At 35.5% G+C, this 72,089-nt stretch overlaps 3 protein-coding genes across 3 annotated transcripts; 1 reads left to right on the forward strand and 2 right to left on the reverse strand.

Moving 5' to 3' along the window:
• The first annotated feature begins 15,892 nt into the window (after positions 1–15,892).
• LOC132559399 (peptidyl-prolyl cis-trans isomerase-like 4) lies at positions 15,893–26,990 on the forward strand. The gene is made up of 12 exons (XM_060224014.1): positions 15,893–15,966; positions 17,894–17,961; positions 18,709–18,773; positions 19,406–19,523; positions 19,937–20,079; positions 20,881–20,977; positions 23,988–24,229; positions 24,596–24,662; positions 24,908–25,019; positions 25,292–25,376; positions 25,970–26,102; positions 26,369–26,990. Exons 1-12 carry the CDS (start codon positions 15,897–15,899, stop codon positions 26,657–26,659), a joined length of 1,491 nt encoding a protein of 496 aa, XP_060079997.1. The 5' UTR covers positions 15,893–15,896; the 3' UTR covers positions 26,660–26,990.
• Positions 26,991–28,093: 1,103 nt separating this feature from the next.
• On the reverse strand, positions 28,094–34,718 carry LOC132559317 (8-oxo-dGDP phosphatase NUDT18-like). Its single transcript, XM_060223930.1, has 8 exons — positions 34,707–34,718; positions 34,375–34,441; positions 33,284–33,444; positions 32,653–32,773; positions 31,693–31,789; positions 31,421–31,567; positions 30,743–30,848; positions 28,094–30,238 (listed from the first exon to the last, which is right to left on the reverse strand). Exons 1-8 carry the CDS (start codon positions 34,716–34,718, stop codon positions 29,981–29,983), a joined length of 969 nt encoding a protein of 322 aa, XP_060079913.1. The 3' UTR covers positions 28,094–29,980.
• A 31,489-nt stretch (positions 34,719–66,207) lies between these two features.
• On the reverse strand, positions 66,208–67,179 carry LOC132558841 (uncharacterized). Its single transcript, XM_060223457.1, has one exon. The coding sequence runs from the start codon at positions 67,177–67,179 to the stop codon at positions 66,208–66,210; it is 972 nt and encodes a 323-aa protein (XP_060079440.1).
• Positions 67,180–72,089: the final 4,910 nt, after the last annotated feature.

Genomic DNA, 72,089 nt, shown 5'->3' on the forward strand with positions numbered 1-72,089 from the left:
ATAACAACAAACTACATGTATGTGGAATGAAGTATATAAGAATGACGTCGCTTCGCAAATTGGAACACTTTTTGAAGAAAATTGCAAAAACAAAAATTCTATCGAGTGTTTGAATTGTGTGTTTTTCCGATTTTGTCCCAAATATATTCCTTCAGCTTTCATTTCATGCTTTGGGCACATGTAAGCAGTACACAAGTCTATAAATAGAACGCAGCTTGTACACAAAATTGAATGCCCTTTATATTCAGTTAATTTATAGAAATAACCGACGTAATCTTGATTTTTTTTTTCGTTTGATAAAGTTTCAAATTCTTTTTCATTTAATCTCTATCAATTATCTTTCAAAAATAGCGAATCTTTTCATTGTTTAAAATCATGATAGAAGATTTGTGTTGTCGCATGACATCATTTCCTGGGAAAATTACGTCAGCTCATAAGAAAAACAGGTCGGTTTGTTAATCATCTATACATGCACTATGTGATAAGGTGGTAAAACATCGATAACATCGATATGGCTGCGTTTTGTTTAAATCATGACCAAGATGACAGTTTAGTCATCAAAACGTTACACATAAGTTTCTCACTCGATGTGAAATAAGAACAGCTGTTATTACTTAGTTAACATATAGAAACAATTGTTGGTACTTACGTAAATATATCACATGTAACAAGCAGTATCAGATGGCATCATATGCACATATCAGTCATAGAAAGAAATATCCGTAGTTTTACTTCATTAATGTGTTAAATCGGGGTGAAAATTTTGGTTGCAAAATATTTTAATGAATCTTATCATATTGTGTCATATCATTGATTTATAAAACATCTGCGACTTTCTGATACAATACTCGAAATCAGATCAGTATTCTAGGATATAATTGATAGACTCTTCATACAACTAAATACGAGTGGTTATCATTCGTGCTAGTTTCATAATGAAATTTCCATTTACATGTTTATTTCATTTTCAAATTCTTCCTGTAAACAGTATCGGGTAGCATACAAATAAATTGAAATCTCTTTAAGGAAGCAGCACAAATTATGTAAACAACTCATCACCACGTCTTTTAATGCTATAAGTACTTCCTGGTTCATCTTTAGCAGCATACAATACGTTTAAATACCAAAGTACAAAACAGACTCTTTCAAATCCTAAATAACGTTGTTGGCACCAGGCAAGGTTTAATAGATTTGGCCTGATTGAACACCTAGTCCGTATTGAGAGCAACAACTTGCATGTCTTAGACTTTCATATACACCTAAGATAGAACACCGTAAAGAAAAACGATAATGTACTTGTGAATGATTATGTTATAAGCAATTATGATGGAAAATGAAAACTTACGACCAAAAACTTGGGGGGGGGGGGGGAGGGGGGAGGATAAAAGGTCATAATAAGTTTGTGGGAAAGGGGGAGGATAAAAGCTCATAATAGGTTTGGAGGGAATGGGGGAGGATGAAAGGTCATAATAGGTTTGGTGGGGGAAGAGGGGAGGATAAAAGGTCATAATAGGTTTTGAAATTTCTTAAAGCAAGTCATTCAGTTTCCACTACTGGTTTCATTTTTGATTCCAGAATATTAACTGGAAATGGGATTGTGCAACAGGCAGAGCGTATGTACAGACACATCAATCACACAGTAAATTATAGAATACATTAGATAACAGGTATATTGGAGCATTAGAACCAATTATTTTGTTTAGGATTAACAAATAAAGAGAATGAAGAGTCAAGATTGTGGCAGGCACAGACTCAAACTGTCCACACACAAAATTTAAAAGCTGGCATCCAAGTTCTGGTGATAAAAAGACAGGGCGTGCTGTAAAATTGGTCTTATTGTACAAACACAGTAATTATGAAATGTTTTTACTGTCTTTAATGGTTACTTGTGGCATGCGGAGAGCAAGCATCCTAATCAAAATGATTGATTGACTACGCCGTCAAATCTTCGTGGAGAAAATGAACTCCCGGGTGGTGAAAATCACCGAGGAGGTTGGATCGCCTGTTTGCAGTTAGTTACTTATACTTGGTATATAATGTTATAATGATACCAAATTGATGCCTGACGATTTTATCAAAACATTTTTGTTTTCAAACGTTTCAATACAAAATACATGTTTTAATCCAGTTGCTTCTTATATCCATTTTTATTGAATGCGAGTTGGATACTGATTATGTTGACATGTTGGTATGTTGTTTTGCTGCGTGATCTGTATTGTATGTTATCTTTTTATATCTTGATCCCATTTACAGATCTATTAAAACCTAGACCGTTTTAGAAGTCTCAAGTCTCACGTTTCGTCGCTACATGTGGTGATAAATAATTAATTAAACGAACCCAAACATTTTACTTTTTAATTTACTTTTCAACAACATTAAAAGATTCTCTGACATTTTAACTTTTACAGTTTTCTGATTTTCTGATATTGATTTGATGTAGACATTAATTTCAAACAATAAAACAATACCAAAGATCTGTCTCCGATATATTGTGAATCAAAAATTGTAGATATAATTTGTAAAAAAATATACAATTTTTAATTTAACGAATCAGTGACTCGTATTCAATGACAAGATGTTAGAATGATAACTTCATTTGATAACAAGACACGTGAAGGGCGTTGAGTCCTCCTGATGTAGCAGTAATAATTTCCCGTATTTGTGGCCAATCAGAGGCAAAGAAACTGAAAACGAAATCATTTATATGTTATGGGATGGTTACATAACTTCTGTGAGCTAGATGGAAATATACATCTTCATTCCCAAGTCCCTATAACGTAAAATACGCTAATCCACCCGCAACAACTAGTTTTATTCTAATTTTATCGAATTCAATTCGAGTTGAGATACTGTTGACATGTAATCTATTGTTTTAGTAACCAGGCTTTGATCACAATCGAATTCACTTCCTTTCTCCTCCCTGACAATAAGAGAACCACATTTAAAGCAAACCACTGATACTGCAAAATATTTTAGTATATTTTAGTAGTAGTAAAAGTTATTTTATTCAAAGATGGAGAGTGTGTATTCATTAAAGTTTCAAAGTCTCAATGATTTGAAGTACATCCTGCAAAGAAGAGTTTTTATCAACTGCTGACAAAATAACGATCCACTATTATTAGTTTTATTAGTTTAATGACTATAGTGACGTATTAACGGACATTTGTCAATATATGTGTGACAATCTTCTATTTGGATTTCAATTTGAAAGGTGTGCATGTGTTTTGTTTTTGTTTTCTTGTACGTTTAGTTAAAAGAAATGCAACATGTCGTTGGCATTTCATAATAATGTTAATAGTGTGCATTGGGCTGCATAACAGAAGCTCTGATTTGGTAAGATTTAAACATATTGTCAACAATCAAGGAAGCATGCATAACATGTGTACGATAATCATTTAAATTAGAATAGAAATTTGTTGCAAAACTTAATGAAGGATTGCATATGTCTGAATATAAGTGAATGCAGAACCAAAGTAGTGAAATTTTGGTTTGAACTATTTCTTTCATTGGTATAAAATAATGAAAGACGTTTTTGAAAGGGTGGCAACAAGTACTCGAGACAGTATTTACAAGGATTGTCCTACAAAGGTTATAATAAAGGGAACTACATCGGTGTCCAAGTCGTGCGTGTAAAATAGTCAACAATCATCGACACTAAAATACTAAGACCAACATCTGACTCTAAGAGGAAATGAACGGCAGCTCTTGTCATTGGCCTTTTGTGTTTAGCTTGTGCGATCATGACTATTTCACATGGACATTTTGTGTTCTATTCTAATTTTAACTTCGTTCCTGAAAGCAGATTGTCTTCTTCATTGGCTTAAATTGGATACATGGACTTGTTGATTAAAACTTATAAAAAGACCCGCTATCACTAACAAGCACTGCTGACGAATATTACTCAATAACAAGCATTTGTGTGTATCAGAGATGGTATTAGAGATAAAGGTTTTTTTGTTTATAAAGATGTAGTTTCGATTTGAATGTTAAGTCAAAACGTCAAAGATACATAATAATGTACCTTATTCTAATGATTTTAATATAATTTACGCAAAACTTGTCTTTTGGGAATGTATCCTGTTTTGTGAATGTCCCGTGTGACATTACAAATCACCCAGTCTATATCGCTCTAGAGGACAGTCACAGTATGGCGAGAGAAGTGATGTCATGTTGTGAATTACAACTACTGTTCTATTATATCAGCCAAAACTGGAAAACTGTGAAAAAATTCGTTTCCTGTGTCCACTACAGCACTAGGTACCAATTATCACCGCCAATCCCTTGATATCTTCTCGTCATTGACTTATTTTAAGGTCACGGAAGTCATCCTGTTTCACGAAACAAAATACATGTTTATTCAATACTCAAAAATACCTTAACACAATAAGTTCTTTTTTATTCTAGGCCCCGTTCCATGTTTACTGAACCCCGGATGCAAAATGGGATTTACATCTTATGCTTGCAAAATAAATATCTCGCAATACTTTGAATGTTTATTTATAGATAGTATTTAGTCTTTGAGTCATCGTCATTTATGTGAAGCCTTTACTCTAAATCGTTAAAGGATTAATTCAACTTCAGTAGATTGAAACATTTTCAACAGATTCTGCTGCAAAGCCGACCTTATCGTCACACCTTTTCATTATAAAATAATTTTAACTTATTTAAACCATTACTTCGTTTTATTTTAATGACGTCCAACAGAAGAATATTGACAATAATCTACAACCCCTTCAAATAATTTTGCAAGACACACAAGTATATAACGATTTTAAAACAAATTAGGATAAGATGTTATATAGACCGAATGCCGAATTAAACTTGTCATTAAGATGTCTTATTAAATCAACGTTAGAGGAATCAACTCTGAAGTCATTAACAAAAAAGGACAGGCCAAATTGTAATGACTCACCTTCATAAAAGGCCAATGATATGATATATAGTGTAACTTCTGTTCAGTCATGAACACTGAATTGATCCAATTGCCCTTAATTGTTTTATACGATCGTGTGATGGTAAATCGTAAATATAAGAAATAACATTTTCTTTCTATTAATCAATGGTATGTGACTGCATTGTTTAGAGATATTGCAACATAACACCTCATTTAAAATACCTGTACAATGACACATTTTCCACACCTGTAAATAAAACGAACAAATATTTCTTAGGTAATATTAATGGTTTGAACACTCCTACCATAAGTTATGTACTGCACGTTGATTTTGTGATAGAAATGACATTTGATTTTATGTTTGTTTCTTTTAGTATCCCTTGGCTTTTTTATTTTGATAACCTCGTTTTCTTTTCTTTTTTCTTTTTTTTTTTTGTTTGTTTTGTTTTTTTCATACTGCTGTGAATTTGTTAGCCTCACTGGAATTTTTATTTTAAACCTCCCAACAAGTACGATGTCTAGAATCAAAATGAAATAGAGTAAATCCCATGAACTTTTAGGGACAATGGAAGTGAATAATTCTTGGAGTGAGTTGGGACTGAAAATATGATGTCTTCCTTTTTCATCGTTTAAACATATACACTTAATAAATACCAACATATCACGTTGCCTGACAAATTTTACAAACAATGAAAACGTTTTTTTTTTTTTTTTTGTGATCATGCTGTCAAAACTTTTACTATCATTTTTGGAAATGCATAAACATGCATAATAAGTCCATGCACGTTTAAGACACAGCCTATAAATTGACTTTTGCTTGAATCCAGGTCATGTTAGGATTCGGCTAATGGTATTGAAGCGTATCGTGTCGTAAAAGCGACCTTATCACTTCACAAGTAATAATAAAAAACCCTTTTACTGAATTGAGGCCGTAAATTAGATTTATCCAATGGCATGAAATTTAGATTAAATGTGTTTAAAAATAAATCGGCCTCGTGTTATGCAACAAACACTGTCACAACACGTGTTTTTTTTTATGGCCATTGAAGTCGTCATCATGTATGGTGACCTATATACTCTACATGTACTTTAGTTTTTATTGACTAGCAATTAAAGGGGATAAAGATTCCTTTAATTATTTCTGTAATCTACCATGATATCACCCCTTTTGAACGATATTATCCGTTAATTATATAACATAGTGTGACCTTGGCCCCCAATCAAACATTATGACAGATTTATCAATGTTCTCTTCTCAAATAATTCAAGAACTTTCATTAAAAGATAACAGATACAAGATCATTTTTATGCAATTTAAAATCCAAAAATATTCCTTTCAGCATGAAAGAAACTAGATAAAATACCTATAACACAGTATATAACCTACTACTTATGATATCTGCTTGAATGGTTACAACCGTGAATGCACTTTTTCATAAGTTGACCTGGCTCATAGGGAAAAGCCCAGGGGAGCTTATAGCATACCGCGGTGTCCGTCGTCTGTTCGTCCGTGCGTCAACTATTTCGTACGTATCGCTTTTTGATCTAATTTAGTCAGAGGCTTCCTTAGGCAAAGCAGAGCAAATTTTGTATAAATAATAAATAGTGTGGTTCGGCCCCTAAGGAGCCTGAAGGCCGTGACCTTAAAGGGAACATTTGAAAACCCTACTACTCGTATAGAAAGTATTTAATTTTGTCAAAATTCCGCCTGTAGCATTGTTGGTGAAGGAAAATCAAAAACGGTAGGTCTCAGCCTCCTGGCGCGGGAGGGGAGGGTTAGGATTAGGAGGGGAGAGAAAGGGCGGAACCCAATGGGGTAATAGAGCAAATTCTTAAAATCCTACTCCTCCTGTACGAATGATTGGATTTTGCCCAAATTTGGTCTGCAGCTTTGTGGGTTGAAGGGACATCAAATTTGTGTAAACGGTGGGTCTCGGCACTCTGGGGCCGGAAGGGCGGGCCGTGTAGGGGAACTAGAGCAAATAATCCTGTAGGAATGATAGGATTCTGCCCAAATTTGTTCATAAGTATTCTTGGGCGAATGGAAACAAAGTTTGCGTTAGGATTGGTTCTCAGTTCAAAGGGGCTTTAGGGGCGGGTCCAAAAGGGGAAATTTTGCAGGTGCTTTAAAATCTTATTACTCCTATATGTTTCAATGGATATTTCCGAAATTTCGTCTACAGTATTCTTGGATGAAGGGGACTAGGTTCTGCATAAACGGTGCATCCTGGTCTCCTTGGGAGGGACTGATGGGCGCAATTGGGGAAATACCAGGTGTTCCAAAATAGTAAGCGTCTTCTGCTCCTTGGTCAATCCAAGGATATTGTCCAAATTTGATCCTCTGTTTGACCACAACGGCAGGACCCAATAGGGAAATTATAACAGAAACTGTTTGTCATATTTGTACTTCTTTATTTAACGGCTGAATAGCTAGCTTAGGCAGATGTTGAAATATTAAAAGAATGTCCACAGTACCAATGTTGTTGAAATATGATAAGGAAGATGAATTCCACAAGTGTAGTGTTCTTGTTTATTGGTGTATGTGTCGAGATATGTACTAGAGGGTGCTATCTCTGTCTGTATCTGGAGACCGACTCAGTGTTAAGATACAGAAACGGTTTATATACAATTTCTAACAAGGATGAGTGATCCATAAAATTATGAAGGATCAAAGTAGCCAGACTGAACATGTCTAAGTTGTCAAACATATATAAGATTAATGATGTAATATTGATATCTTTCATACCTGCTTACTTGACATAATTACTGAAGGCAACATGTATTGCTGCCATGTAAACATGTAATCTGTCTATACCCTTTGGGTGTAATGACAATAAGGTTTTTGGATATAACTTCATATCCATATTTTGCTTATATACAAAATACGAGATTTTGTTGATATAATAACCTTAATATTATTTTAGAAATGATATATGATGGTTCACAGATCGTGTTTTCCTTTACACTACACAGTAATTGTCTATGACTTTAAAAGTGTTGTGTGTAATATCATATCGGTACTGGGAACAAATTTTCAGTGTCAATGAATTTCTTACCATATTTTACGGTCAGACATTAATTTATCTGGCAATGGACTTGAATTCGAAGAAGCTTCGGAACTACATGCGATTTCCCACCACTGTTCAGACACCGATCACTACAAACGTAAACAGGACTTACTAGTTTCAACGGCACTTATCATAATAAGATTATATAGGTATACAACTATATAATATAGATTAACACCAACGCCATTACGTCGACTCCGGACAGTAAGAGGTTTTCGAGAGAGACCAGATATGCAGTAATATCTTAAATCAGGTTATATGATGTCCTGGTAGGATACTTGCAGGTGTAAGGTCACTCGAGACAACATTTCTTAATACAATATTCGATTTCGAAGAATTAGTTCTTTTGTAAAAATGATACTTAACTCTGTCAGGAATCAACCATACCACAACGTAATAAAAGTAACGTCGTCATATTTATCTTTATATCATATTTATTTTAACAAGAAACGACGATATCATATTTATCACATCAACAAACTATTCGTCATATTATTCTTAACTGGAAAGGATGTCTTCATGTTTATCTTCACAAGAAACGACGTCGTTATATTTATCTTAACAGGAAACAACGTCATCACATTTATCATACCAGGAAACAACGTCATCATATTTATCATACCAGCAAACAACGTCATCATATTTATCATACCAGCAAACAACGTCATCATATTTATCATACCAGGAAACAACGTCATCATATTCATCATAACAGGAAACGACGTTGCCATATTTACCTTAAGAAGTAACGACATATTCATATTTATCTTAACAGGAAACGACGTCATCATATCTATCTTAACAGGAAACGACGTCGTCATATTTATCTTAATAGGAAACGACGTTGCCATATTTATCTTAAGAAGTAACTACATCATCATATTTATCTTAACAGGAAACGACGTCGTCATATTTATCTTAATAGGAAACGACGTCGTCATATTTATCTTAATAGGAAACGACGTTGCCATATTTATCTTAAGAAGTAACTACATCATCATATTTATCTTAACAGGAAACGACGTCGTCATATTTATCTTAATAGGAAACGACGTCGTCATATTTATCTTAATAGGAAACGACGTTGCCATATTTATCTTAAGAAGTAACGACATCATCATATTTATCTTAAGAAGTAACGACATCATCATATTTATCTTAAGAAGTAACGACATCATTATATTTATCTTAAGAAGTAACGACATCATCATATTTATCTTAACAGGAAACGACGTCGTCATATTTATCTTAATAGGAAACGACGTTGCCATATTTATCTTAAGAAGTAACGACATCATCATATTTATCTTAAGAAGTAACGACATCATCATATTTATCTTAAGCAGTAACGACATCATTATATTTATCTTAAGAAGTAACATCATCATATTTATCTTAACAGGAAACAACGTCATCTTATTTATCTTAAGAAGTAACGACATCATTATATTTATTTTATTCAGCGAATAATCCCGATTAATATCACATACTATGTCGTCACGCTTACATCCGCAGATGACATTGTGACGTCAGAAATGAGACTATAGTTATATGGAGCCGAAATTACAAGTTGTATATGGAGGTAAACTTTTCCTGTCAAATTTGTCAAAATCATGGATACTGTAATACATAACGGTCTGAAATGAAATTCCACTCTCAATGGAATTGTCGCAAATACTTCTTCATTTTACATCGCCGTTTCGTTATGTGATGGAAACTCATGTAAGATCCTATATAAATATACTGTTAAATCATGACCCGATGTGTCATCGGCTATGTCATAAATATCGTCAGACACATGTGTCATAACACTATTGTGACGTCATGAATAGGTCAATATGCATGATGCCATATGATTGTCTTGAAAGTAACAAACATCTTCCACGTCAAAATAAGTCTGTCTTCCTGGGAAATTAATTTGATTGAGAGTTTCGTTTATTTTTCAGAAATACGGGTTATATAATAAATAGAATCTTACACTCGTGCCGATGTTATTTGGAATTTATTTACCCCGTTAAGTTCTATATTACATGGACATGAGTGTACGATCACTTATAGTCACGGAGTGCTAGCTGTAACAATGTTTTAAACCTAAAATATGATATAGTACATATTCCCGTTTTATATAGACGAAATAGCAAGGGTAAATGTATATCATTTCCTGTATTTTCGCTGCAAGTCCCTTAAATTTACAAATTGCATTCATAGGATTATGAGCTCTATTGTTTTCCGGCCATTTTGACATTTTGCCTCCCATCATCTATGACGTAATACGATCCTAAGTAACAAAAAAACATCATTATCGTCCGTTTTATCATATCTTCGTCACAGATAGGTGTACACTCAAAATAACTCTTTACTTCAGACGAGATATACAACTAGTGTTTTGATGGTGTTAAGATATACCACGAGAGTTTTACTAACGTTGAGATATACCACGACAGTTTTATTAACGTTAAGATATACCACGAGAGTTTAACTGACGTTAAGATATATCACGAGAGTTTTCCTAACGTTAAGATATACCACGAGAGTTTTACTGACATTAAGATATACCACGAGACTTTTACTAACGTTAAGATATACCACGAGAGTTTTACTAACGTTAAGATATACCACGAGAGTTTTACTAACGTTGAGTAATACCACGAGAGCTTTACTTACGTTAAGATATATCACGAGAGTTTTATTAACGTTAAGATATACCACGAGAGTTTCACTAATGTAAAGATTTACCAAGAGAGTTTTATTAACGTTAAGATATACCACGAGAGTTTTACTAACGTTAAGATATACCACGATAGTTTTACTAACGTTATGATATACCACGAGAGTTTTATTAATGTAAAGATTTACCACGAAAGTTTTATTAACGTTAAGATATACCACAAGAGCTTTACTAATGTTAAGATATACCACGAGAGTTTTACTAACGTTAAGATATACCACGAGAGTTTTACTAACATGAAGATATACCACGACAGTTTTACTAACGTTAAGATATACCACGAGAGTTTTCCTTACGTTATATGATATACCACGACAGTTTTATTAACGTTACGATATACCACGAGAGTTTTACTAACGTTGAGATATACCACGACAGTTTTACTGACGTTATGATATACCACAAGAGCTTTACTAATGTTAAGATATACCACGAGAGTTTTACTAACGTTAACATATACCACGAGAGTTTTATCAACGTTAAGATATACCAAGAGAGTTTTATTAACGTTAAGATATACCACGAGAGTTTTACTAACGTTAAGATATACCACGAGAGTTTTACTAACGTTAAGATATATCACGAGAGTTTTACTTACGTTAAGATATACCACGAGAGTTTTACTAACGTTAAGATATACCAAGAGAGTTTTATTAACGTTAAGATATACCACGAGAGCTTTACTAACGTTAAGATACACCACGAGAGTTTTACTAACGTTAAGATATATCACGAGAGTTTTACTTACGTTAAGATATACCAAGAGAGTTTTACTAACGTTAAGATATATCACGAGAGTTTTACTTACGTTAAGATATACCACGACAGTTTTACTAACGTTAACATATACCAAGAGAGTTTTATTAACGTTAAGATATACCACGAGAGTTTTACTAACGTTAAGATATACCAAGAGAGTTTTACTAACGTTAAGATATATCACGAGAGTTTTACTTACGTTAAGATATACCACGATAGTTTTACTAACGTTATGATATACCACGAGAGTTTTATTAATGTAAAGATTTACCACGAAATTTTTATTAACGTTAAGATATACCACAAGAGCTTTACTAATGTTAAGATATACCACGAGAGTTTTACTAACGTTAAGATATACCACGAGAGTTTTACTAACATGAAGATATACCACGACAGTTTTACTAACGTTAAGATATACCACGAGAGTTTTCCTTACGTTATATGATATACCACGACAGTTTTATTAACGTTACGATATACCACGAGAGTTTTAATAACGTTGAGATATACCACGACAGTTTTACTGACGTTATGATATACCACAAGAGCTTTACTAATGTTAAGATATACCACGAGAGTTTTACTAACGTTAAGATATACCACGAGAGTTTTATCAACGTTAAGATATACCAAGAGAGTTTTATTAACGTTAAGATATACCACGAGAGTTTTACTAACGTTAAGATATACCACGAGAGTTTTACTAACGTTAAGATATATCACGAGAGTTTTACTTACGTTAAGATATACCACGAGAGTTTTACTAACGTTAAGATATACCAAGAGAGTTTTATTAACGTTAAGATATACCACGAGAGCTTTACTAACGTTAAGATACACCACGAGAGTTTTACTAACGTTAAGATATACCAAGAGAGTTTTACTAACGTTAAGATATATCACGACAGTTTTACTTACGTTAAGATATACCACGACAGTTTTACTAACGTTAACATATACCACGAGAGTTTTATTAACGTTAAGATATACCACGAGAGTTTTACTAACGTTAAGATATACCAAGAGAGTTTTACTAACGTTAAGATATATCACGAGAGTTTTACTTACGTTAAGATATACCACGACAGTTTTACTAACGTTAAGATATACCAAGAGAGTTTTATTAACGTTAAGATATACCACGAGAGTTTTACTAACGTTAAGATATACCACGAGAGTTTTTATGGCGTTAACGTTGCTACATGGTGTGTGAGAATGTGCATGGTTTGTATTATAGAATGTACATTATATTGCTCGTAGGCTATTTTGATGTTCTCATTTTTCACCCTTTTCTCGCCGCTTGATGACGACCTATATAGATAAACCGAAGTCTCATTAAAAGATTTTTTTCTGAATGTCCTTTATATCGTCACATAACATTTCACGATGTTATCCACCTTTATTTGTTGTCATTATGTAACATAAATCTTGTGTGACCTAGGATACCGACTACACGTGATTACAGCATTATCAACATCCACATCCACGTAATGTTTTCATGTTACGAAATATTTATCATTCTTTAAGAACATACATTAATTATCGTCCACTAATCAGTATAGACATAGAGCGATCACCGAGCGGGCGACAGGTATACCCCACACTTGGCAAAGATTGTTACATCACATATTGCGCATATAAGCTGACAAGATTTGTTATAATGATAATAATAAATTTTATTTTCTGATGATGTGTAAAACCTGTAAACAAGTTCGTTACATGATAATATACATGTATTCTAAAATTAACAATACTTATATGTATTTGGATATAGAATACATGACTGTACTTAGAACACAAGAACAGGAATAAAGCTATATACAATTGTGAATTGTCACAGAAAACGAAAATATATGTATCATGCTTACAGTAGTTAGAATAAACAGCCGGAGCATCGTAAACATACAAGATTACATTGCAAAAATATACTTATATAGATTTTCAGAATACATGCAAATACGATGTACATTAAAATGGTTTTGTATTCGAAAAGTCATCCTCGATGCTCTAGGTATTACGCTCACTTTCGTTCTCTGCATTCCTGGCAAAATTGAATATACAGGTGAAGTAGTGTGATTGGTCTAGAGCAAGTTTCAGGAGGAAGAAAAGAGCAAACAGGTTGATACGCTCCTTTACCGATATCAAAGGAACGACACACAACAGAAAAATCAGTACATCATACTGTTAAGCGACCTCCAGATTACAGTTACAACGTTTTGTTTCTTTTTCAATCTAAAAATGAGCCTCAGTGAATACAAACATAATGTATGTATTGGTGAACAATCCGACAAGTAGGAATGAATCGTCAATGACAAGGAATTTTAGGTCATCTCAGACTAAAGTCTCATGGTGACCAACTGCGATCATTTTTGTCCGGCGTCGTGTGTCGACATTTTTTACTTCTCAAAAACCATGGAACCGATTTCATCGAAATTTTGAAGAAATATTCCTTGGTCTAAGATGAACCAAAATGGTGAATCACATGGTCCCCGCCCCTGACTCAAATTTCAAAAAGCTTTTCTCAATACCCAGGTATTGTAGAATAAAAGGATCTTCAAGAATGGAAGTGTCTTCAGGTGCTTTGCCAAAATTATGAATTTCATGCCCAAGGGTGTCACTTTTTACCATGGGAGGAGGGGAAATGTTATTATAGTTTATATAGGAAAAATGGATTTTTTGAGCATAATTTGTTTAATTTCTTCTGGAAACATTTCAAACTTGGTTAGAATCATGAGTGAAGGATGACGACTTGATGGTATGACCATATCACCTGTTCAGATCATTTACGTACAAAGACACAGGTTCCTGACACAAACATTTATATCACATCTAATATTTGCATTTAACTGCATTAATTGATTAACAAATGCAAACATACGAAACACAACTCAATCTATAAAAATGCCATTAAATACAGTGCTGTTACACGCTGGCATAAAAAGTTTTCCCCATTTTTGTTGATACATCGATCAATGCAGAAGCAGAAAATGCACTTCCTGGTTTCACGCAGGTGATGTCAGAATTATGTTCTATAAAGCTTATTACGCAGACCTGTTAGAAGAACGCCATAATGTTGGCTCTGATCAGTGGTGGGGGGCTTAAAATTAACTTCCTGCTTTAAACAGAACTTATAAGAATTAGACGAACGTCATTACGTTGGTGTTGATCACCGATGGTCTGAGGATTAAAATCCGTTGATAAGAACTGTTGGTGCGAAAACAGACACTATCTGACAGATCTAGGTCACTCAAGACAAAGAAAAATCTCCTGCTGCGACGCGGAACCATTTTCAGTCATTTTTCTTCGAATGGGATGGTAAATGGGGTCAGCACTGTCAAAGGAGTTCGTAGAAATCACATAACATGACGAAAAAGTAGATAATAATTTTGGGCTACCAGTAACTTCTGCGGTAAAATTTACTGCAATAATTTCGGAAACCTAAGTCGTTTTCATATGTTTTGTTTACTTTCAATGTATCCTCTATTTACATAACGATAAATGTAGTCGACATTGCTAGTATAGACTTGCACTTTGATGATGCGAAAAGTTACTTAGACACTCATAAGACCATAGCTGTTGATAGAATATTATCAAGCAATGTACATGTACATAAAATGTAGCAGAGACTAATTTTTTGTCATGACAAAAAACGTTCTTGAGGCCGAGAAATTTCGTACGGAACTGATGTATGAAATATGTTAATTGCCAAAGTGATATAAAACAGTTAAAAGGTTTATTTATCCAGAAATCTTGGACTAGGGACCACATCATTGATTTTTTTAAAAAAGTTTTTTTTTCATCGGACACGCATATTCTAGAATAGGTTACTCTTCGAGAGTAGAAAATTTTTAAAGTGCGTGTTTTTTCTTCCTTTTTTTCTCTCAAATTGCCAAATTTCGTATTTCACATATCTTGACACTTCTTTTTCCCTATTACCTATATTAAAGGACATGTATATCTATGAATATTTCATGACAGATATTTTGACTGAGGAGCGTTTCAAGATTATTCTTCCCAAGGGAAGGTGCCAAAATTTACTGGATTTTTCCCGTTACAACAGTATAAAAAGTAAGATGAAATAATTAGTTGGTCCCATGTCTGGAGTGAAGATCATATATAACATTATCTCAACACAAGTTTAGAATATACGAATCTGACAGAAAACTCTTCGTTCCCGTGGAAACGGGACAGATATTTTATTTCATTACTGAAGAAAATGTCCATATTTTAAAGGCGAACTACAACAGCACTGTGCTAAAACACATTTTGTTATTGTTGGGAATAAATCAGTAGTTTGAGTTCCGAAGATCGACTGATCCATTTCTCCAAAATTGCTATCAAATTCAATTCCGTGTTGAAGCTTGTGTCCGGCTCCAACTTTGATTTTAGAAGGTTCCCTCTACTTTTCTATCTCCCTGTAACGAGAGTTTCAGAAACCGGGAAAATGGCTGTAGTGTTGGAAACATCTCTCGGAGATATAACAATTGATTTGTTTGTCGACGAAAGACCAATATGTATGTCATCTTGTTCTCCTCCTTAAAATGTAGATACGTGTTCGCTAAAATGTCATTACTAAAGTCAAAATATGTATTTGTTAAAACTAGATTAGTATTGGCTTAGTTTACGTATCGGTCATGGGTGATTGGCATTATTAATATTATGGCATTTTTATGAGTTAAAATTTGTTAAATGAAATCATTAAAAACATTCCGGGAAATGATGACAACACAAATATTCTGTCATGTTTTTAAATAATGAAAAATATTGCTGAAATTAACATTTTTGATAAATAAGTGACCGAGATTGATGAGAAAGTTATTGAACTTTTATAAAATGAAGAGAAATATTCAAGATTATGACATATTTATTTTTATAAATGAACAGAACGTGGGCGTCGTTCCATTTTGGCTTGGCATTGGTGAATCTAGCACGTCTTGCTGTGTTTTATTTATAGACACGTGCGCCACTGTCATGAAACCAAAGCGTGATATGAAAGCTAAAGGTATCTGTGAAATCGTCCCAAATACCAAGAAAATTACAGGATCCAAAATCTTTGTAGAAAAGTTTTACCATTCTCTTCAAAAAGTATTCAAATTTGGGTAGCATCAGGTAAGGCTATAGAAATGGCTAGGTAGACATTTCCCTGTCCAATTGAAACATGCACTAATCTCTCTAATAGGTACTGGAAAGTACTTGAAACTATTAGGCACTGGAGCACCAGTAAATATCTCAAAGATTTTGCATGAGGAGGAATATTGGAACATATTTTTTCCAATTATGTTTTTTCATATTCTAGGTTTTGCAGATCATAGTAACATATACATTACCTATATATGTTTTATTTTTCCAATGAGCAGTTAATGAACAGGATTGTCCAAGTATTAACCAAGTTATGAGCTGACAAATTCGGAAATAAAGGTAGAAATGGTTAGGTAGATATTTCCCTGTCCGGTTGAAACAAGCACTGATCTCTAACGAGTACCTCATTTACTATGCTCAAGTTGCAAAATATACGCTTGTGGCAGTATACATTAATTATGAACTTGTCCACACATCATGTCCTTTGATGTTGTCATGTCCCATATGCTACAGAATTTCCACATTTGCATCACTGCGTTCACTTTCTTAACACCATGTTTTCTTTTATGTCATCGATCGATGGCGTATGCCATACTCTGTCTCAGCCCGGATCCCACACCCAGTTTACGATTATGATAAGTAATTCATATCTCAGAACAAAAAGTCAAATAAATTTTAAATTTTAATTATAAATCTATTTCAGTATTTAAAAAAGTCTTACCCTTTGAATAAATTCATTACAATTTACATTTGAGTGCTGCATTCAAATTTTCACCCCCTCAAAAATGCAAACTCACCAATATAAACAGCATACATCCCTGAAATAAATAAATTGTGATGAATTAATTCAAAGTGTAACATGATGTTTCCTTGCAAAAAATTAAAACCAGCAGTAATTGTGAATTGTGTGATTGAAGCAAGTAAGATATTAGATGTTTTAATAATGAATTAAGGAAATTACCATTGGAACACATGGATAAAGGGATGCAAACACAAATGTACTAAAAACTAACAAAATGATATTGTGCTATAAGAAGGTTCTACAATAGAAATGCCATGTTTGTTTTATGTATTGAGATCAGAGGTTGATCAGAGGGAATCTAGAGGAACATCAAAAATCAGGAAAAATTCAAAGAGATCTGACTTTTGTGGACTTTTACTACATTATGACTCGATGAATCTTATTTTTAGATCATGACTATAATGTTTAATTCAGTTTTGTTATCATTAGCATGTGAGTAAACAAGTGATGGTACATTGTATTGTTAAGGTTAAAAAATCAGCATTAAACAATGAATGCAATTGAGGTTTTGAATAGTGTCAAAAATTACCAACACAAATAGTAATTGTCCCTTGTTTCAGGTTGCAAGAATTTTCTGAAGCTGTGTAAAGTGAAATACTACAATTTCTCCCTCTTCCATTCTGTCCAGGTAAGTAATTCTTCTATATGGTTATAAAGCTCCATTAATGGAAATGTTTACACTCTGATGTGCTAAATTGATATACAGTTCAATAAATTAATGTATGATAAAAAAAGGTACCAGTAGATATGGATGGTTTATTGCTGGTCCAAGGGCAGATAACTCTGTGACAGCCTGCTCTGTTATATAAGCATATGCTATGTCATGAATGTAATCACCAATGATTTGTTAACTATGCCCTGTGTGGGCTTTATCTGACAGACAAATAAAAGTCTTGTAAAGACCATGTCAGTCATGTATAACATGATATTAGGTAAATAACATGTCTCTTAGAAAATCCACTCTTTGTACAGTCCCTTATTACAAAATACTTTCAATCATTATTAAATTACAATAATGTATGTGTATAATTATAGTGATCAAATTAAGAAAAGAATGAAATTCACTCCACTGCCACTGAAAGCCACTGGAAATAAATTATCAATATAAACTGTTAATATAATTATGGTACAAATAGAGATTATTTTGTCCTGTTTTACAGCTTTATTTGGGTTTTTACCCATAACTACTTTTCCATTAAATGCAGACACAGATAGATAAGTTGGAAAAATCACTGATAAATCACAGTTGCCACCTCAGATTATTTTTATTTGCATATTTCAAGGGTCTATCTTTGTTTTTGTAACAATTCCTGTATTGGTGTGTCTAATTCCAAGAGAGCTGGAATTCATTGTCATTGTATGTTGGTACTTTCAGAGAAATTTAGTTGCCCAAACAGGAGACCCTTCTGGAACTGGCAGAGGAGGAGAATCAGTGAATGGGTTAGTGACAGTTCTGCAATCTACATTGGATCAAGCTGTTTATTGAAGGATGAGAGTTTCACTATTTATATTAATTATACTATAGAGAATTAATTAGAGAAAATGCAAGGGAAAAGTTCTGATTCAGTCAAAAATGGCATGGGTAACTAGATTTGTGTTAAGGTGATAACATTTCACTAATGAGACTAGAGCTTGTGTTCTATCATTTCTCATGTCAGTGCTCTTCAGTGTTTATAGATTTGTGTCTTATAATATTTTGAGAAGGGCATATAGCACAGGCCAGTTATGTGAATAAAATTTGTCAATGTTTGGGACATGTATCATATAAATCATCAATGTTGTTTCATTGAATGTATATCCTATTGAATTAGAAAGAGAAGATACTTATACTAATATTGTCAGTTTTCTTAAATGTTTGGTAAGTGGTGAAGGTGATATGTATGCATAGCATTGAAGAATGTGGTCTATATTTAGATTGTTGACTAAGGTATGGTTAATATATTGTCTCCTAGGATCATCAGAACTTTTGTGTGAATGTATTCATGGAAAGATGGTATCTTATAAAACTAATCAGTAAGATAAAGGCTATTTCTAGTTATGTAGGGTAAGATTCCTTCATCTTTTATTATCAGGTTACTGTATGGGGAACAGGCACGTTACTTTGACATGGAGAATGTGCCGAGGATGAAGCACAAAAAGGCTGGCACTGTCTCCATGGTAAACAATGGAGGCAATATGCATGGTTCCCAGGTACAGTATTATGTAAACATGTATTACTCGATAACTGAAAGAGCATTGCAAAATAGAAAGCATTTACCCATTAACAGATAACAGAAATTCAGCAAATTACAGAAATAAAGCGATTGAGGCTTGAAGGCATGAATGAAAAAAACTTCTCCTTTTTTTGTTGTTTTTTTGTTCGTTGACTTTTTTTTGGTTTTTTTTCCTCACCACCTGCTTTTGTTTAACAATGGATAATTTTCAGTAGCTCTCTCTGCTATATCTGATGCATTCAACTATGTAAACTTCAGCGTCTACCACATGGCAAACTTTAAAGTTCGTTAGATACCTGAAGGAATGTTACATTAAACTGTGGTGATGGAGTATAGAGTTTTCTTGTTATATTATTACTAATTGTTTACATGTATCAATGTTTCTTACAGTTTTTCCTGACCCTAGGAGAAGATCTGGATTACCTAGATGGGAAGCACACTGTGTTTGGAGAAGTGTCCGAGGGAATGGATGTACTTATGAAGATTAATGAAGCTTACTGTGATGAAGACCATCGACCATACCAGGATATTAGGTCAGACCATACATTAGTAATTACACCTCTGGCAGATTGTTCTGGTATCCTTCTTTTCCATTCTCAATCAATTATGATCACCACTCTAGTGTGTCGAAAGGGATTGGAATACATTCTATATTGAAAGATATTTTGAGGTCATTTTTCAGGATGCATAGTTTAAGGCTTAGGGACCAGTAGGGTTTATAGAAATTTATTTATTACTTGTATGCATCACAGCTGGGGCACTCATTTAGTCTAGTCTCAAATTACATCTGTATGGGTTTACTGTGATAACCAGTTGAAGACCAGGCTATTTTCACAACATATCATATCCTATGGTTGAATCATATTTTAATCAAACAATTGCAGAGAGAAGTCTGATTTTACAACTCATTATTTTCTGTCTGCAACTTGATTTAATATATTAGATTTGATATTTAGTGTGTAGCATCCATGATACTCCAGGGGTTACAATCACTTTTGCTCTCTGTACCCCTGGAATATGTCATGATGAAATTGAAGACACAAGGGAATAAATTGAATGGTTTCAGTAGTAAAAAATTACCAACCAAAGGCTGATACACCCCTTTTGAAGATTACGTAGGAGTGACACCCATTTTACCCAACAATATACTGTTATGCCACCTCAAGATTTGTTTGATGTACATCAAAGCATCAAGCTAATCTTTTTGTCCTGTCCACAAGATATCACACATGGAACCTTTTGACATGTTCTAGCAGTGCAGAGAGTGAAAGTGATTGTAACCCCTGGAGTATTACAGTTGAGAGATATTTATTCCATGGTTTGATTTTCTGTAGGATCTACCACACTGTGATTCTAGATGATCCGTATGATGATCCTTCAGGATTAGAAGTCCCTGACCGATCACCAGAACCAACAGAGGAACAGCTGAAGGTATGACTAGGATCATAGACTAGATTGACTGGTATTGTCTCGATTTTTTTCTACTTTATGGAGGCCAAAAACAAGTAAAAGGTTTGGATACACATATAACCTTCATAAGAAATAATACTTTTTACTAAAGGCGTAGAGTTATCATATTTGGCTGGAAGGTTCCTTTGATGAAGCCCAACAAAGTTTGCAAAAAGAAATGACCTTGACTGATATTCAAGGTCACAGAGGTCAAATGTGTTAAAACTTTTAAACGACTTCTTCCAAAATACCAGAAGGCCTAGAATCATTATATTTGGCTGGAAGGTTTCTTTGATGAAGCCCAACAAAGTTTGCGAAAAAAATAACCTTTGACCCATGTTCAAGGTCACGGAGGTCAAATGTGTTAAAAAAATTTAAGCGACTTCAAAATACCCGAAGGCCTAGAATCATTTTATTAGGCTACTATGTTCCTCTTATGGTGTCCTACAAAGTTTGCTAAAAGAAATTACCTTGACCAATCTTCAAGGTCACAGGAGTCAAATGTGTTAAAACGTTTAAACAATTTCTTCTGAAATATCGAAAAGCCTAGAATCATTATATTTGGCCGTATGTTCCTTTTATGAAGTCCAAGAAAGTAAAAGAAATGGTCACAGGGGTCAAAAGTGTTAAACGTGGAACATATGCACAGATGTAGTAATGTTGGTCATAAAGACCCAGGTGAGCAGTACAAGCCCTCTGGACCTCTTGTTTTTAGTAATTGTTGTTGTTGACATAGAAACTTGGAACTAAGTATGGTTAGATGCAGAGAAAGAGTGTCTATAGAAAAGACTCTAACAAGTGGACCTGGCTTTTCCCTACAAACTCAACAACACAAATCTTCTTCTGCCTATGTTATTAAATGTTTTAACATTATACCACGATATGTTTTCATGGTTGGTATAGTTGATAACATTATGACAAGATAAATCAATAAAAGGGAAAGTGTATAATCAGCCATATCAATGAGTATTTCGGACATTTTCCAGTACTTATTTCTACACTTCTTGACCTGCACTTTCCATGGTACATGAAACTCAATTTTTCACATAATTATGAACAAGGGGAGGCTACTCCAAAAAATGAAATAATTTCAATTTTCATCTTTTTCTTGATGATTTATGCTAGATTGTCTTCATACTTAAAGTATTAAATGCTCCCAATTGTAGGCGGTAAACATTACATCCACCCTTTAATGAAACCTGATAAGTTTTACTTGACCTTCGTTAATACTTTTTCTAATGTCATATATTGATCTATGGTACTGAAGTAGCAAACTAGATCTGAAATGGGAACAGCGCTCAAACATTTATTTTATTTTCTGTTCTCCTTCCACAATGCGACTGATTTGTCCACTCATGATGTATGATTGCTATGGGATGTTGATACTTTTCTACCTCTGATAAGAAAAGCTCTCTTATTGTAAGTTACCATCTGATATGATATATGTTGTTACAATTTAGATAGAAGTTTGAAATGTTTTTTCAAGTATTTCTTGTGGTAAGTCCTAACAGTGAAGAAAAAAAGAGGTGAGAAGTCCTGATAGAGGCAATGCAACCTGTATTACATTCAACTGTTTCTGTTTTGTGGTTATATTGTCCATGTTTTGAAATCTACGATGGAGAATTCTGTAAGTCGCCCTAGTGTAGAACCTAGTTACTGCCCTCAGTGACATTTGATTACATGTACGGTCACTGATTTGTGAATTCATTTTTACTGATAGTAGAAGATGACATAATAAACATGTAAATGTGGATTTCAGCTGTTTTAGCTTTTTACAACTTCTTGAGAAGTTCTGAAATGATTGAAATTCTTACATTCCAGATCTTTATCCCTCGTTGTTTATTATGTATTTTGAGATTGATTAAAACATTGTGTTGATATGGAATGTATTATGTTTTGTTAATACTGGTTAACAGGCAGCCTTCATCTACTTTGATGTTTATAATTTGTTTTATTTCCTTAAATTTTTTGCATCGAGAATTACTGGCTATATAGTTCATAAGTGTCTAGGTATGATATGTATGTTTTTCTTTGTTCCTAGATGTGCACACATTGATCCCAAGATTTGTGTATATGATTTTGTAACCAATATCAAAGAAAAGAAAGATTACACAATTATGTTGCAAATATCTCTCTAGAACCTGTTGTTTAACCTACTTGGCATTGGTGTAACACATCATCCATCTCTAAACTTGTTCCACTTGAACATCCCCTAGTCAATGACCATTTTCCTGATAGCTTAAATCAACCAAAGTTTCAACATTTGAATTCCAAATGTATGTTTATTTAGACCTACCTACTCTAGCCAAGCAAATAGGTTAAAGTTCAAGGTCACGTTTTGAAATTCAGTCTCACCCATTGTCATCAATGCATGTCAACAGTGTCATCAGTCATGGTGATACTGGTCATGTATAGAAAATACCTTTCCTTGTAATTTCAAGTTGGAGGATAGATTATATATAGACTTCATAAAGTGAAATTCTGATAACCACTGGCTTTATTCCCTTGTTTCAATACATCTTGCCCAGCCTCCTTGAGTGCTTGTGGCACTTTGATTTTAGGATAATTACATTTATCTAGTCATTCTTCTAATCAGCTTTGAGGCCGAGTGTGTTTTAAAGCATTGTAACTTCTGTTTGTTGGTATGAAAGGGTTTTATGTTTAGCGCAGGTTCATCTTTTGTCAGATCTTTCTACAATTCAATTATACAGATATAAGTGTGTTTTAAAGCATTGTAACTTCTGTTTGTTGGTATGAAAGGGTTTTATGTTTAGCGCAGGTTCATCTTTTGTCAGATCTTTCTACAATTCAATTATACAGATATAAGTGTGTTTTAAAGCATTGTAACTTCTGTTTGTTGGTATGAAAGGGTTTTATGTTTAGCGCAGGTTCATCTTTTGTCAGATCTTTCTACAATTCAGTTATACAGATATAAGTGTGTTTTTGTGCAGTTTTTAACATAGATTGTGATACATTATGTTATTTATTGTAGAGTTTGCGCATTGGGGCAGACGAGGAAATTGATGACTTTAAGGGAATGGAAGAGGACAAGGTGAAAGAGATCATGGAGCGTAAAGAAGCCAAAGCTAACGCTCAACTGCTGGAGGTCATTGGAGATCTTCCAGACGCAGACGTCAAACCCCCCGACAATGTCCTTTTTGTCTGTAAACTTAACCCTGTCACCACTGAGGAAGATCTTGAAATCATTTTCTCCAGATTTGGACCAGTAGAGAGGTATTGGAAAAGATTTCTTAAAGTTCTCAAAAATTAATATTATTTCATTAAATGTTGACTTAAAAATTGTCATCCCTGGCTATGAACTTGTTCAATAGAATGTTAAAAGAATCAACAAGCATTAGGTTAGTAGATTTTCTTTTGTTTAAACAAGTGATTTTTCACAGTGTTTTAAAATAGAAATTCTACTATCTGAGTGTTGACTTGTACTCAGAATACAAAGTTTAAACCCTTTTTTTGTTTCATAATTTACCAACTCAAACATGCATTTTCCTATTTCAAATATTCACAATTATGTAAAACCAACTTTCTACATGTATTCTTTAATTTGGTTTAAATTATCCAATAAATCTTTTCTGTTTCTAGCTGTGAAGTGATTAAGGATCAGAAGACAGGAGAATCACTACAATATGCCTTTGTAGAGTTTGAGAAGGTATTTTAGAATTTTTATTGTGGTAACTCTTACTGCTATTGATTCTGTAATATATGTTGGAGGCTGTGACATCCAAGGACATTGGATATTTCCTTCTTTAATCCTTGCTATTACTGGAAAATGAAATATGAATGCATGTCTTTAAGTATTTCAGAGCTTGAGCAATATGTATGTAGTAAAGAATGCTGTTCTTAACAACAATTTAGATAAAAACTTCCTAATATCTGTTTCTGCTTTCATGTTAGGAGGATGACTGTGAACGTGCATACTTCAAGATGGATAACGTCCTCATAGATGATCGTCGTATACATGTAGACTTCAGTCAGTCTGTGGCAAAGGTCAAATGGAAAGGCAAAGGTCAGTGAAGGTCATGTCAGAGGTCAACCAGAAAATTCAATTTCTGTTCCGATAAAATGAATTCTCTTGATCTGTTTTTTCCAACTATACATTTATCACAGAATTCTTTGCAAAACTTCAATGTTTTTAACAAATCACTCATTATTGATCAGCTGTTTTAACACTATATGTATTCTGTTTACCATTGTCATTGTAAATGGTGATTGATATGCTTTATTGGATGAATTCAATTCAAAACATTACATGGTATAATGTTTCCCTATTTTACACAGGTAAAGGAGTGGAGAAGATTGGAGACAAAGATGATGAAAAAGGGCCAGGTTATGTTCTTAAGGATAGAAGTCGTAAGCAGGATCCGTATCCTTTTCAATGAAAATACTGCACATAATGAATGGTTTATCACATATTGAGATTTTTAAAACTCCAAAAGCATTGTGTCATCTGAAATGAAAAGTGGTTATGCACTCGCCTTTCACCTTGCAGTCCGGGGTTGAAAAGGTAAGGGTCACCTGCCCACGTGGGTTTTCCACGGGTACTCCGGTTTCCTTCCACAACAAGACCATTCATACACTTACATTCGGACCGACAAGAGTGATTAGTATAAGTTGAAATAATTTGTTTTGCAATTGTAGGAAAATAAGTAAAGTTTAAAGAGGAAAAAGAAAAGTAATGAAAATAGTTTGGTTTCTACATGTAAATTTCTCTTAGATTGCTTCAAGGTCACAACATGATTTTAATTTGATGTAAAATAACTAGAATAACATCTTAGTTATAATCTTATCATTGTTTTTGGTCTCACTGACTGCTATTGATTTGAAACAAACAAGAAAATAGATATATATTCAGCCCCAAAAGCTGATCACCCAAACCTTTTCCTAGGGCATGAGTTATCTCCCCTTGATAAGTACTCTCCTATGATGTATCATTATTAACCTTAACTAGAATACCAGTAAATATGACCTGGTGTTTGGAGATAATGAAGAAGAGGAGCCAAGTAGGAAAAACAAGAAAAAGAAGAAACACAAGCAAAAAGATGAGCGAAACTACAGTGATGAAGATGACAACTTCTCATCCAAAAAACAGGTATACAGTTGGATAACATATTTTTTGTTTAATTTTTGTGTATAATAGATTGAACACAAAGGTATTTGGGTCAATGGATTTAAGTTTTAGTAATAAGCAAACTGTGAATCAATATTCTGTATAAAAATTCTGGGTAAATAATTTTTTTAGGTTTTTTTTTTTTTGTATTTCTTAGATCAAAATTCTCGTTTTAAATAACAAAATCCTATCAGTACTAAGACTGTTGTGTATAGCTTTTAGATAAGATTTCTATATTTTTTGTTTAGAAAAAACACAAGAAACAGCGGCATGCTAGTAGATCTCGCTCCCGAAGTCCAACAGAGAAGAAACGTAAAGTGTACAGGTCTCGCTCCCAAAGTCCAACAGAGGGTAAACATAGAAGTTACAGATCCCCAGATAGAGGAAGAGGAGACAGATATGGGGACAGACGAGACAGGTCACCCAAGAGAGACAAACATCGGGAAAGATCACCAGACAGACATAGAGACAGATCACCAGACAGACATCGAGAGAGACACTCGGACTCGCGTTACAGATCAGACAAACACAGAAGATGACATCACCTTGCTTTGTATGGTGTGAAAATTCTGTCATCATTGGTGATGCTTAACTGCTGCTAATGATGTTGCTCAGGGAATGGGATGTTCAGAGAGAAAAAGCATTATAGAGTACAAGGTTTTAAGGTGATTTCACAGGGAAAGAAAACCTTTTATAGACCTTGGAATAAGTGCCTAGGATTCACAAATGTAGCATTTGTCTACTGTCTTAAGAACTTCTGTGACAATAAATATCATTTTTAAACAAAAAGAACCTTATACTTCACATGTTGATCAACTATTGTTTTCCAAAAAGGCCATATTTTTGCAATAAAATACTTTTGGAATTATATTTTATGCGGTTGATTGTTATTGAAAACATTGGTTATAGAAAGCACTTGCATTTAAAACCTAACATAGTTACACTGTCCAATGGACAAACAGTATTCATTGGCATTCTTTTCATTGAAAGGACCATACTTTGACTCGAGAAATTACTGTGTTAAGGACCATTAACTTATAATGAAGAGTTTAAAAAATACTGCTATAGCAATTTAAAAATTGTGAAGTTACTCTGTTTTTCAGTTAACAGTGATGGCAACAATAATGAATTATAGATTGAGTGTGTTAAAATAAAGTGTTTGTTAAAAAGGTGTCTGGTATAGTACATTTTGATATGCTTTACTGTCATTATTTCACTCAAATTAATGATTTGATTGTGTATAATTTTTGTTAAAGTTGAATCTGTTCACTGAAGACATGGATGTAGACAAATAAAACCACATACTATAAGCATATCAAGTTTTAGTACAGTTTTGCCAGTGTCTAGTCACTGCAATGCTACTCTCAGCAGCTTTCTAGTCACTGCAATGCTACTCTCTGCAGCTTTCTAGTCACTGCAATGCTACTCTCTGCAGCTTTCTAGTCACTGCAATGCTACTCTCTGCAGCTTTCTAGTCACTGCAATGCTACTCTCTGCAGCTTTCTAGTCACTGCAATGCTACTCTCTGCAGCTGTCTAGTCACTGCAATGCTACGTTCTGCAGCTGTCTAGTCACTGCAATGCTTCTCTCTAATGCTACTCTCTGCAGCTTTCTAGTCACTGCAATGCTACTCTCTGCAGCTTTCTAGTCACTGCAATGCTACTCTCTGCAGCTTTCTAGTCACTGCAATGCTACTCTCTGCAGCTTTGACTTCAGAAACTCCCATTAGAAAACATCTGTGTGTGTTAATAATCATTAGATGATTCTGTGCAAATTTTAACAAACAATTCTCAGTTTCAGCGTGTTTATTGTATCACAGACGGATAATATCATATTGGTTTACAAAACATATCTGAGGTTTATAACATTCAGCAACAATAAATACATTAATTTTCATAACTAAACGTTTAAGTACACATAAAAGATTTAGTATTAAATTATACTTTATTTTATACAAACATATCATAATCGCCTAAAATGGTAAATGTACCTTTTGTCATTTTCAGATGTATGAGCAGTATATCACCAGATTTACTAGGTTAAAGCTGTGTACATACCAAATGCAGGACGATATAGCTATTTATAGCTGTTTTAAAAACAATTCCACCTCTCTACAGAATAAAACAAGATCTCATAAACTTGGCTAGCAATATCTACTTACACTTAGAAACTAGTTAAGAGAATTCTATTATAACACTGGATTTCTCAAAAGATATTACAATCACAATCTTTGGCTACACATTTGTATGTTATAGACCTGTACCCTCCTTAGTTTGGACACTTTTGTTCCCCTGTCACCAAACTACAAACCCTATCCTAACCCCACTCATCAAAGGCCACTACAATTGAATGAAATAGTGAAAGGGACACAGTTAAATCAATCTTTTCAATATGCTTAGATTTCTTAATATGAGCTTCAGCGAACAGAATTTTCACCTAGTGATATTTTAATTATCAATTGTTATGCAGTAAAAATGAACACAAGACAATGTGAAGGTCATACTTAGAAGCAAACTAGACAATATGAAGGTCATATGCAGAAGCAAACTAGACAATGTGAAGGTCATACTCAGAAGCAAACTAGACAATGTGAAGGTCATACTTACTGACACTTTATCATACACTTCAGAAGTTGTGGGTTATGTACTATTCTGGTGTAAATTCCTAGCCTTTTTGTTTTAGAAAGCCTTCAAACACAGGAGTAAGAAAAATCCTGAACAGTAACTACTGGATTACTTCCCCTTCATTAATTAATTAATTTATTTATTTATTTTCTTATATCGGAAATAATTTGACACTTATAAGTCTGTAAACTATACTTTCAGACAGGAAAATGGAAAAAGCACTTAAACAAAAGTGGTTTTAAACAATAATAAATAGTGTGACAGCACATCACTTGAACCACAACATAATATTCCGCAACATACCTTGTATAATCTGTTAAATCATGAGATATTAGATAAATCCCATCTACTTTTGCCGAGAGAGTTTCCTTGAGTTTTTAAGTAAGGGACAAAATATATCATTTATTGTGTTCAATAAATTACCCACTACAATGCAACAAGAAATAGATTAAAATCATCGAGACAGAAATATCAAATACCAGGACATTTTTTATCATAATGCAGGTGACTTTATCTGGGACATTTAGTTTTCACACACCTGGCAATCACATATATCACAATCACATACGTAGCATGTGATTTGAGATTTTATCACAGGAACACACAACAGAATAGTTCAGTTATGGTTCGTTAAATTTAAATTGTATACAGATATACTGCAAGTCATAATGTCCATAATTGCTGGGACAGTGCCATTACACTAAGGAGATACATGTTTTTGCTGCCTTTTAAATGATAAGGGGTCCATACCTAGTTTTACCACAACCATCAAAGACATTGTTTTTGTTAATAGAACAACACAGTTATAAAACTATCACCAAAAAAACCCATTGTTTTATGAGATAATTTAAGGAGTTGTATCACTTTTTACTTCTCATGAGTCATTCTTTTTCATAAAACACCCACTTTTTACTTCTCATAAGTCATTCTTTGTCATAAAACACCCACTTTTTACTTCTCATAAGTCATTCTTTGTCATAAAACACCCAATTTTTACTTCTCATAAGTCATTCTTTGTCATAAAACACTCAATTTTTACTTCTCATAAGTCATTCTTTGTCATAAAACACCCACTTTCTGCCATTAAAGCAACAGAGACCTATTGTCTAGTTTTTATCATTGCAAGAATAAGAACACACCCATCTCCGCTATCACATAGATAAATACATAATCTTTCGATTATTTGTATACGTAAAATAAGTTTCTGTCATCATAATGATGACACTTCCAAATTTGTTATATGTCAAGCAAAGGGACACATCCATTTTCCTTGAGACGATTTGTCAGCTGGTCCTTGAGTGTTGGGTCGAGTTGTGAGAGTGACACCCATTTGTAAGAAGAGTCCGATCGGGGAGTGGGCTTATCCTTTGGTCCATCTACTTGCTGCAGAGTTGTCAGACATAACCCGTCTTTATTACTCGCTGGCGCCCCCTGGTGTTCTACTGATATCAGGCCTCTCATCTTCAATTGGAACTCTGAGGCTCCAAAAGCTTCCTGTTCAAAGATTTAGATTTTAATGAAATAAAACCATTGTGAAAGAAGAGCGAAATAATCCAATTTCTACCAACAGAGCTGAAGAAGCATGCCCAGTCAGGTGATTGACAATGACAGCATTTAACATGCACTCTGTACAAGTAAGTTGTCAGTGGAGTGACAGACTGTATTTAATATTATCTACAAGCCCCACCACCCTACTCCTTTTACATCAGTCCCTCTGTAGATTTCCTTTATCTCAGCCCAAGACACTATACCTTGACTCGTGGGATTTTGTTGCATGCCTATATGATTCATTTACCTTTGTATGTACATATTGATCTGTACTTGCAAGACAGAGGATTGCCATGATATATAGTACTTATCATACATTTATCACACTAATCTACAGAATGCTACAAGGCATTTTATATAATTTAGTGGTTTTGTGCTTGTCAATAAAGCTGATAAATACAATACAAATATTCCAGCTAGTAACGAGATCTGGAAGAAAAAACTACAAACCTTTATCACAGAAAATACTGAAATCTTGAATGAGAAATCAAATGGTGAAATATAACTTGTAGGTAGATGTAGTGCGTCTGTGTCTGTCATCAGTACAAGGATGTCCCTACAAGTGATACAAGTAAAATATTTCTGGTCATGGATAGCTATACATACAGTCTCATCAAACAGCACAGAGTAGATTCAGGCAGGATATCTGAGTCATACAGATCCTTTGAACCTGAACCCCAGTATCCTAGAGAAGCCATAAAAATGTAGCATCATTAAAGACAGGAAAATCTCTTCTTCTACAGTCATGTGGCAGCTGGTTAAAATCTAACCAAAAATTAATTTGCTTATACATAATATTTGACTAAACAATTAATGCATTCACATGCTTTATTGGCATAACCCAATCATTTTTCTGAGTAAGGGGAAACATGTATATACAATGTAGGCGTATCTAATTAAAGTAAAGCATGTCACAGGTTGCTCTCATCACTAATTTATTACTTCAATATTCAGCTCCGAAACCCTACAGCTAAGAAATGTGTAAGAAATTCATAGGGTTTTTTTTTAATTCAAAATACTAACACTTGATGTCTTAGCAAATTTTTCATGAAAATAGTTTTATTAAGCACATACAGCCCCATTGTGCCTTTTCAAACACATTGTTAGGACTAAACTGCATTAACTTACCCATCAAAGGAGTTGTAAATAAGTATAATCCTGTGTATGAGTCGGTTGTAAGGGACGAGGGCAGGCATCGTGTCAGAATGTCGACAATCCTCACTCAAGCTGTGATATTTTTTGGCTATGTTAATGAGTGGTATAATATCGGGACTTCTGCAATGAAAAGAAACCTTTTTTTTTAAGCCTGAATTCATAACCTCAGTCGTAAATTCAATGGGAGTTTGACAGGGTAAAATTAGCCTATTACAGGTAAGGTGTATCAAACTGGTAACGCTCACCTGAGTTTAAGAGTCCTTGTTTTGATGTTTACAAAGTCAATCCATTCTGCCTGAAGAGATTCCTTGTCTTTCTCCTCTAAAGTTTTTAATTTGCCACCTGTAACAAGTTACAATATCTAAGCTATAACAAGAGCAATTTTTGTTTAAGGAGTGAAGGGGGAGGAACAAATAGCTCAGTCACATAGCGCACTGACCTACATTGTACCTAACCACAGGTGATGATCTGTGGTATGTATTGGTAGTCAAACACTGCTTACCCATGCTGATTTGTGTATCTCAAGAAACTCATCTGCTTACTATTGCAATCGCACCCATGGAACATTTCATAGAAAAATTAAAGGTTCTTTGAGTGATACCTCTAGGAGCAAATCAGCCTGTAATTGGTCAGACCTTTTTACATGGACCAATCGAATGTTCCAAGGGTTCAGAGAGTGATCGTGAGCATACCCATGAAGTATCGAGAATGCAAAAAACTGAGAAATGGACCAGTCGGTGCTAATGGGGTTGTATCCCTGGACCCCTCTGCCCTTGTTGCCCTGAATGGTATGTGATGGGCCTCCTGTATGTTGTTCAGTGAAATAGACACCAGTTACTACAAGGAAACCATGCCTCAAACTGACCCTGGCTGTTCACTGGGCAATAAACCCGACAAACAAAAAAACCCAAAGAAAGGAAAGGAAAAAATGTTCTCACATAAAATGTCTACTTTTCAACCTTCCTTGTGTATAGATTTAAATCTGACAATGTGCCTTTCCTTATTTTGTGACATAAAAACTCTTGTGTGCAATATTCTTTTGTGGTATAAAGATAACTACATCTGTAAGACAAACTACATGTTTAGACTTGCTTCTTAAAAAAATTGTAAACATATTTCCTTAATTGTCTTGTTGTTTAGATAGTGCATGTAATTACAGTAACATTTTTGGTATAAAGATAACTACATCTGTAAGACAAACTTACCTGTAACGTGGCCGGTAAAGTTAAATCTGTACCAAGTTCCACAACCAAACTCAACAGAAATTAGGGTCGTGGGTTGGAACGTCAACCCTGTCTCCTCTTCAACTTCTCTTTTCACTGCCTCCTGATACCACAAACAAAAAACACTTTTTTCTAAACTTTATTTCTTTACTACAATTGCAAAACAAGTTATTCAAATTTCTATTCAGCACTTTTGTTGGCCTTGATGCACACAAGAGTTTTTAATGTGGGAAGAAACCAGAGATACTAAAGAAAACCCATTTTGTGGAGTTGGTGACCCCCTACTTGGAATGACAGGAGTGGGGGTGGGGAATGTGTTACCACCTCACCACCAAATCATCACAAAAACAATCTGGACTATATTTAACATTTAATGATATGTTTTTTGTCATGATCTAACACTGTTATTCAAAAATTAATAAGACAAGTATGTAACCAAGAAGATATTCAAGATATTGTAAGAATTTTCAAAGATAATTTCAAATAAATATGATATCAAACAGCCTTAGATATCAAATTTGCAAATATACTATTGTGTTTTATATAATTGATAGGTATTGAATTGATAGTGATAACACATGGCTACTTAAGTGTTTTGACAATAAATCTATACCTCCAGATTTTCGCCCCGTTCCATGCGCCCAGCAGGAAGGTACCATGTCCCGTAACAGGAATATTTGGCCTCCTGCATCATAAGGATCTGTCCTACATCATTAATAAGGACCGCACTAACAATATACCCCACGTTGGTTTTGGTTATAGGCTCAAAGGAATCTGATAACAAAAAAATGCCAGACACAGGATTAATTCACAAACAAAGATTTATATGTATAATTTGGTTTGCTGACTCAGCACCATATTTATATTACAATAAGCTCATGGAGTTCATAAATAAATTCTGACTTAAGACAAGGATGGACATGAAATAGCTGCCATTTGAAATTCTACTCAACAGAAACAGATAGAGGTGGGCTTATTAACAGACTTTGGCTTATTGTCACATGAATATGGTAATTGTGTTAAGTGATGCAGTACAAAAAAGTTTTGAAATTCCGATAACTATGAAGTTCACTGTTTTGTTGTTATTGAGTGATAAGTCAATATTGCTTAGGGAGGATCGCAGGTCTTTCTTGATTTGGAAAATATTGTCAGTGTGTATCATATAATTGTTTCAAATTCTAAGGCAGGTATAATTCAATTTTAAATGCCTATTTAATGATGTACATGTACTTATCTGACATTCAGCTTTAAGATTTAATCAAATCGGATTTTGATTCTACACAATGACTAAAGTATCCAGTAATACATGTATCAAAATGACACAAAATGATTGGAATAATTTATATTAGAAGTAAAAATAGGTCCTATTCAGCAAATTCATATTACAATAATTTGATATATTTTTATCATATAAACTTGCATATAAAATACATGATATCAAAAATTGAACTACCTGGATTATGTAATATTTGATAAATGTAGTAAATGTATTCTTCTCCTGGTGAGATGAAAAATGTGTGGCTTGGGATGTGACTCACCTGACTGTTCATTACTGATACTGACCTTGGTGACAGGTACTGCTTTCCCTTGTAAGGTTTGTGTGGCCTGCAATTTGACTCACTTGACCGTTCATTACTGATATCAACTTTGGTGACAGGTACTGCTTTCCCTTGTAAGGTTTGTGTGGCCTGCAATGTGACTCACCTGACCGTTCATTACTGATATCAACTTTGGTGACAGGTACTGCTTTCCCTTGTAAGGTTTGTGTGGCCTGCAATGTGACTCACCTGACTGTTCATTACTGATACTGACCTTGGTGACAGGTACTGCTTTCCCTTGTAAGGTTTGTGTGGCCTGCAATGTGACTCACCTGACCGTTAATTACTGATACTGACCTTGGTTACAGGTACTGCTTTCCCTTGTAAGGTTTGAGTGGCCTGTGAAATGACTCACCTGACCGTTCATTACTGATATCAACTTTGGTGACAGGTACTGCTTTCCCTTGTAAGGTTTGTGTGGCCTGCAATGTGACTCACCTGACCGTTCATTACTGATATCAACTTTGGTGACAGGTACTGCTTTCCCTTGTAAGATTTTGTTGAGGTCAGTCTTCAGCTGGTCAGTTTCCGACATCCTTATCCCTACCACTGTACACTTATGATCAAGTCCTGAGCCTATTCACTCTCTGACAAAAACAAAGACACCATTAGATAATACGTCGATATCTATTATATGCACTAATTGGAAATTTTCAAATCACGATATGCACTCTAAGGATATGATTTTACCTTAATGATAACCTTACCTGATAGATGGGAGTTTTCTTTGTGCTCATTGCTCAAGTACAAATCTTTTAGTGAAAAAAATGTATGTACTTTATAGATGAGTTTATAACATAGATACAAATTTACTTTTGGGCTTCTTGTTCCAGAACTTGATTTGTAATTTAAAAAAACTGTAGTATTACGTCACTCTTCAATTGCATTCAAATTTTTAATGAAAATACCATCAACTTCAACGAATTTCAGTAGGAATCTGCTGAAATTTAGTTCCATGCTTTTAAAGCAATTCACATGCTCATTACCACCTACAGGTTTAACATGACACATGCAAATGGACATCAAAGAAGATTGAGTTTCTGTCAGATTTTTAGGTCATCTGACCCTTACTGCTATCGTGCATTGTCCATCATCGTGGGCCATATGCTTTCTGTTAACTTTTCCTTTGAAACACTACTCCTGCTTAATGCCTGAAACATCATTGGGATGGGGAATCATTTCTTAGATTCAGATAGTTGATTCATTATCTAGGGACCTGAAGATGGAGCCCTAAAAGGATATTTAGACAATCCTTTGCTTCAAAACACTACTCTTCTTGTTTCAATGGATTTCATTCAGATTTTGTCTTAACATCAGTAGAGGTGGGCAATTAATTCTTCAATTCAGAATGTTAATTTTACCCCTATGGACTTAGAGGTGGAGCCCCGAAAGGGAAGGTTAGACAATTTTTTTGCTCAAAAACACTACTCCTTTTTGATGCTTTGGTAGATTTAAACCGATGTTCACCTGAAATATTATCAGGGAATGGCAATGATATCAAACTTGCATGAAGTGAGTCTGAGATTGTTCTGACAAATCTTATTTGTATGCTTTGGTCCAAAATCAAACATAACTCACCCCGAACAAATAGTTTGAACTATTTCTCAAATTTCATTCACACCATTGAGAAAATATTTGGAGATGGATTAGTTAAGAAAAAGGAGGAGATGATATGTTGTTATTTTTCATTCTAACCAAAACTTCAACATGGCAACCACATTAGCCATTTTGTAATATAATCGCTCAACTGTTTCTCATGAACAGGACCTACAATTTATGAGTTTCTGATACTTTCAAGGGATGTTCAAAATTTGAATTCATCAGATCTGTCAGACCACCATCAGTGAATTCTGTGACTCATCCATCCATTCGTCGATTGTCAGTTGACCATTCAGGGCCATAGCCCTCTTGCTAGATAATATTATGATGATGTTCTGCATTTCTGATTGACTGCTATTTTCTCTTTATTGTAAAAAACAGATAAAACATTACATATAAGTGAATTGTAAATGTATTAGCATATGTAAAGAACATATTTTGGAATTTAACTCTTGTAAGCTGTAGATCTCCATTAATCTAAAGTTGATGATTAAAAGTAGGATTGAAGTACAAATGAAATATACAAATAAAACACAGCAATGTTCACACATCAGAAGTAAAGGTATATGTAAAATTGGGATGACAACGAGGTGGCGATACATCAAATTTGTGTAAAAACCTTAAACAATCATTGAGGATATCCGAATAAATTAAACATGACGAAGCGATTTTGTATATAAAGAGTCTTTATACACTGCATTCACATATCTGTTCTTCCCCAAAGTTACAGTCGGTCAATATGAATGTTTGTAAACAAAACTGGGTCTATCGTTCTGACATGTCAAGTGTGGACTTGCGTAAACAAGCGTGGTAATTGATAAGACATCTACATTAGAGCATCGCAATGTTATGTACGTAAGAATGAGCTCACCAGGTTTATTACTTGATGTTTTGATTGAAGATTGGTCCTGTTTACATGATATCGGTGCTCGCTCCAACGTTTTGTCATTCCTCACTGACCGACTTTCACTTTCGAATCAAACCGGATATGTAAACAACCGGATGTGTAAATCGTAGTGCAATATTTAGAAACGGACACACACCGACAATCCGGTTACATGTTTTACACGTAAGATATATATTTTTTTTTATTTTATGATATTCTGTGTGAAATGATGAGTATGTTAGCAACAGATGAGTTTTATGTTAATATCCACAGTCATCTAACATTCAGTTCTTCAATAACTCTCAGGCCGTATCCAGAGACGTATATATGTGTATGTTTCTGCGCGGATTCATTTCCATACAGAAATTCGATAAAACCATTCCACAAGCACAGACAATGTTTTAAAAATTACACGTAACATGGTTCCGCTGCAGGGCACGTCCTCTTCTATTGGAAGTCTGGGCTTCCACTTATACAAACTAGTAGATTCACCCAAGGATGCTGTAAGGAAAACTACACGTTACAAACCTTCGTCCGAACTACAGGTACCTGTGGACATTACTGTGTTTTTTTATTTTGCAAAATTATGGTAAGCTTAAGGAGAAAGAACCATTTTACAATTTCCTGAAGAATTACTTTATTGTGATCACGTGTTATCGTTTTAGCGTTCAAGGCTGCATTGAAAAAAACACACCTGGTACAGTGATAGTATACTTCCCATTTCCAATATAATTACAGGTAGTTAGTGGGAGATAAAACAATATTGTTGAAAACAGGACAAGTGTTATACAAGAAGTTCGCTCTTGAAGAAAGACAACTCTTGCATTCTTACATACAAGTAATATTCATGTATATTGTGTGCTATGCTTTTCAACTGCATAATCAAACACAATGCTTTCCTCATCTGTTGTTAGTGTTTTAGTCATAAGCACACGACAATTTACTGTTTAGTTAAAGACAAGTCTGAATGGGGTTTAGGTGTAGCCCTCTGATACGACCATTTGTCTGTTCCCGATTTCAGCTACATCAGGAAACAAAAATACCAATGTTGTTAACACTAATGACGAATAATGAAGTTGTTATCAATGTGGCGTTGATCGTAATGTCTTATGTTGTTGAAACCAATCAATAAACACAGTGATGGCTGAAATGTGTGACGTTTGTGACACAAATGTGTGATTTGTGATGATATTGACACCAATAATGACAGATGTTGTTGACACCAATGATGACGGCGTTATTGACAACCAATGATGACGGCTGTTATTGACACCAATGATGACGGGTGTTATTGACACAAATGATGACGGGTGTTATTGACACCAATGATGACGGCTGTAATTGACACCAATGATGTCGGCTGTTATTGACACCAATGATGACGGGTGTTGTTGACACCAATGATGACGGCTGTTATTGACACCAATGATGACGGCTGTTATTGACACCAATGATGACGACTGTTATTGACACCAATGATGACGGGTGTTTTTGACACCAATGATGTCGGGTGTTATTGACACCAATGATGACGGCGGCTATTATTGACACCAATGATGTGCGATGTTATTGACACCAATGATGACGGCTGTTATTGACACCAATGATGTCGGGTGTTATTGACACCAATGATGACGGCTGTTATTGACACCAATGATGTCGAGTGTTATTGACACCAATGATGTGCGATGTTTTTGACACCAACGATGACGGGTGTTATTGACACCAATGATGTCGGGTGTTATTGACACCAATGATGTCGGGTGTTCCTGACACAAATGATGTGCGATGTTATTGACACCAATGATGTCGGCTGTTATTGACACCAATGATGTCGGCTGTTATTGACATCAATGATGACGGGTGTTATTGACACCAATGATGTCGGGTGTTATTGACATCAATGGACACCAATGATGTCGGCTGTTATTGACACCAATGATGACGGCTGTTATTGACACCAATGATGTGCGATGTTATTGACACCAATGGTGACGGGTGTTATTGACTCCAATGATGTGCGATGTTATTGACACCAATGATGACGGCTGTTATTGACACCAATGATGTCGGGTGTTATTGACACCAATGATGACGGCTGTTATTGACACCAATGATGTCGAGTGTTATTGACACCAATGATGTGCGATGTTTTTGACACCAACGATGTCGGGTGTTATTGACACCAATGATGTCGGGTGTTCCTGACACAAATGATGTGCGATGTTATTGACACCAATGATGTCGGCTGTTATTGACACCAATGATGTCGGCTGTTATTGACATTAATGATGACGGGTGTTATTGACACCAATGATGTCGGGTGTTATTGACACCAATGATGACGGCTGTTATTGACACCAATGATGACGGCTGTTATTGACACCAATGATGACGGATGTTATTGACACCAATGGTGTGCGATGTTAATGACACCAATGATGTCGGGTGTTATTGACACCAATGATGACGGATGTTATTGACACCAATGATGACGGATGTTATTGACACCAATGATGTGCGATGTTATTGACACCAATGATGACGGCTGTTATTGACACCAATGATGACGGGTGTTATTGACACCAATGATGTCGGGTGTTATTGACACCAATGATGGCGACTGTTATTGACACCAATGATGACTGGTGTTATTGACATCAATGGACACCAATGATGACGGGTGTTATTGACACCAATGATGTGTTGGATTGTTAAGGAGCTAAATGGTTGTTGAAATGTGCGATGTATGTTGTAAATCGGTGATCTTTTTCTTGTTTTTTTTATAATCAGTTTAAATCATATGTCAAAGGAATCAATTTCTAGGAGAGCACACTTACACATAAACCAGTAGATCAGGCACACCTAGTATAACGTACACGGTAATTGATGGAAGTTCGAACCTTGTATCTACATATATCGATCACCGGCCTGTTTTAATCACGCTAGGCTTGTGTATCTCCTAGTGGCCTCACTTCACTGACCGATATTGACCGGTAATGACCAAGCTCATCCATTCTTACATGAAATATTAATAGCTCGACTTAGAATGACTCGTTAGAGCCTCATGGTGCTTCCTGCAGACGACAAGGGAACTAATATTATGCCAGGAAACATGAGAATTCTGTCAGACGGTTGTATATTTTGGGCAATTTTCTCTTTTTCTGTCAACATCCTATGCCCTATTCTCATTCTTCAATACGCTGAAAGAATTATCAGCTCGACCTCCACCATCTGAATCTCCAAATCTACATTTCACTGAGAGGTGAACTGTGAATATTGACTACTTCCCATACACTCACGGACCAACGTTTGGAAAGAAAATTACGGTTTCTGAAGTTTAATCGTTTACTGTATCATAGTTATGTCAGTTATATGGCATGCTTGTGGTAATACGGCCAAAATCCACAAGTCTTTATTACTTCTGTGACGTAGGATGTACGAACCTCGCATCCATTATTTATACAGTGGATTTACAAACAGTAGCTCATGTTTACACAAGTAAACAACGTGGAGGCACGCATCTTTCTAGAGACCGCCACGAGGAACAATTGAAATGACCGTGTTTTGATTATTGAAAAAGTATATTTTGGCGGTTAATCGGGATGACCATTTTTCTGGAATAGTGTCATGGACTACAAACGAGACATGAATGGTGGCGGAGACATGTATTGTTGTTAATTACTACGAACGAATCAATTTCCAATAATATCTGTACTGTAGGTACATTAAGTAGGGCGTGTGAAATGTGCTTGTTGTCCTCATTACCTGGCCGTAATATTATATTTAAGACACACAAGTGAATAATACCTTTTAATATGAATTTAGAACAAGATACAGTAGAGCCAAACAGTGAATTGAACTGCATCATACAGCTGTTCCATCCTGTTAAGACTTGTCAGTGATGCTAAGGACCTAAATTTTGAACCCTAGGAGGCGACCGAGGAAAATTCAGTGATCTGAGGAAAAGTTCATATCTAGACGGAGAATTTCACTGGCCCCATATCTAGAAACATTTCGTAATTTCCATATCAAATAATTTTAGAAGAACGTCCTCATGATCATGTGTATATTCTGAACCGTGCCACTATTCTAATGAATTAAAATGCGGCACACAGGTTACGGTAAACCTCGGGGACAGTCCATCAGCAGTGTCTACAACTAAACTATATCTATATTTCTTCTTCTTTATCTCTACTCTTTTCCCTCCAAAACTTCAAATGCTAGAATCTCAATATGGCCTATGTGTTAAACGAAATCCATACATAAAATGTTTAAGCGGTGAGAACAGATTTACCAGTTGCCAGTAGCAAGTTACCGTATGGGGTTATTATGCTACCACGTACAAGTTATTCCAGTGTGATAGTACTATAAAACGTTCTTGAATGACCTCTTCATTCAATGGCCCCGTCATATTTCATACGTCTCTGCATTCTAATGCAAGTGGTTTGAAACGCTAGCTACGCATCCTTTCCAGATTGCCTTGCATTTATATTACTCAGTATTGAACAAATGTAACGAAACTTCTCGTGCGATCGATTTCTAACAATTTACATACAATCAATTAAAACCATTATTATGTCTAGACAAGTGAGGCCAACTAATGGAGAAAAAAGTTAATGTGGCGGAGAAAAAAAAATGTGTATAATTCGGTTAATGTATTTTAGTATAAACTCTCGTCCTTCCGTCTCTAGATCTACACCGCAAAATGGAAATCTAAGCTTCGTATGAAAGGTTTCCGCTTACAAAAGCCCGTCACTTAGGAATAAAGCAAGACGCGGTTGCTCGCTCGCCTATTATTACCAAACACTCCCAATCGCTGCAAACAAAATACTTTGATATCGAGTAATTACGTATTTTGTCAACTCATCGTTTTACACGCATGCGTCAGTGATGTAGTTACGTCACTTCCTAATGGCTTTCAATGGCATTAAACCCGTGGGAGGAAATGTCGTTGCACGGAAACTTGCTACATGTCTAAATCATGTCTGTTTGTTTTGGAGAAGATATATTCTTGTATGCGCCTACTCAATGGAAGACATGCCAATTAGTGAACGCTTCAAAAACAACCACCTGCTAATTTGCTTGGTAGAGCTTTGACATTCTCAATTGACACCCTGAAAACAGGCACCGAAACTACGCGACTAAATAAATAAACGACAGTGATGCATTTCTTGTTTGTCCAATACATTTTGCTCACATACAGTGTGCATGGACTATGGCTACGGGTTTGATTCCGTAATATGACGTATGAAGATATAGGATCATTGCTTGATCACGTGAGATTTCTCGATGTATTTTGATTACCTCTTAACTCCTACTCTCCTCATTCGAGGATAAGTGTTATTGATGATTTGTAACTTTGCATGTCATTTCACAGCAGAAGTTTTCGCGATTACGGACGAGTTATTTCCCTTTAGAAAGTTAATTGTGTACCGCGAGCTTTCGAGGGCATATGATTTGAAAGTGGGAAAATGAAATACATAAATATCCACAGATATACTCGTGATCAACGAGTTTCTCAGTGACTTAAACTAAATGTGAATGGAAGATGGATCTGGACAGAGATGTTTACATGATCGTGACAAATGAGTTAATCTCATATCGGTGGTAACAACATGTGTCGGTAAAGCAAGGTTTTACTGTACGTGTTTATAATCTATCGTGTAAGATACTAATTTCTCGTTCGAATCAGGACAATTTAAAGGTTTAAAACAAAAACAATCAGACATTTACAAAAATAAACTAATTGGAACTCCATATGTTGTGATCAGGGGTATGTGTTTTTTTCCGTAATTTTCATATCCCCTATATAGCAGGCTGTATCGGTTACTTATTAAAATCTTCTATAAATTTCTGATAGAATGTTTCTTGTGTTTGATAACATAGGATAAAAAAGCCACTCGGTAAATGTAATACGTGTGAGGGAAGTAAAACATTTTTTTGTGATTTCGTTAAGGAACACATGTTTCTACAAATACTTAATTTTAGAAATACGAGACAGTGTATTGTTTGATTTTGTATGGTAAAAGTTTATGTCACTATGTCGTTAAGGTTGTGTGTCACTGTGTGGTTAAGGTTGTGTGTCACTGTGTGGTTAAGGTTGTATGTCACTGTGTGGTTAAGGTTGTATGTCACTGTGTGGTTAAGGTTGTATGTCACTGTGTGGTTCAGGTTGTATGTCACTGTGCGGTTAAAGTTGTATGTCACTGTGTGGTTAAGGTTGTATGTCACTGTGTGGTTAAGGTTGTTTGTCACTGTGTGGTTAAGGTTGTATGTCACTGTGTGGTTAAGGTTGTATGTCACTGTGTGGTTAAGGTTGTGTGTCACTGTGTGGTTAAGGTTGTATGTCACTGTGTGGTTAAGGTTGTATGTCACTGTGTGGTTAAGGTTGTATGTCACTGTGTGGTTAAGGTTGTATGTCACTGTGTGGTTAAGGTTGTATGTCACTGTGTGGTTAAGGTTGTATGTCACTGTGTCGTTAAGGTTGTATGTCACTGTGTGATTAAGGTTGTATGTCACTGTGTGGTTAAGGTTGTATGTCACTGTGTGGTTAAGGTTGTATGTCACTGTGTGGTTAAGGTTGTATGTCACTGTGTGGTTAAGGTTGTATGTCACTGTGTGGTTAAGGTTGTATGTCACTGTGTGGTTAAGGTTGTATGTCACTGTGTGGTTAAGGTTGTGTGTCACTGTGTGGTTAAGGTTGTATGTCACTGTGTGGTTAAGGTTGTATGTCACTGTGTGGTTAAGGTTGTATGTCACTGTGTGGTTAAGGTTGTATGTCACTGTGTGGTTAAGGTTGTATGTCACTGTGTGGTTAAGGTTGTATGTCACGGTGTGGTTAAGGTTGTATGTCACTATGTCGTTAAGGTTGTATGTCACTGTGTGATTAAGGTTGTATGTCACTGTGTGGTTAAGGTTGTATGTCACTGTGTTGGTAAGGTTGTATGTCACTGTGTGGTTAAGGTTGTATGTCATTGTGTGGTTAATGTTGTATGTCACTGTGTGGTTAAGGTTGTATGTCACTGTGTGGTTAAGGTTGTATGTTACTGTGTGGTTAAGGTTGTATGTCACTGTGTGGTTAAAGTTGTATGTCACTGTGTGGTTAAGGTTGTATGTCACTGTGTGGTTAAAGTTGTATGTCACTGTGTGGTTAAGGTTGTATGTCACGATCTGATTATTGTTGTGTGTCATACTTAAATTATGTCAAAGAAGATCTCTCTCTCCTGTTATGTTTTCTTGTTTTTTTTTTTTGTTTTTTTTTGATTTATTGGATTTTATAAACTTGAAACTTTGTGTATGGTACTTGCGTTTTACTTTTGTAATTGTTCAAGAAAACAGGGACAGTCTTTAATTTTGATAGTTGAAGTTTGTTATCGCTTTTTGTCAGAATTGTTTTTAGATCTTTCATTTATTTCATATAAAGGATTACCTGGTTATGAAATAATTTTAGAGTATAATGGAAAATGAGGGAAGGTAGAGAAACTGTCAGTCAATAACAGGCACCTCTAGGATATCTGTTTATCTATAATAGGACATGTACGTTTTCTGCGATCAAAATAAAACTGCTTCTGAATAAGAACATCAACAGTATATAACTCCGCGTTGTGGTACACTTGTCAAGAAAAATATATCTTAGAAAAATCAACATAATAGAAAATAAACATCTCAGTGATTTACACAGAAGATAAATGTATCATTAGCGGAGCTCCGTAAGTGGTGTTTTGTCTTTTTTTCATGCTTAATAATATCGGATAGGAAACAGATTATTCTTCCTTTACAACTTATAAACAATAAAAAAGGAATACATTTGAGAACGAATGCGTTTTACATTCCATAACGAACCAGTTTCCTATTTTATGTGATACTATCACCATACAAATATCATATTTTTAGTTTCGTGCCCCCCGCCAATTTATTGGCACTGTTATCCGAGAAGTCCCATGTTTCAGTCTCATGCTAACTTGAGCGTGTTTTTGCTGTAAAAACCGGTTGAACAAGTTGTGCCACCTCAGGAAGTGGTAGACCAGGGTTTAAATTAGATTAAAAAAATATCGTCGGTGTTCCCAGGGTCATGTAATTGAGTTGTCGAGTACAGACCATTTTGTAGTAAACAAGACGTTCCTTGCTGGATAAACAACAATTCCCACTCGGTGTGGGACGACCCGCGTGCTGCAAACCCTATCAATACCATATTGAAATCTTATGAACTGTTCTGTGGATGGAACATTGTGTTAAATTTACGGCACAGAAAGATGAAATGCTATCTTTCTGTGATGATTGTCTCCTGCACAAAAATGAGTACGAAATTTGTTAACTTTACTCTCTGACTGTAAATTAGATTTGTTTAATTAAATTCACACGGGAGTTGATGAAGTGCTTGAAACGAATACAAGAATTAATTTAACTCATCACAGGAAAATATGTAAAAACATGAAAGTCATATTTGAAAAAAAAAAAATATATATATATATATAGATATATAATAATTCATTTAAAAAGTACTTGAAATTTGATGACACTTTCAAAAATGCAATTAAATGAAACATTAAAATGATTCAAAACAATAGATGGCACATTTGAAATGTACAAAAGTGCATTTCATGTCACTTTCGTAATCAGTTTCTGAAACGAAACAATAGAGAAGTTTATAGATATAAACGTCTCTATAAGAAAAAGATATGTTCGTTTATCGTCTTCATTACAATAATATCGAAATATTTGATCACGTTTCATACTGACCAAGTTTTCTTATTTACATTCTGAACAGAGAAAGTCGTTTCTTAATTCATGCCGATTGTGCGTGTGTTGATTGAGTCACGTGTGTTGATTGAGTCACGTGTGTTCTGTAAGTAGCATTGTAAAAAAGACAGAAAAAGATGCGGAATTCAATCTACATATTGCAGTTTAAGTGTCAGTATGAGTCATTATCTAATGATGTAAGTTTCGAATTCAATGCATGCGTGAATGACTCAAGGAATCTCCATTTCGCTCCTATCCACGCAAAGTTTCTGCAGCCATTTACAAAGGTAGCCTTGTGTGTGATAGTGTTGTATCATAGGAATATGTTTGTGGTTTTAAATGTCATTTAAACACGTTATTATAAGCGTGTGTATTTTCAATCAGATCCGGTTGTCTCGCTGATATTTTTTCCTTAGTTGAATAACCTACACGATGCTCCAGACCCAAAAAATATTTTCTTTTTTAACTTGTGGCAGTTAACTTCTGATAGATTTTGATATTTCTTAAACAAAACGCCCGTTTAAGATATTCAAAACGAAAATATCACATTATGATGAATTCCACCATTAACTCGAAATGTGAAGAAAATCGTATCAAAATTAGTGGCATTAAAACTTTGACATGATAATTCATATGATAAAATATTTTCAGTTGTCACTGGCTTACAAACTTGTTATGACTGGGCCCTATATGCTGAGTCGACCATACTTACGTACAGTGACTAGACACAGATACATTATATAGGGAGAGGTGAATAATACAAAACCTTACAGCAGAGAAGTCTTCGTTGTACGTCCCTGCTCGGACGTATTACATTTCAACGTTCGGTGAATAATCCTACAGGATGCATCACCATTTTGTTGCGTGAAAACAAAAACAATCACGAGATATTTACATGACCTGTAGACCGTGCAGAGTTAAGCACCTCATTTCTAATTTTCTTCAAAATAATGTGTACTGTTAAACGTGTGTGTTTACTTCCACCACAATGCTGAGTAGCGAATACACAAGGCCAAAAGGGAGGTAATTAACGAGAGGTGTAGTCAACAACAACGGATTCTAGCCTTCTGTTGTAACCTGGCAACATACAGTCATCGCTTACATAATGTTTGAAAATGCTTCGAGAAATGTTGAAATCCTGACATCAGATTCTCGGCCCCGCCAATCGATTTAGCGCGATTTCAAATCGATTTAGCGAGATTTCAAATCGAAACCCTATCACGTTATTTGATGACTAGATACCAAGCTGCCAATATCTATTTATATTCTGAATAATTTGATGTTTTGATGCCACCTTCCTCTTTTCACTTGGGTGTTGCAACGTTACAAACGCTTTAATGTCTTTTTGACAAATGTCTAGTTTTGATATGATGTCTCACACATTTTTTTCTATGTCCTGTTACTGCATGGCAGAAAAAATAGAGACACACAGATTCAGGTAAACTAATGCACGTCAGATCCTTTAAAATATGTATCTAGTATAATATATTAACAGAAAGGTTACAGTTGCACACTTTGCAGGAATGATATCTGCCTGAACATGTACACGAGTGTTAGAGTAAAAAGGACGTGTCTATACCCCGGCCTCTGTTAAAGAGAAATAGTTACATTTTGATATCATAACCGACAAAAAGCATTATAATGTGTAAATATCTGTTACAAGTTGTGCACTACCTGTAAATTATAATATTCTGAAATTTGCATATACCATTTTGTTGAAAACGTCATAAAAAAAATCAATGAGATAGGAGTGACCAAACATTAATTCTCGTCATTATAATTCGGAGAGTGTAAACAATGTCTTTGCGAAAGCAGAACTTGGCTATCTGTGATCAAAACAGCGATTGGTGGTAGACACGAAAGTTTAAAGCTGATAATCTTTATCAATTTTTCTCAAAAAGTGCTATAATTGTGTGAATAGTCTAATTTCAAGTATTACAGGGGTAGCGTGAAATCAAATTAATGGGAAAAATAACGAAATCGAAACATTAAGTCCCTGTCAAGGTTCTACACGTGAAACGTATATTGAGGATGTTTATTTGGTGCGTTATGGTGGGCTTATCAGTGGTAAATACGGTAAATTACGCGGACTCTTGACAAATAACTGGTGTTTCCTGCTTGCACGCTATGCTGAATTTATCCCCGAGCAGCCCTGCTCTCTGTATAATTTCCGTATCTTTACCGGTCTAAGACTGAAACTTAACATTAAATGGATATCGTTTACATGTTTCTTTCACAATGTATAAACATGTATCCAATGACTATTGCCTTAAGTAAATGATACTCTTTCTGCATAATTTACTCATATAGAAATGCATTACATGCATGGAGTCCTACAAACTTTAGTCAGTCATTCATCACACGAAAGTTTATCGCCAAGGTCAAAACACTTGCCTGTTTATCTTGTAGTTGGAGACAGGTAAGTGTGATTTACCAGATATGAAAGAAGAGCTGTGCATTTTTTTTATCTGTCTGAATATCTGATAACGAAATTATTTAATACGGAGGCAAAAGGTTCACGATGTGAATTCAATATCCATCATGTTTATCTATTCATCCACGTGTTTTGATATTTAGCATAATGTCATTTTCCTGGAAATTATCCGAGTTTATTTTACGGAACGTGCAAGTGATAGTGCACTAAAAGGATTGAAGCGTGTATTTTATGAAAATTAGTTTCAATGTCGCCTTTTGAAGATCGCCGTCTAGGTAGATTCCGTCAAAACTCTTATTACTTTGGATTTGTCCGATATGTTGCACCTGTTTAAAAATGATAGGAGTGTTTATCTTCGTTTTCTGTGAATCAGGTAAACAGCTCTTCTATTTGTTCTCGTTCATAAAAAAAATATTACGCCTTGAAATTGAGTTGTCACTCACATAGGCCGAGTTGCTGGTAAATGTAGCTGATTTAAAAACCAAAACGGCGCTATCTTCTTTGCAGAAATATCTAGTCTGCCACTAGGCAGGGTAGCACTAAATCTGTTCAGTGTGACTTCTGCACGTTTTTAGTACATTTTCATACTTGTAGAAAAGTTCAGCACGGTAATTTTTTTTTAAATCGTGCAAATTTTTTAACAATTAAGTGTATGTTAGCATCCCTTGTTTTAGCTCACTCTATGATGTTTACATCTCACGTTCAGGGTGCTTCGAAATACGCCACATGTCTTGTTTTTGAAAGAAGTTGTGGTGATCCTGTGACTGACAATTGTAACAGCAACATCACAGTATAACGATAAACTTTTTATTAACGTTATCAAACGTATCACCTGATGAACAATAACAGTTAGGTTATCACATAAAAAGGTTGATAGAAAATTCTAAACAGAAAATACTTTTCTGTTGATCAATAGTTTGGATATTGTAAATGTTTGCGTCAAATGTGACAGTGCATGCACACTAAAAAACCGACGCTTGTAAACACAATGATTTCCCGCCAGAATCGTTCGCGACAATGTCGGCGATGAATGGTAATCATTTCGTACTTCTGAATTGATGTAATAAGTTAATATGAATATTGACAAAGCTATTTAAAGTGAGTATTATTGCTTAAGTATTTCACTTAGCGACACTAATTATTTGACCCAAAGTTTCAGGAACTCTTCCTCCCTAGAATATTGAATTCATCGTGTTCTGAAGCAGTTCATGGTGTTTTCATTTTCCCTCTATGATCCTTTCTGACAATCTCTGTGTTCTACTTATAGTCTCGTTCAGTCAAACTCTTATCAGCGAGGTTATTTGTCGCCCTGTGCGCCATGTTGTTATCTGCCAGTGTCGCAATGCATTGCTAGAAATTTTATTTCCGTGTTAAAACTTCATGAATGATAAGATGTGTGAACATTTTCACGGTTTTTTTTTATCTTCGCGCGCGTTATCGTTAGATCTTTAGGTGTCGCTCGAGCGACGCGCGCTATCAAGTCACAATTGCCGCACCCATAACAAAATCCAGTCCTGAAAAACAGGATTTTATTTACTGTGACACTACTGTCGGTAACGTTTCTGCCCACCATCATGTGTCCGTGTAAACAAAATGAACTGTCCCGTTTTCAAAACTATAACGGAATGTTATCCGCGCTAAATTTAAGAGGGGTTTCTCGAACCAAGGAAGTGGTCAAGCATGACATTGGACAGCGAATGTGAATATCGGGTAACATAGAAACGTAAACAGATATGTATAGAACATAAACAATCAATAACTATGCTTTTACCGTGCTGTCCCCTTAAATACTGCAGTGGAAAAAGATATAGAAAATAAAGACAAGTCATATGAAGACTTGAATGTACACAGATGTCAGATGGAGTGTGAGACTTCACGTGTGATCTAGCCCTGTTTTCATCTATAGACCATTAGTAGCGAAAAAGTAAACCAACGATTTTCAATTATTTAATTGAAGATGCCAGCATCACCATGGAAACGTGTCAGTTTTCTCACATGATTTCACAAATAAAATGTACAATGTGTGCGTGTTTTTCCCTGGTAGGTTTTACAAGGCTATACAACGATAAACATTCAACTTCTTCGGTTGATCGGCGCTCGTTACGTTTTAAAAGACACAAAATATGTTCTGATATGCCGATTTTATTCTGCTTTCATTATTTCACTGCGGGTGAAGTGAGGTATATATAGCCCAGCTGGGCCATAGCTAAATTCGTGGGGCATGATAACACTAATGTCATGGCGACACAAATCATTCAGCCGTTACGGGGACTGACGTCACGGATTTGACATTTACACATAGATTATAAAATTTAATTTCTTCCGCATTGAAACGAAATTGTTATTTAGAATTGAAAAATGGAAGCATTCAAAGAATCATTTTCAATCATTCAAAGTAAAGAACGAGAAAGAATATTATGATAGATTTTCAGTGTGAAAAACTTGATAATACAAAATTTTTTAACACTGACGCATTTGAAAGGTACACAAGCGTGAATAACGATTTTTCGGGAAGAATCTGTGAACCGCACGTGATTGGTTTTGATTTCACACTGCTGAACGTCCTATCAACAACTATATTAAGGACATTTATGTGCACATGAAACAATGGATTGGTGGCACTGTAGAGCAATGCTCAAAAATGATATGTTAACGAAATGCACAAGAATTGTTGACACATCTGAAAAGAACACAGTATATAATGACACATTGTCAATGTACACATGAATGCATGAAAATCAACCATTTTCATGTCTTGATCATTAATACGTTTCATATAAGATGACAAACACAGAACTTCACTTAACTTTGTATAGTTTTATAATGGGAAGCTTATACGATTGAATTTATCAGGTATGTAAGTGGACCTGGGTTCGACTCTACCACCCTCACCTACGGCCCGGTCTGAGTGTCTTAAACCGATTGAGCCATCACACATTCTTTTTAAAATCAAATATTCGTACTTCAGCTGACATATAAGCTACAACGTCAGTTTAATTAATTATATGGGTATTATAGAGTGGGTAGTGCGTGGCTATTGGCTTACCTGGACTGCAATGTGTAGTTATCAGGCGGATGCCAGGGGCGTTATCCTTTAATCCCACGTGTGGTGTACTGACATTTTTCTGACGCCTACTTTAAATGACATCAAATAATACCGGCACCCACTCACTATTACAGGTAAAAAAAGAAGCTACCCTTATATCGCTACTTCGTGTATATTATATACGTGGATTTATTTTAAATCGAAATTGAGTTATAATGTATATATTCACTACATGAACAGGAAATTTTAAGAAAATAACTGCGGACGTGAATGTATTCCTGATAAGGTTGGCATGAAAATAATATGTGGGAAAAAAAATGTCAGAAAATGTTGAATTTTACATAAATTATATAAACACGTCAATTACAAGAAAAAAAGAAAACTTAATTGAAAAAAATTGTTGTTAGCTAACATCACTATGATCGTCATGTTTTCAATGATGAAAGGTAATTCAATAGGCTTACATCTTATGAATTTGAATAAAGAAATTAAGTTTGATCACAAAATATAAACAGTGACTTGCAGAGATATGGACTTTTATGTCTTTCTGAAAGTGTTCAAGGTGAGTTAACAGTGCATATTTATAGGGCGTGCTACGTATCTACTGGTAACAATTTGTTCCAAGCATTGTCAGCTTTTCAAAGAACTTTTGAAACATCTAAGTCCATTATTTCAATGTACAATATTATTCAACAAACTCTAGCACACACTTCATGTTATAAAAATGCAAAAAGATTAAAACTTAATTGATGTTTTATGTGTATCTATTTGTATCTATCTTATAATTAAGATGGGTGGGGTCATTTGAACAAACTGACTAATATTTCGGTAATTGAGTTTAAGATATAGTTTAAAACCACAGGGCATGGTTAGTTTATAGGACTGGTAATCAATATGTATTTAATTATCAAGTTTGTTATTTGTATGACGTGATAATGTTATTGGTCTTTAGTACAGAACTTATACAGACTACTCCAACAATACTACAGATATTCCTTATTGAGAATGTTTTTAGTTTGTTATCGCCCATGGCGGAAGCTGCAACTTTCATTATTATTCTGATCGTAAATCTACATTTTATGCTGTGTTGAATATGCTAATAACATATTACATTAAACTCTTTTCGGACAATAGGCAGTAAACAGAGTTCAAATCTTTAAATTGTACTTGAATTAAATGTCAAGTCTATTATAATCCATGACAGAGCTTTAGTTTAAGTCTTCGGGTTCAAAATGGCGAAAACATAACATGCGAATTAACAGCTACAGGAGAGTATCCCTGTTACGTATCGCTTTCCGAAACTACTCCGGATTCTGAGATTCGTCGATAACGGAAACCAGTCCCCAAAGTGGTCTTAATAGCGAGCTTTCACTCTACAAGAAAAAAGTCTAAAACTGACCGTACTTTAGCTCATTATATTTGTTAATATCAAGTACTAATATGTAAATTAGCTACGTGTTTGTGTATTTTAACCAGATGTTAGTAGCTGGAAAATGTCCGGAATAACTTGGCACCATCACCAGTTATTATGGTCAATTTATTGGCCTATTTACAACGAGGCAGTGAGAGTATCCCCAGGCTAGTTTTAATTGCCGAATAAAAAGCTTCCGTTGGAGTTTGGGGTTCCAATGTTAACTGGTTACTGCCCGGAGCTGACGTCGCTACACTTTAACAGACCGAGTGTGATATCTACGTAATATATACATGTAACTACGATTGTTTATAAACATATTTGTTCTGAACTGGGAGGTTTCCATGTAATCATCAATCGTATTGCCCTAGAGAGTTACAGTGTCTGGATTAGAGAGTTACAGTGTCCGGATTGGACCGTTACAGTGTCCCGATTGGAGAGTTACAGTGTCTGGATTAGAGAGTTACAGTGTCTGGATTGGAGAGTTACAGTGTCCAGATCGAGAGTTACAGTGTCCAGATCGAGAGTTACAGTGTCCAGATCGAGAGTTACAGTGTCCAGATCGAGAGTTACAGTGTCCAGATTAGAGAGTTACAGTGTCCAGATCGAGAGTTACAGTGTCCAGATCGAGAGTTACAGTGTCCAGATCGAGAGTTACAGTGTCCAGATCGAGAGTTACAGTGTCCAGATCGGAGAGTTACAGTGTCCGGATTAGAGAGATACAGTGTCCAGATTGGAGAGTTACAGTGTCCGGATTGGAGAGTTAAAGTGTCCGGATTGGACCGTTACAGTGTCCGGATTGGAGAGTTACAATCCGGATTGGAGAGTTACAGTGTCCAGATCGGAGAGTTACAGAGTCCGGATTAGAGAGAGTACTGACTTGGAGACAAATATTCCTGACAGGCAATGTTTGACTGTAAAGATAAATATCAAAAGTCCGGAATAGCACGGCAAACAGAACATCTTTATTTAGAGATACTAATCAATTATCCACAATAGCGAGACTCCACAGTAGACAGGAATAGCATTGTCTTGACTACCAGATTGTTTTTTTTCCCGATCAAATCGTCCGGACTGGTGAGGTTCCGCTGTAATATCGCCGCGCTGTCCATTATCTATAATATCTTTACGTTATATTTACTGGCTCTGCAATAAAACATCAGACTTGAACTCTCCCAAACATGTATCGATTTTACGTCAGCGTGAAAACAGTGGCTGTGTAGCCAAAATCTACAAACCACAAAGAAACCGTTTTGAAAATTAGGTTCTGCCATGCAATGTAATGACACCGATCTCTGATAAAGCTTATCTATATAGGTCATGTCAAACTTGGTGTACATATATTGTAGTACTTTGAAATAAAATTCCTGCTTTTAAGACATATATCAAATAATGAAATTAAGAAATGAATGGATGTCGATATCAATATTTTATACACGACGTTGATTTTTGGTCGTTTTTGTCGTTGACATTCGTTGTTTCTGTACGCGTTTGTTGTTTATAGTTGTTTTTACGAAGCTGCTTATGTAAGACGTTGCTGTGGTGAGGGCGCTGCTTTATACTTTCAATGGTTGTTGTTTTGATGGTGTATCTGAATGCTTTCGTTGGTTGTTTAGATGATGCTGCTGGTTGTCATTGGTTGTTGCGCTGGAAATGGTGCTTGTTGTCGAAGGGTTTGTTGTGATGGTTCTGCTGGTTGTCATTGGTTGTAAAGCTGGTAATGGTGCTTGTTGTCGAAGGGTTTGTTGTGATGGAGTTGCTGGTTGTCATTGGTTGTAAAGCTGGTAATGGTGCTTGTTGTCGAAGGTTGTTGTGATGGAGCTGGTGGATTTAAGTGGTTGTTGCGCTGGAAATGGTGCTTGTTGTCGAAGGGTTTGTTGTGATGGAGCTGGTGGATTTAAGTGGTTGTTGCGCTGGAAATGGTGCTTGTTGTCGAAGGGTTTGTTGTGATGGAGCTGGTGGATTTAAGTGGTTGTTGCGCTGGAAATGGTGCTTGTTGCGCTGGAAATGGTGCTTGTTGTCGAAGGGTTTGTTGTGATGGAGCTGGTGGATTTAAGTGGTTGTTGCGCTGGAAATGGTGCTTGTTGCGCTGGAAATGGTGCTTGTTGTCGAAGGGTTTGTTGTGATGGAGCTGGTGGATTTAAGTGGTTGTCGCGCTGGAAATGGTGCTTGTTGTCGAAGGGTTTGTTGTGATGGAGCTGGTGGATTTAAGTGGTTGTTGCGCTGGAAATGGTGCTTGTTGCGCTGGAAATGGTGCTTGTTGTCGAAGGGTTTGTTGTGATGGAGCTGGTGGATTTAAGTGGTTGTCGCGCTGGAAATGGTGCTTGTTGTCGAAGGGTTTGTTGTGATGGAGCTGGTGGATTTAAGTGGTTGTTGCGCTGGTAATGGTGCTTGTTGTCGAAGGGTTTGTTGTGATGGAGCTGGTGGATTTAAGTGGTTGTCGCGCTGGAAATGGTGCTTGTTGTCGAAGGGTTTGTTGTGATGGTGCTGCTGGTTGTCATTGGTTGTTGCGCTGATAATGTTGCTTGTTGTCGAAGGTTGTTGTGGTGATGGTGCTGATCGTCGTTTTCGTGCAGAAGGTATCATCGGTCTTCCCTGGTATTGTTGATAGAGCTTCTTGGTTGCAGATAACTGTTGCTGCTGGTGAAATATATCAGTTTATGACTCATAAAACAGTACATTATGAACAAACGGTCGACAGATTTTAGATTAACTTCAGCTACTCGCCAGATAATAACTGTAATACCTTGTACTTCTTTTGTTTATCATCCCTAACATCCACTCATAATGCAATCTAAATTATTGAGTTTTTAATCACATTTCAAAAGTTTATAAAGAAAAGAAGAAATAACTTAAAAAACAAAAATTAACAAATAAAAACGGATTTCTTTGATTTTTTATTTAAACATATTTTTATTTTGAATTTATTATAGACATCATGATTTGTCTCAAGATTTCCAACTTCTGTTTAACAGCGATGCATTGTTACTCTGGTGAAACTCGTACCTAATAACTCAAAATCGGTGAATGCATCTGGTTCTGTTGCTAACATGAACGTTACACAGGACGGATTCCAGTTTCAGTTTAAACACAAACGGCTATATTCACGACCACCAAAGCAGATTGCTTATTCTTAAGAATATTGTATCATTTATTAATTTCTTTTCTCATTTTTCATCACGTTTCTATGAAATTAGATCACCATTTCTTTCATGGCGCTGTGTTAATATGATTTTTGAATTATTTTACTATCAAACATTAAGATATGCATTTGGGATCTGGTTGAAGTTTATTACATTGATTTCTTTCTTTCCGACAAATAACGATTTTGTATTAGTAGACGCCATTGTGTAATATATTACCACGAGACTCATAGATGGCTGCTGATAAAATCACTAATTTGTTTTATAAAGGTTTACAGGAAAAAGTCATTCAAGCATGAAAAATGCAACATAAACAATAGTGTAAAGTGCCCACATGTCAGTGATGACGTCACCCATTGACTGGCGTTACATGTTGGTATCAATTTGCATTTTGTGCACACTATACGTTGTAACTAGACAGACAGCAGGTGTGCACGTGTTTTATTATTGATATAGTGGCTGTTGTCGGGTAAAACATCCGCTCTGATAATAGGCCTCTTATATTGCACATTAACAGCTTTTTGGCTGAAATATTATTTCGTCAAATGTCGCTTAATTTTATTTACAGGTTCAATGTCTGTGTTTTTGTTTTAAAGAATGGTTGTTCATCATAAATGATAAATTTAAATGTCAGACATGTAAAAATATAACCATATATCAAATTTACATTGAATATATATAATGGAGGGATCTGGTGATTTACACACACATGTGTCCTTCCATGAATAAAGGTTTAGATATATCTTTTGTGACCTAAGATTATTTTCTAGATTCCACATCTTTATCCGAACTCTGTCCATGCTTACTGCAATTTGACACTTTAACATCGTCCATCCGTTAAAAGAAAACAAAAACAAAACAAACAAAAAAAAAAAAAAAAAAAAACGACAACAAAATACACACTTGGTTCATTTCGTCGAACTTTACGGAAATTCCCGAAAATAATATTGACACCATTCCCAGAGAGAGTATCCTATCAACGTGCACGGCCATAATGTCACTCAACAAAACAATTTGATCTCAATACATACTTCATTGTTTTCAATGATTGTACATAGAAACCTAGTAAAACCTGATTTCGTGTTCTCGAGCATGCGCATACTTACTGTAGGATTAACGTTGTCATGATGTTGTTAAGTATTGCAAATACTGCCGGTTAATGGGCAACACTCGCCACTCCAAAGCAATCAGAATAAAAAAATTGATATATTCAGAACATGTATCCACTCAAAGGAACGCGTGTGTACACAGCAATCAAAATATTTACCTAATCTCCGTTCACAATCTAAATTCATGGTGACTAAGTTTAGATTTTAGAAATTTCTACTTATCGTGAAGATTTGATTATAATTGAAGCCGTCAGACATGCAGGCTGATTAGTGTTTGTGTGATAAGGTTATAAATTACCTACTGTTCGATGAGTTCTTATTAATCACGGATTTCTCGGTATTTTATTATTATTAACAGCACGACGGTCGAGGTGTGTCGAGTAAATACCGACATATGATGTAGCCTGGATGAAATGGCCGTCGTTTATGTACATTATACAATAACGCTTTGACAGAACATATCTCGTTTTATTTACTCCTAATCTTTCAGGTACCAACAGCGTAACTTAAATAGACTTCTATGATGAATTTCCTTGGACAATCCGCCGTCAAACACTAAAACATTTTGTATCGTACCACAGTTCGCAGCGGGTGACCGTAAGTTCTTAAAAATGGGTGTTGTGGCGGTAATTACTGCATGCAAGCAGGATCATTGTGATTGTCAACTGACATTCAAGAAGAAGAATGTTGATCACGTATTGAACGGAAATCAAATGATGAATGTAAATTATGTGCGTTTATTTTTGTGTCTGGTACAGTACCCGTGCAAGTAACGAGGAAAGAATATGCCTGCTGTATCTCACTGCATGTCGTAAGAGGCGACTAACGTGGGTAATAGATCTGCTGTCCACGTTGAAGCACTCGTGATCGCGATGTTTTCCATCTCTCCTCTTTGATAACAAAAATTCAAGTAACTCCTACTAACAGACACCACACTAGCAAACAACTTCTATCAAACAATTAACATCAACCGACCAAGCAACTCCATTCAACCAATAAATACCAACAAGAAAAAGCAACTTCTATCAAACAAGTAACACCAACCAACCAACCAACCAAGCAACTTCAACCAAACAAGCATCCAGATCGAACCAAGAACCTCCAGACTAACCGAACAACAAGCCTACCTTTTGTAAATCAATCTCACCAACCAAACATACCCGATATAACGTGGTATACAGAACATCCCGAATCAAAAGGCACCAAAAGTCCAAAGACAGGATAACGTGCACAGTACTAGGTTTATCATAGCATATGGATAGACTTTATATAATCAGTGCAAATAGTCTTATAGCAGAAGAGAAATTGTATATAACGTTGTCATTGACGAAAAAGTTATATATTATATTTCCTTTCTATAAGTTGTGGATCTCTGTCGTATATGAAAAAGCAACATTTTTAACACTGGCGTAAATATCTATACTTGATTTCTATAAATTGCGGATTTCTGTTGTATATGAAAAAGCAATTTTAACACTGACGTCAATATATATACTTGATTTCTATAAGTTGCGAATTTCCGTAGAATACATACTTTTTTTTAAAAAAGAAATGTATTTATCATTGTCCCTTGAGACCGCAGTGTTTGTGACGTCACAGCGAGACCGTCTGTCATCAATATTTTAATATTCCCTTGAGAAAAAGACATCCTCATGACTTCCCAAATGATAATGTTTGGCAAGTTTTCTCTGCTAAGGGCGAAGGGACGAAGGGATACTTTTGTACCGACGGAGCTAATTATATGTACATGGTGATTCATCAGAGTAATGTGTATCGTACATAGTGTACCAAGATATACAATGTCATTTTAAATATAAATAACGAGGTTCGTTCAGCGAAACTCTCACTTTCCTCTGATTGATAGTCTTAAATTGTCGGGACAGAGCGACATGACCTTAATTTGGAAGATTGGACGTTTCACATGTTAAATAATGATGCACGTGTAGTGTCAGGTACATGTTCACGTGTAGAAATGGAACGTTTTGATGTAAATAATTTTTTAAAATAGCAGCGTTACTCGACGGTTTTATGTTTTTTTTTCAAACCTCGATACAATGTCTCTCGTTCATTATCCGCTTCCTTTACCACCAACAAATATTGATATTAAAAATTCAGGTAAGTTTTAATTAGAAAATTGTAGCAATTTAACGAAAACTTACTGGAGAAATAATGGCACTTTAAAGAGAATTAAATGTTAAATTTACTAAACCACGTATTTAAGAAACAACACGGGTTTGTTGATGTTTAAAACTAATTATATGCGGAGTAGTCAAACACATACTATCAGTACATATAGATGTATAAATTACTTACCTAAATAAAAAAATGAGTGACATCTGAACATAACAGAAATTAATGTCTCCTTTAATGCTACAGTGACGATCTAATGTTGTTCCAACGTACGGCCAATAGATTTCCAAAATGTTTTGTAGAATCAATTTTAATTATACTGCATAATTATCTTGTGTAAAACTACGTCAGAGAGGATTTACATAAAACAAACACATACGCATCTATATTAATATATATATACTTAAATGCATAGTATATTGAAGGGCATATTCAATGTCAAGCTGTCCCCTTATCAAGACAGATATTACATAAATTTCATCACACACATAGAACATAAAGTTTTATATCTAAATCGAGAGCGGTGGTGTTATAAATCTAAATCGAGAGCGGTGGTGTTATAAATCTAAATCGAGAGCGGTGGTATTTTAAATCTAAATCGAGAGCGGTTGTGTTTAGATATAAAACTTCGTGTTTGTTTTATGTTCTATGTAATTTATGTAATATTTGTGTCTTGATAAAGGGACAGCTTGGCTCGATAATTTGACAATTCGCTTGTCCGTACTGTTGCTATAACTTCATTGATTATATATATATATATATATAATATGAAATGTATTGCATTTATTTAAAGTAAACTTAAAAAAAAAAGAGATTTTATCAAGTATTTGTATCATGTAATTACATAATACAGTTTAATCGAGCTTTTTAAACCATACCAAGCATTGCATGCCTTTAGAAGTATTGTATTCGAGAGACCCGAGGTATGAGATTATCAACGATTATAAATTATCAACTTACAGTTAATTCCGGATTGTAAATGAAACCATAAATATTAATAAGACTCGTCTTAACAAAAGTAATTAGTTGGAAATGACAGACAGTTTTATACTTTTAAAAGCATTTAATAAATAAAAAATGAAAAGAATGATATAAAAATTTCATGAACTTAAGAGAATATATTTCACTCCGTCAAACTGTAAGAAGGTCCACCGATCATGTTACATTTCTGTGAGAGAAAAAGACAATCGAGTTTTTTTCATGCTTTTTATCCCTGGGTCACTCATGAGGTCAAGAAGAACAAATCAGCTGTATTATGTGTATGACACCCTATAGGGAACACACTATAGCCTATATAGTATCGTTACGAAGGTCCTGTTTAAAGGTTCCGGTTGTACTGTACCCAATCAAAGTATTACTTCACATATTAACTACGGTGTGGTGGGAGTTCTGCTGTCGATCGCCAGCTGTTTCCAGCAGACAAAAGCCAATCAAAATATGTACTTTTAAAATAAATTTCAATTGTAAACGCGGATAGGGGATTACTATATCAAATTACAACATTTACAATTACAAATATTGAATCTTGCTGGCGTTTTATATCCCTACTCATTATTCCGATAGTATATCAATAGCGATAGACTATACAGAAGTTTCTGTGTAACTGAAATTCTAATTACAACAGTTTTGACACAAACTTGTGGGTTGGACACATTGTAGTGAGTGTATTGATAATGTACTGAGACAGGTGTAACTGCTTTCCTAGGTTTACAGAATCTCTCTCGGAATGTTTTTGTAGGAATTACAATTCTGTCTAGAGGAAACTTTGACCGAAGATTGACTATATATTGTAATGAACAATTCTGTTCATTTGAGAATTCTAATTCATTCTGTTTGTTCAAATGGACGTATACAAAGCTTCGTGTGCGAGCTATAGTACACAGTTACTGGTTTAAATATTTATTTATCAAACTATAAAAACGGGATCGGTTACGTTCAGCAAGATAGCTATTGATTTTTCTCGACCTTTTATATCAATTTATATTCTTTATAAAATGTATCCATGTTTTTCTCTGCACAAAATCAAAACAGAATTTGACAAGTGTTTGTTATTTCCTGTCAACAAAATAACTGTACTTTATTTGTAAATTGGTTTTACTTTTCTCAAACGTCTGTGAATTGTAGGTCTAAACAGTCTACCTCCATCGCTACAAATCATGGAGATCACAAAATCGACACCTGCTCAACACTCGAAGTAAAACATTGGTCTTGTCGCTAGACATTCCGGTCTAACGAGAGTAGACATAGTGTGTGTAGTCAAATATTCCGGTCTAACGAGAGTAGACATAGTGTGTGTAGTCAAATATTCCGGTCTAACGAGAGTAGACATAGTGTGTGTAGTCAAACATTCCGGTCTAACGAGAGTAGACATAGTGTGTGTAGTCAAACATTCCGGTCTAACGAGAGTAGACATAGTGTGTGTAGTCAAACATTCCGGTCTAACGAGAGTAGACATAGTGTGTGTAGTCAGCAATCCGGTCTAACGAGAGTAGACATAGTGTGTGTAGTCAAACATTCCGGTCTAACGAGAGTAGACATAGTGTGTGTAGTCAAACATTCCGGTCTAACGAGAGTAGACATAGTGTGTGTAGTCAAACATTCCGGTCTAACGAGAGTAGACATAGTGTGTGTAGTCAAATATTCCGGTCTAACGAGAGTAGACATAGTGTGTGTAGTCAAACATTCCGGTCTATCGAGAGTAGACATAGTGTGTGTAGTCAAACATTCCGGTCTAACGAGAGCAGACATAGTGTGGTTAGTCAAACATTCCGGTCTAACGGGAGTAAACGTGGGTTGTGTCTTAAGAGGTTAAGCACATCCGTTGAAGCTAAATATTCAGGAAAAACGTAGTTGTACAGTCTAACTACCTTAGATAATACTTTTATGGGCAGACATTATGGTCTAGCAATGTAATTGTTCTGGTAACTCAATATTTCGGCCTACTGAGAGTAAACATCGTTTCTGTAGCTGAATTCTCCGGTCTTACGAGGGAAATATTGCATTCTTAACTAAATATTCCGATATAACGAAGGAAAACTGTGTGTCTGTAGTTAGATATTCCGAACTCATGAGGGTAAACATTGTTTCTGTAGTTAAACACTCCGGTTTAACGAAGGTAAGCATCGTTTCTATAGTTAGATAATTCGGATAAACGTGGATAGAAAATAATAGTTTCAGTGTGGATAGCCACACATTCTGCTCTTCTACTACAAGGCTAAGTACGTTATATAATTGATCTCTTTATCTTAGCTGAAAATGATTTTTCAAAGCTATTAATATTACCACACAATATGTTCAAATGTTCACGTTTTTAGATTTGAGGAGTAAAAAAATGAAAATATAAAATTATACACGAAAAAATTCGCCAGCTGCGTAAAATGTAAAACCAAGTTAAAAGGAAACATTTTGCCATGGTATTATATTTCAATGTACACCAGGACGATAATTAGATAATTACTAATACAAAAAAGTAAAAACCTTTCATTATCTCCCTCAAACACACAGACACTTCCTAAATTATGCACCAGTATACGAAAATTTGAAGCGTGCGGATCTGTAGTTTGATAAGTTGGCCGGGTTTGGTGTTCGTTTGCTGGCTGATTCGTGAGAATTATGATGTTTGCGGGGTTTTTTTTTCCGCTGGTCACTTTTTTCTGTACATTTGCTGGAATTAATTATAATTCGGTTGTTGTTTTGTCTTGCGTAGGATGTAGTTGTAATTTTGTTGTTGTGGTTTTGTTGTGTGTAGGGTGTATGTGTAGTTTGGTTGTTGTGGTTTTGTTGTGTGTAGGGTGTATGTGTAATTTTGTTGTTGTGGTTTTGTTGTGTGTAGGGTGTATGTGTAATTTTGTTGTTGTGGTTTTGTTGTGTGTAGGGTGTATGTGTAATTTTGTTGTTGTGGTTTTGTTGTGTGTAGGATGTAGTTGTAATTTTGTTGTTGTGGTTTTGTTGTGTGTAGGGTGTATGTGTAGTTTGGTTGTGGTGGTTTTGGTGTGTGTAGGTGTATGTGTAATTTTGTTGTTGTGGTTTTGTTGTGTGTAGGGTGTATGTGTAATTTTGTTGTGGTGGTTTTGTTGTGTGTAGGATGTAGTTGTAATTTTGTTGTTGTGGTTTTGTTGTGTGTAGGGTGATGTTGAATTTGGTTGTTGTGGTTTTGGTGTGTGTAGGGTGAAGTTGAATTTGGTTGTTGTGGTTTTGTGTGTAGGGTGTATGTGTAGTTTGGTTGTGATGGTTTTGTTGTGTGTAGGGTGTATGTGTAGTTTGGTTGTTGTGGTTTTGTTGTGTGTGTGTATGGAGTAGTTGCAGTTTGGCTATAAGCTACTTGAAATTGCAATTTACTTGTTTGCTAAGTGGAGTTCTAGCTTTATTACTTGATGAGTAAAATAATAATTGTTTGTTTTCTAGGTGGAGCTGTAGGTTGGTTAATTGGTGGGTAAAATCAGAGTTTGGTTGTTCGCTAGGTGGAGCTGTAGGTTGGTTAATTGGTGGGTAAAATCAGAGTTTGGTTGTTCGCTAGGTGGAGCTGTAGGTTAGTTAATTGGTGGGTAAAATCAGAGTTTGGTTGTTTGCTAGGTGGAGCTGTAGGTTAGTTAATTGGTGGGTAAAATCAGAGTTTGGTTGTTTGCTAGGTGGAGCTGTAGGTTGGTTAATTGGTGGGTAAAATCAGAGTTTGGTTGTTCGCTAGGTGGAGCTGTAGGTTGGTTAATTGGTGGGTAAAATCAGAGTTTGGCTGTTCGCTAGGTGGAGCTGTAGGTTGGTTAATTGGTGGGTAAAATCAGAGTTTGGTTGTTTGCTAGGTGGAGCTGTAGGTTAGTTAATTGGTGGGTAAAATCAGAGTTTGGTTGTTCGCTAGGTGGAGCTGTAGGTTAGTTAATTGGTGGGTAAAATCAGAGTTTGGTTGATTGGTGGGTGGAGCTGTAGGTTGTTAATTGGGTAAAATTAGAGTTTGGTTGTTTGCTAGGTGCAGCGGTAGGTTGGTTTGGATTAGATTGGAGTGACTGGTTCGCTAATGTCTCGGTAAAGTTTTAACAACATATATGTACCCCTTTCTAACAAGTCTCTCTTCCTTGATATTTGATACTGTGTATTTCATCACCAACCTGTTTGCAAAAGCATCTCAATTCATTAAGAATTTCGAATTAGCCGACGCCGATGTCAGAGCACTTTTCCATATCTATATATAAGACGGCCACGTCATATTGAGAATGTGAAAGCATTTATTGCAAAAACTTAATTAGGCAGTAGAATCATTGGGGAAAATATTGAAGTAAAATAATAAAACAAGATGAAAAAAGGCACGACAATTTTTACAACGAATCATACACATCCGTGCGCTCAAAATGCTTAAATTACGAACCTGTTATGCTTAGATAAACACAAACAATAGACATTAAGCACGATGAAAATCTTACTTTGTAGTTTTGTGTGTACAAACCAGACGGAAAGTTAAAGCAAATAAGCGATATTTAAAAATTCTAATTGTCAATAGTCATAAGTTAAAATGAAAAGACCAGTCGGAGACACAGATAGAGTTTTCACATAATTTCCCGTGCCCGGAGTTTTTAATACGGATGAAACACGACACTATCGTGGTGTTCCTGTCTTCATGATACCACTCCTTGTAGAAACCGCAGCCCGATGCGGCTATATTGTCATAACAAATAGATATCCACCTAGAAACTTTTCGTTTTACACAATAAAAAAATTGTGCACATAAAAAAGTACACACACGCCCACAGATATGTACAATATGTATGTGTCCAGCACCTGCGACTGAATAGAAATGGATTTCAAGAAATATTTTTTTTTAAAGTTATGTGATACAGAAACCACGCGACGGGCTCTCATAAAACCCAGCATTAGATAGCAACTTAACAATAACTTTTCAACAAATGAAACTCATTTCCAAACAATTCTTTCCGAACATATGGAAAGCCGTTGCCGTCAGCTTCTTACAAACAAATTTTTGGCGACTCATCGCGACTTCCATACATAAACAGAGTGGCGGAGTGTAGGGGTTTAATAAAATCGGATTATTTCATTACATAATCGTACATGACCAATAAATCAGTTGCAGTTTGTCGGATTAACGAACGTACGTTATCGAACAAAATTTTAATATTGGTCGGGTAATTTAAAAAACAAAAGCAAGATAAAAAACTTTCGATTTCCAGAATGCAGAAATTGAGTTATGCGCTCAATGCTACTTAACAATGGTTGATAGGTCTGATATCATTAACACAATAAAGCATTCAGCTTGTGCCCAATTCCCTTGTTCAAATTTATTTTGGCAATAAAATATGTTTAAACTAAAAAGCATTCAGCGATGATATGGATTTTGAAAATTGTAAATTATTCGATTCTTGTGAAATTTTAAGAAAGACAAATGAATTGGATCAAATACCAATAGAAACCGCACGGTTTCCACAAATAGCTGAATTTTTAATCTCATGAGCATTTCAGCTGTCTTGCATGCTTTCGACAAATTGAAATATCAAGTTGTCTGTGCGGAGAATATATTGCGGATTCCTTTATCTGGAAATCGTTAATCCGAAAATGTTGGTGAACGAAGACAAATATTTTCAATGAGCTTTCATTTTTATCGATCAATTATAGAAATATTGTAATTCCAGATATATATTTTCTTTCTTTCTTTTTCTTTCTTTCATGCTTTCTTGCTTTCTTTCTTTCTTCCTTTCTTTCTTGAATTTTCAAAATCATCAGCATTATTGAAAGTTCATGATGTAGAGCTACAGATTTTTGTTATCTACTGAGCAAGCTGTAAAAAGAGAAATATAAAAAGGGCATAGTCTAATTGTACGCTAAGACATATTCTTTGGCTGCTTAAAACCAAGCTTCACCTCAACCAACGTCTATAGTAAAAGTATTTCATAGCACCACGAGTTTAATCTATATACCTTACCGTTATACGTACGTAATAAGTAATCCAAAACGAAACAGTTCACGTACATACACCCGCGAAAAATCGGCGAGTGTATATATAGCACCTTTTCTGTAGTAACATTCGTTTTTTCGAATTTTAATTTTCCAACATCGATTCATGCGACATTGCATTCATTTAATCTTTCATGCGGCACAAATGTCGGATCTATCGATGTCAGGTAACAGACCTACTTTAACTTCAATAGTCCTCATCACGACGAGTTGCTATGCAGTATAAGTCTCTGAAATTCGAAAACAATGTCTAGAAGCGTTGTAGAGTATATGGACGCACAATACGGCGTAAAAAAGGAAGGAATATCCCATAATGCATCAGTACCACAACACGCACATCCTGTAAAATTTAAATTCACCAGTATTTCCGAATCAGCAGTAATCCATTTTCTCACTACATGCTTTACCACAACTATAATTTGAATCACACCTCTCATAACATACTTCACTTCTGGACTTTGTGCCAGAAAAGAGACATTTTCCTCTTAGACTACCGTTTCTCCCGCCCCATATTCCACACTATTGCTTTCCTGCACGTGATACAAATGACCAGTGTCCTCGATCCGTTTCCGGGCGATCTTCACCAGATTTCTCTCTTGAGATCCAATTGTTCGTTTGATCTGCTCGGACGTATCCTGAAAATCGAACACATCGCCTCTTTCGCTTATACGAATATTGTGTTCGATTTCAATCATATTTTTGCCTTGTAGAGCCTTGACTGGCGTAACTCGCCGAGTTAGTAGTTTGCCCACTTCCGCAAGCGCGTAATTTGAATCATTCTTACCTTCATTTTCCTCGTGACAGCTTGAGTACTCCGCGAGTGCGTAATACTGATCGGGATGATCTTGTATCTCCTGGAATGTACACGGCACACACACACATGCGGAGTTGATCTTACTGTGGAAAGTTGTCACGACCGTACTGTTCGCAAGACGCAAAAACCGTCTGTCTGATATTGATGGTCGATTATGTTCGACTTTGAGACAATTGTATTCCTGTATAACGTTCAGTTTGCCATGGTCGTGGCCGCACATGTCACACGGGCACGCGCTATACGTGACACCCACGCTCCGGGACTGAACTTCTTCTGTCCTTATCCGTCTTATCATGTGGTTTATGCCGTTAAATTTTTTCACAATTTCATCCAAATTTATCAGCAAGGATTCCTCGTCCCCTTCTGCATGCGAGACGACAGTTGCCTCCCCTTGGTTGTTGTTATGGAAGAGTTCCCGATCACATAGAGGGCAACACCATGCTGACAAAGGATATCGCGCAACATACCGGCGCACGCATTGGTGACAAAGCACGTGCCCGCACGGAAACGTGTCCGGGAATTGTGTAATTTCACGAGATTTTTCGTACTCCTCATGCCTATGCATGTGCGAGGGGGAATAATCCACCGGCTTCCCTCCGACACTGACGTCATATAATTGTAGTGTCCCATCTTCCCTTGCCATATCAAAGGGTTTCACTATTTAACTGTCGTGACCGAAATGTCTCCATACCGAAATTTCATTACGGCACTACTACCACATGTCCCGTGCACTGTTAACTACATAGTGAACGAAAGGTTTCTATCGATGGTGTTGTATGTGGCCGTATAGTTGCTTCTCTCGCCCTGTTGTGATAAATATATAATCGTACAGCCCATATATGTATGCGATATCTAAACAGCGCTGAAATACCCTCTGTGCATACATATATGTATTTAACAGCGCCCGGTGTCGACTGTGGGACAATATCACTTCACCGGTAAAACGGCTGGCCAGTCGATGTTAATCAACAATGCTTGCCATCCGGTCAGAACATAATATTTCTAATTCAATTCTCCTGTGTACACATCATGGTTCTATATTCCTAACCCTGGGGTTACACAGCACAGGTATAAACGTCTCCACGGCTCGCTCACCTTGATTGGAGTGGTTAGTTACCTGTATATTCGCTTATATTAGACGCCTACAGCACACAGCCATATGTCACCAGGGGCCCTATGGTATGATACATATAGTGAAGCAGTTCTGTAATGCTATATATATATAATTTTGCCTATGTTTAGTTGTAAGCCCATATCCATCATGCACTCCTTAAGTTGAATCACGGTGAACAACAATGAACACTTCAATCCTACTGTTTTGTATCCGAATTAATATTTTTGCAGCAATACCATTTGACTTTAAGGAAGTTTGTCAATTAAGTCCAATAATGCCTAGTATTGTAACAATCGAGTATCCATGTTCTAGCACGTGCTTCCACACAACCGTTTGCTGATCAATTGAGAAATACCACTGTTATAAGTTTTGCACCACGTTTCACAATAGTAACGTGAGTATATCATAATAACCATGTTAGCTTCGATTTAGTCTTGCAATAAAAAGCATTCTCATAGTATTTCACACGCAAAAAATGTATACAGAGAAGTTAATTGCTTAGTGAGCACGCGACCCCCGCAATTTCCGCCATTGGAAACCTGCGGACACACTTGATCCTTGATAGCTTATGTATCTATTTCCCTGGAAAGCGGCGAGTTGAAATCCAACCGTCTATATGTCGTTGTATATATGTATAGTTCCTGGGTGAAAAATCAAATAACATTAACTTCAAAACGTGCGTAAAAGTTGGCCTCTCCATCAGCCCTGTCACTATTACAGCTGCTTCTACGTATCTCAGAGAGGCAGACACAGCACAAGTTCCGTATCAGGAAAATATTGATTGGAACACCAGAGTTTCATTGACAATACTCCAGACACCTAACTTGGAGATTGAGTTTGGTAAACTGCCATAATATCTATAGTACTGCCGCACGATTTTTTACACTTCCGGTTAGGGAGGATTATGGGAGATTACACGGAAGAAATCATCAGAGCCACGGGCGAAAAAAACCGCTATTTTTCACGCTATTCTGACGTCAGATTGGGCCGCAGTCTTGAAGAAACCGAGAGAATTGGTTTATTTTGGAAAGTAAATTGGATAGTTTCAGAATGAAAAAGAGATCTTTGCCCAAAGCGAACCGAACGTGATATATTCGTCTTAAGATTACAATCTACGCGGTGTGGGTTTGATTAAGGACAATTATTGAGGGAGCATGGGCTTGTAGGAACCTGGGACAGAGATATAGTGACCGGAACGACATTTCAGTTCAAATATATTCATCAATGTAAAAGTCAATCAATTGATAATTATGACATTAAATATAAAATTATTCTGTTTTGTATCAGAAAACGAGACACTGGTAAATATTTAGAAAATAGAAATAAGGCACCACAATCGCTGATTGTTTCTGGAATAAATTTTGAGGCTATATTCTGTGTTCACTAAATATAATATGTAGCTTATCAGCTTAGAACTGTTTTGTGTTGCAACACTTTTTGACCAGTTCCTTCGTTATTGCTAGCTTGATGTTATCTTTGCCATTATAAGGATAACATCACTGATGTGCGTGCGTTTACCTTTAAATATGTGTAATCTCAATAAATCGACACTGTTATGAACACCTGATACAGAACACGTTGTAGGTATTGAACATTGCAGCAAAGCAGTGCGTCATACCTGCACGCAGTGTAAACAAGGCATGCGATTTTGTGATTAGATATTGTGGAGGTAAATCATCTTGGCTTGTCATGTCTTCACTTATAGGAATATGTTAGACTTGTAAGTGTGACAGAATAAAATAAAGCATAAATAACTTCATGTACTACCCTCTTTTCAAACCAGTTCTATAAATTATTCCGGCATCCGTATTTGTTAGATCTGCCCATCTCCTCCAAAATAAAATATATTACTGTGTCCTTGTTATTTTGTTTAAAACGATTTACTGCGGATCATTTCTGCACTTTGTAAGGAAGAGCTTTATGTACACACATACAAGTACACGTTCGTCACAGCCTGTATGCATATATTGTACAATTTATATTCAAGTTTCACATGAGCAGGTGTTTCGTCCTGTCTTGTCGCATTGGCTAGAAACTTGTTCGTTCAGTTTCTATTCAATAAGAGGTAATACTTCAAAAGAGATGAAAACTTTAAAAAGATGCATTAAATCATTTCTGATAATTTTAGTCAATGAAGTATGAAAATGTCTCGTTCTGCACCAGTAAGCATTCATTGAAGATGACCTTGAAGCATGACGCCTCCGCATCGTAAACATGATATTTCGGGGCCGCGTTCCGTGGTTTTGATAAACACGGAAAGTATATTAACCGACTTGTGTAAGAAGTCACAAAGATGGATGTGATTTCCATGTTATAATTTGACATTTTTTCCCTAACGAGATTCGACCGTATTTACGAATCGTTAAATGCTTTCCAACGATGGACGATAAATTTGAGTTCACGGTTGTGTCTGTTTCCCTACTTTGATCATCTTGACCTCTGTCCAGCTTCTTAAACAAAGTGACCCGTTTAAGTTGCAGATCAGATAAAATACAAATATGAAACAAACGTCTCCACGATAGGGATAAATTATGTAATTTGTAACTGAGAATCACGCGGTGTTTGATACGTCTTGTCGAAATACCGAACGTCCATTTTTTCATTACAAGTTTTTCTCTAACGTTGACAACACCATGCGTTTTCCATATCCAGTCGATCATATCCATATATATAGATACACATGGGATATTTTGTAATTACGTCACGTGTTTATTTACTTGAATGTCTAAACAGTAATTGGATGTATAGGAATATGTAAGGAAGAAACAATGCGTTTAGAAAATCAAATTTTTAATTCAAAATTGATAAAAAAATGACAATAATGATAAAAACAAATGAACCAGGATTAATAAGGGAATTCTTGATGTACAAGAAATAAAACCAAATATTCCCGAACGGTAAATCTTCTACCTCTTGATCAACCATCATATAATCAGAAGGAAAAAGAGCAATCAATGGACTAGATATCTTAAACACTTCCCGTCGTTACCAACCCGCATTTCTCAAAATCTCAGTGTTGTAAGCTTATTCATCAGGTGTCGACATACCAAAGCAGTCAGCAAAAACCAAAAGAATTCTTCACCTACTTGAAGGTGCGATAGGGGGTTCCAACCCGCGGGAGACGATGAGTATATTACAAGCACGAGGCTTGCATTCTTTATTTGTTGTCCCAGTTCTTCGCGTCCTTGACGTGTCGTCATTGAATTGTTAATTAATTAATAGAATCTTTCACCCCCTTGGTGGTGAAAAATGTAGATCTTTATACCCTGTTAACTTTATAAGGTAATCGTATGTGGTTTTATTATCCAAATGAATCACATCGTTGATTTGTTTTATTTGTTGACGTCACGTCAAGGAATGTTACTGTGATGTCATATCATTGTCCTGGCAGAGGAATGCTCCCTCTCGCACATGGATGAGAAACGTGAAAAAGTGTGGATTTACCTCAAGCTTGCCAACTTAACACAACTTTACCGTCGGGTTGAGATCGGGGAGAAAAGTAAAAACTTTACAAGGTCTTTGTGACCTTTTATGATATACGAGAAAAGACGCCAGCCAATCAGAACAGGAACACACTTTAAAGTCCCAGTGGACTCGCCAATAATATGTATTGTCAAATACAAAAATTCGATCGGTAAACAATTCTTCGTTTTAAATGTACTTTTCACGAAACATGGTCTTATATTGCTCGCATCATTCATCTTTATTTGTGATGGGTGGCTAATAATAAGAGACGTGTGGTACGGTGAAATACGTTAAAACGTCTACAAATGAGATTTTTCGTCAGCGGATGATACAAACTTATTGAACACTCCTTGGAGTTCTTCAAAATCCACATCGCATGAATTCCACCTCTGTAATATAAGATTTCTCTCACTAAGACATTAACACTGATATATGGTACTGAGGATTCTGTTATTTCATTGTAAAGAGAAATTTAGGGGAAACCACCATTTGTCAAGACAAGGATATAAAATAATTTCATCAGCTATGGTGAAATTCAAGAATCAAGATCTGAGAAAGACCGAATACATATTTGAATGATTCGATCAGCTGGAAACACAAGGGGATTAAAAATGAATCCATAAGTTGTTAGTTTAATGGGAAATTTGATATTGATATTGATATGTATCATATATTGTTAGACAACGACGGTTCACGAAACGGATTTATTGATTTTTGTTTTAATAGAAGAAAATGTTCCGAACTATGATTTTCATGCGATATGTCAATGAGCTATTAAGCATAGCTTACGATATTTTATTGAAATCTGACATCCTCTGTATACGAATGAGCTGACAGAGTGTCTGAACAGCTGACGTTTATCATGTATATAGAGTTATCTCCAGTCCATTAAACTATAAACATGCTTGCAGACAATGATATGACTGATAAGAGACCAGTTTATGTTAAAAATCCATAGAGCGTTACGGCGAGGG

Source organism: Ylistrum balloti, unplaced genomic scaffold, assembly GCF_031769215.1.
Source record: "Ylistrum balloti isolate Yb309-2 unplaced genomic scaffold, AGI_CSIRO_Ybal_v1 Utg369662, whole genome shotgun sequence".
Taxonomy (NCBI): Eukaryota; Metazoa; Mollusca; class Bivalvia; order Pectinida; family Pectinidae; genus Ylistrum; species Ylistrum balloti.

Coding starts and splice junctions, on each gene's coding strand:
- LOC132559399 (XM_060224014.1), top strand. CDS start 15,897: ATGGCTGTAGTGTTGGAAACATCTCTCGGAGATATAACAATTGATTTG. Junction 18,774..19,405: donor GGAGGAGAATCAGTGAATGG/GTTAGTGACAGT, acceptor TTTTATTATCAG/GTTACTGTATGGGGAACAGG. Junction 20,080..20,880: donor CGACCATACCAGGATATTAG/GTCAGACCATAC, acceptor GATTTTCTGTAG/GATCTACCACACTGTGATTC.
- LOC132559317 (XM_060223930.1), bottom strand. Junction 33,445..34,374: donor TATCAGTAATGAACGGTCAG/GTGAGTCACATT, acceptor TTTTGTTATCAG/ATTCCTTTGAGCCTATAACC. Junction 31,568..31,692: donor ACAAGGACTCTTAAACTCAG/GTGAGCGTTACC, acceptor TTTTCATTGCAG/AAGTCCCGATATTATACCAC.
- LOC132558841 (XM_060223457.1), bottom strand. CDS start 67,179: ATGGCAAGGGAAGATGGGACACTACAATTATATGACGTCAGTGTCGGA.